Source organism: Zootoca vivipara, chromosome 7, assembly GCF_965207765.1.
Source record: "Zootoca vivipara chromosome 7, rZooViv2.hap1.1, whole genome shotgun sequence".
NCBI lineage: Eukaryota > Metazoa > Chordata > Lepidosauria > Squamata > Lacertidae > Zootoca > Zootoca vivipara.
Genome location: NC_142590.1, coordinates 94,486,783 through 94,552,969, shown reverse-complemented (window position 1 = coordinate 94,552,969; position 66,187 = coordinate 94,486,783). Strand labels below are relative to the sequence as shown.

The following is a 66,187-nucleotide window of genomic DNA, read 5'->3' as shown; positions in this document are numbered from 1 at the left end:
TCCAAGGGAAGGAAGGCCCCCCCCCCCGCCTGTGTGACAAATGTCCCATCTGAGCAATGTGTCCACTCCCTCCTCTCCGGAAGAGACCAGACAGGGGTGAAGCAACAGGGGTGAAGTAAGGCCCGTTTCTGGCACAGGCAGAGGCAGCTGCTTTGCTCAACCTCTGATGACACAGCTACTCCTGATGCAAGAGCCGCTTGCCCAGCCACATCCACAGAGCGCATGCCCACCCCCCCACCCCCCGCAGGCTCCTAGTAAGGAGGGCATGTTAGTGGGCAGGAGGAATGCCCACTCCCAAAGAAGCCTGGGCACCGGGCCAGGCAGAGGGGACCACAACCCCAGGCTCACTCTGCAGCCCTCTTGCAGGTGGAGAAAGGAGGGGAATCGTAGATTTATGGTCGGAAGGGGGGTTGGACTAGATGACCCTTGTGGTCCCTTCAAACTCCAAAATTCTGATTCTATGTAGTCCAACTCCCTGCAACCGGAATCACAGCTAAAGAAGCCCTGGCAGATGCCCACCCAACCACTGTCTAAAAGCCTCCCAACGAGGAGAGTCATGAAGAGGCCCATTCCATTGTCAAACAGCTCTTACCCTCAGGAAGTTCTCCCTGATTTTTAGTCCAAAACAAGCTTGCTCCATCTTCCATGAGTCAGTTCTCATATCTCCCCCATCTCCTCTTTTCCAAGCTAAACATACCCAGCTCCTTCAACCATTCCTCATCAGGCTTGGTTCCCAGACCCTGGATCATCTCGTTCGCCCTCCTCCTTGTCAACATCTAATCCCAGGTGGGGTCTGACAAAGGCAGAATAGAGCAGGACTTCCCTTGATCGGGACGCGATGCTTCTGTGGATGCAGCCTTTGAATAGCATTAGCTTTTGGGGGGCTGCTGCATCACAGTTGACTCATTCTAAGCTTTTGGTCCACCAATACCCCTAGATCCTTTTCACATGTACTGCTAGTAAGCCAGGTGTCCCCCATCCTATATTTGTGCATCTGGTTCTTCCTGCTGGAGTACAGAACCTTGCATTTGTCCCTATTGAAATTCATTTTGTTAGCTTGGGCCCAGTTCCCCAATCTGTTAAGGTCATTTTGAATTCTGATTCTATCAGCAAAAAGAGCCCTGCAAAGCAGTGGGCGGAGAAAGTCTATGTGTTACACACACACACACACACACACACACACACACAATCACAGCTCACCTGAAAATTTCAATCTGTGGGGCGGGCCTCACCGGTCACCCTTGTCTTCAAAAGGTGAAATCCTGTGAAAGGGATCTGACAGGAAGTGATCACCTCTCCAAAGACAAGGTTTGGATCCTTGAAGAAGAGGGTCAATGAAGGGCATATGAGGAACTCTGTAACATCACAGGGAGAGGGAATGAGATCTCAACAGTTTCTCAAAATGCAGAAACATCATCCACTTAAAAATCCTGGCAGCAGATTTAAAGGTAAATAAGGACATGTGGGGAACTTTTTAACGTTGCTGGGAGTGGAAAGGAAATAAGATGTGACAACAGTTTCTCAAGAACAGAAACATCGTTCACTGAGATTCCTGGAAACAAGATTTAAATAAAAAGGGAAGGTTTTTTCTGAACACCATAATTTATCCCAAGGAATTCAACCACAGTGGCCATTCTCACAAATGGCTTTGAAGATGTGGGGAAGGCATGGAGGATATTGGGGGGTGGGGTGGAGTTATCAGTAATCACTGGCTTTGAGTGAGAACAGTACTCTTGGTCTCTCTTCTTTGACAGTATAGATGTCACAGCACGACTGACCAACCCAAATATGCTGGGCATAAGCGTCAAATGCCCTTTTCCTGAACTTCTTCTTCTTCTTCTTCTTCTTCTTCTTCTTCTTCTTCTTCTTCTTCTTCTTCGGCGATCTCTTGTAGCCAAGTAAGATTGTCTTCCATAAACACGATTTTAACAATGGGTCCGTAAGTGACTGGGGAGGCCAATTCTGGATCCACACGTCCTTCCACAGTGGGGACATTGGTTTCCAGGCAGGAGTTGATCATGGTGTGGATTTGCCAAGCCGGCCTTCCTTTTAGCATGTTTCTCCCTTGCGTCCCGAGATCAAGTTTCTTCAAAGCCCGTGACACCTTTGGTAAAGGCTACTCTCCAACTGGAGCGCTCACAGGCCACTGTCTCACAGTTGTTGGTGTTTATACTACATTTTTAAAGATTTGCCTTGAGACAGTCTTTAAACCTCTTTTCTATTTCTATTTTCCGCTTTCTATTTTTAAGTTCAGAATAGAGTAGTTGCTTTGTAAGACGATCATCAGGCATCCACACAACATGACCAGTCCAACAAAGTTGATGTTGAAGAATCATTGCTTAAACATTGGTGATCTTTGCTTCTTCCAGTACACTGATATTAGTTTGCCTGTCTTCCCAAGTGATGTGTAAAAATTTTCGGAGACACCGTTGATGGAATCTTTCAAGGAGTTGGAGATGGCGTTTATAAGTGGTCAGTGTTTCACAACCATATAGTAAGGTTGGTAATACAATAGCTTTGTAAACAAGCACTTTGGTTTCCCTGCGAATGTCCCAGTCCTCAAACACTCTGCACTTCAATCGGGAGAAAGCCGCACTCGCAGAGCTCAGGTGATGCTGGATTTCGGCATCAATGTTGGTCCTTGTGGAAAGGTAACTGTCTAGGTAGGAGAAGTGATCAACTTCCTGAACCTATGAAGTATCTGGCTGACCCCTGCCTCTATCAGCTGTCCCCAGCCTGGTGCCCCCCCCCAAACCCTGGATTAGACAAATTCATGGAGGAGAGGACTATTGATGGCCCCTAGCCAGGATGGCTCTGCTCTGCCTTCACACTGGAGGCAGCAATGCCTCTGAATGCCAGTTGCTGGAAACCATAGGAGGGGAGAGTTGCTCTTGTGCTTGGATCCTGCTTGCTGGTTTCACTTTGGGGCATCTGGCTGGCCCCTGTGAGAACAAGAGGCTGGACTAGGTGGGCCTTTGGGTTGATGCAGCAGCCAGGCACTTCTTGTTCGTGTTATGTTCTTGAGCCAGGATTCCCGAGGGTGGGCCACCTCTGCCATCATATTATCATCATATCATTATTACCCAGACAGCGGGGAAAGTATTAGCTTCAATACCTAAGGTGTCGTTAGATTTAAAATTAAGACCGTACCCTAATGGTGGCCAAGAGATTTGATATTGAGGAATTGGAAAAATAAATCTATGATACCCTTCAATCAACAGACTGACGATATTACATCACTGGCAATTTATGAACGGACAGCTTACAGGCGGAGACTCTGTATGGATAAATACGGGAACATTTGGAATGAGTTTATACAAAACGTAGTAGGCTATCAGCATTTACATAAGCACTAGGACAATAATACTATACCAATTTATACAAGGATGCATAGGAATATTGTTTATTCTTCTCGTTTTGCATATTTTCACTTTTATATGTACAGTATCTTTGTTGTTGTTTTTCTCCATCTCTTTTCCTCCTTCTTTTTCTGTTTCACTTTATTTCTTTTAACTGAAATCGCCTTAATAAAACATTTTATTTTATTTTTTAAAAACCCCTTCCAGCATTTGATTTTGCCACCACACCAAGATGAGCTGTGCCACAAGTCCCAGAAGCCTCGGTGCTGCCTCCTGGTGGCCACCTCCTGCCTGATGACAACACACCTTCAGGGTGGCTGGGGAGCATGTAGGTCCGAGATCCTGGGCAACTTTCACCACTGCAGATGCCACAGCCTAGGGCTCAAGGAAGACAAAAACAAGCATTTCTTCACACAAAGGGACCCTTCGACCCCCATAAAAATTCTTATCTTTGGAAAATGAGCTTTCAAGTACTCCTGGGGAGCAGGAGCAAGTGATGCTTGCTTGTTTTAATATTGGATTCTTTAAGAACAGGACTTCTGTTATGCCTTGCATAGAACAAAAGGTCCATTTGGGAGAGAAGAGAGCAGATTCAGCTGCATGGGCTCAAGAGAGGATTATTAGACAAACTGATGGAGAGGACCGTTGATGGCTCCTACCCATCACAGCTATGCTCTGCCTTCCACAGTTGAAGGCAGGGGTGCTTCTGAATACCACTTGCTGGACTTTGGGGCATGACCCTTGCCCAACTGTTCAGCCACTGTGAAAACAGGATGCTGGACTAGATGGGCCACTGGCCTGGCCTGATCCAGCAGACTCTCCTTATCCTCTTCTGTTCATAGTGCTTGTCATGATGCAAAGCATTAAAGGTAAAGGGACCCCTGACCATTAGGTCCAGTCACGGACGACTCTGGGGTTGCGGTGCTCATCTCGCGTTATTGACCGAGGGAGCCGGCGTACAGCTTCCAGGTCATGTGGCCAGCATGACTAAGCCACTTCTGGCGAACCAGAGCAGCGCACGGAAACACCGTTTACCTTCCCGCTGTAGTGGTACCTATTTATCTACTTGCACTTCGACGTGATTTCGAACTGCTAGGTTGGCAGGAGCTGGGACCAAGCAACGGGAGCTCACCCCCGTCGCGGGGATTCGAACTGCCGACCTTCTGATCGGCAAGCCCTAGGCTCAGTGGTTTAACCCACAGCGCCACCTGCGTCCAGCAAAGCATTACTGGACAGCAATGAGGAAGGAAACTTCATGAACATCCAGAGAGGCTACATGAAGACCAGACCATTCTGGATCACAGCCACAAACTCCCACCTATGGGCTGAAATATTCTTCTTCTTTGGCAATCACTCGTAGCCGAGTATGATTGTCTTCCATAAACATGGTTTTAACAACAAGTCCGTAAGTGACTGTGGAGGCCAATTCTGGATCCACATGTCCTGCCACAGTGGGGACCTTGGTTCCCAGGCAGGAGTTGATCACGGTGTGGATTTGCCAAGTGTGCCTTCCTCTTAGCACGTTTCTCCCTTGTGTCCTGAGTTCGAGTGTCTTCAAAGCCCAGGACGCCTTTGGTAAAGGCTGTTCTCCAACTGGCAAACCCAGGCCTGCCGGATCTTTCTGCAATCCCAGCGGAACTGACCTTGGTCATTGGTTTCTTAATGCTATGAGCAAAAGGGTCTTTGAGAAAGTTTGGTCACTCCTGGCCCTCCTGGAAATCAGTGTAGATGTCTCCAGAGCTTATGAACATGAAATGCAGAATTGCGTCCTGAATATGCAAAGCCAACTTTTCATTTCCAAGGCATTATCGCATTAGGGGAGGCATTTTCCCTCCCCCGCCCCCCCTTTGAAAAAAAGGGGAAGAGGATTTAGGCAGATATTCAAACTTCAAATGGAGGATTAGGTAGCAGATGCAAATATCATCTTCCACTGTGAAACAGGTACCTGCAGGCACAAGATTAACAATATTAATAAAAGAGTAATGAAATGCCGTCAGTGGAACTGGGGCTTGACAGGAATAATAGACCGTTTCCTGCCCAGAGGAGCTTCAGTCCGAAATCCAACGCAGGAGAGGCAGGAAAGAGGGACGGCAGGAGATGCTTGCAGGTCACCTGCTGGTTCTGTAGGGGTTTGCGGATTATGGGGCTGTTCCAAAGGCACTTTGGGAACAGGGTGCTTCTGAGGCAAGACTGGAAGCAGCAGAACGGAGCGTAGGAGGAACTTCTTGCAGGGGTTGAGCAGGAACCACCCTCTCTTCCTTCAGATGTCATTTGAAAACTTCTTTGTTCACATAGGCCTTCACAACAGGACTTTTAACTAGCCAGCAAAATAAAAAAATTCCTTCAGTAGCACCTTAAAGACCAACTAAGTTTTTATTTTGGTATGAGCTTTCGTGTGCATGCACACTTCTTCTGATCTGAAGAAGTGTGCATGCACATGAAAGCTCATACCAAAATAAAAACTTAGTTGGTCTTTAAGGTGCTACTGAAGGAATTTTTTTATTTTACTTCGACCCAGACCAACACGGCTACCTACCTGTAACCAGAACTAGCCAGCAATTATTGATATTTTAAAATGTTTTTATGGATCTTTTGTTGATTTTGTAAGTTGTACTTCATGCCCTTTGCTGTTGTTTAGTCGTTTAGTTGTGTCCGACTCTTCGTGACCCCATGGACCAGAGCACGCCAGGCATTCCTGTCTTCCACTGCCTCCCGCAGTTTGGTCAAACTCATGTTCGTAGCTTCGAGAACACTGTCCAACCATCTTGTCCTCTGTCGTCCCCTTCTCCTTGTGCCCTCAATCTTTCCCAACATCAGGGTCTTTTCCAGGGAGTCTTCTCTTCTCATGAGGTGGCCAAAGTATTGGAGCCTCAGCTTCACGATCTGTCCTTCCAGGGAGCACTCAGGGCTGATTTCCTTCAGAATGGATAGGTTTGATCTTCTTGCAGTCCATGGGACTCTCAAGAGTCTCCTCCAGCACCATAATTCAAAAGCATCAATTCTTTGGCGATCAGCCTTCTTTATGGTCCAGCTCTCACTTCCATACATCACTACTGGGAAAACCATAGCTTTAACTATACGGACCTTTGTAGGCAAGGTGATGTCTCTGCTTTTTAAGATGCTGATCTTCTCCAATTTTAAAAGATGATGTTGTTAAGGTGCTACACCCAATATGCCAGCAAGTTTGGAAAACTCAGCAATGGCCAGAGGATTGGAGAAGATCAGTCTACATCCCAATCCCAACAACTAAACAACAACAAAAGGAGAGACTACAATGCACAGCGCAGAAATCAAAACTATGGAACTCAATCCCACAGGAGGAAGTAATGGCCACCAACTTAAATGGCTTTAAAAGTGGATTAGACAAATTCACGGAGGAAGAGAGGGTTATTGATGGCCACTGGCCAGGATGGCTCTGCTCTGCCTCCACAGCTGGAGGCAGCAAGGCTTCCGAACAACAGTTGCTAGAAACCACGGGCCTCCTCTGAGCAATAGCATTTGGTATAACTCTGAGTCCTAGCACTTTGGAGTTTTCAGAGCAAGACTTCAGCTGAACCCCAAAGGAACTAAATAAAAAAATTCATCCCAGTAGCACCTTAGAGACCAACTAAGTTTGTTATTGGTATGAGCTTTCATGTGCATGCACACTTCTTCAGATATCTAACTTAGTTGGTCTCTAAGGTGCTACTGGAATGATTTTTTTTATTTCGTTTTGACTACGGCAGACCAACAAGGCTACCTACCTGTACCCAAAGGAACTGTGCACAAATGTCAGCATTTTGAGACTGTTGGTTTTCATTCTCAGGTCACACAGTAGATAAACAGAATCCCCCTTCCCAAAATAATGTTATACCTCTGGCCATGCCAAGCCACCAAGAGCCTCTCCTGGATGTGGCTGCAATTGTTCCATCCACCTTTTTTGAGACACGGAACCTCTGTGCACTATGCAGAAGACTATAAGGTCCAAATATTGTGTCACTTTCTGACAGCATCTCTCCCATTTTATGGAAGCAAGTTAGTTATAAACACTCCAGCTCTTCTGCAGGCATTTTCTGGAGGGACCCTCTTCTCACTTCTCTGAGAAAGCACCCAAGGGGGTGTCATGCAATATCTCCCTGCCAGCCACCCAATCCTGAAGAAGTGCATTAAGTAACCCTTAGGTGACCAAACTACTCAAGACACACAACATTTCCAGCTCAACATGACAATCCTCTGGAGCACTCACAAGACAGGGAAGTGGTGGGTCTAAAACAGAGACCCTGGCAGAAATGGGGGGGGCGCGGCAGCAGAGACCCAAACTGAACACTCCAGACCTAACAGGTTTGGTGAGCTTCTGGCCTTTCTGCAGTTTCAAAAAAAAGGGTCCGCAGCACAGCCAGGAAGTCCTGCAAGGTGTCGCTGTTTTTGCTGCCTTTAATCCCAAATTACTGTACTTTTCCGTGTGCAAGACAAGGCATTTTTAATTAAGAAACTAGCTGTATCCAGCCACGCGTTGCTGTGGCTCAGTCTGTAAAATGGAAAAGAAAAGAGAAAGCGTAAGTTTCTAACATGTTTAATTTCACAATGCTTGTGGGTATACAATTATTTTTTTTTTGCTTGCCAGATATACCGCCGAATCAAAGCATTTCCTATCTAACATCAGGAAATACAACTAATGCTTCCAAATGACGTCATTCGGCGCAGAAATCGTAACAGCTCAATTCATGCCAACTTTCAAAGTGAAAGGACAAATTTATCATAAAGCCGGCTCCCTGCTTCTGTTCCCAGATGGCTCTGGTGGCTCTCCAAGTTGAGGCAGTTTAATTTTTCCAGCGGCGTAAAGCATTCCTTTCATTTCTTCATTCAATTTCAGACCCTTGCAATGAGTACACACTTCACCCATAGTGCTGATGAGAACATGCTGGCTTAAACTATAATCATCAGCTGGGTTGTACTGGAATACAAGGCAATTGTAATCCCGTGATTGGTGAGCACGGAGTCGTGTTTGACGCTGATCTGTTTCTCGTTGACGTCTTTCAGCCACTCTCAGTCTGTTGCGTTCATTCTGCTGATAACGAAGGCGATCTGAAGCTGCAGAACGCACTTGCCGTGCTCGCAACCGTGCATCCTCAAGTCTGGCTGCACGTCGCTCTGGTGTTTCCTCAGCACGTATTTGAGCCATTCTTTGTCTCTTTTGCTCGTTCACTGATGCCCGTTCTTCCTCAGTTCGATTTGCAATTACTCGTCGCGTTGCTTGCGCTTTGCGAGTACGGCGACCTAAGTTTGATCTTCTGCGAGACATTATTTTGATTAACTAAAGCAGATCGATTGCACTGAAAAAGAAGAAAGTAACTTATAACAAAAAACATATAAAATTGCAAAACATTAAAAAGGGGAAAAACATGAACTAAAAAACAAAGAAAAAAATACTAACAAAATATTTCAATTCAAATGCAGATCAATCGACAAAGCTCAATTTCACTGCCAATTGCACTGAAAAATAAGAAAAACAGTTTAAAAAAGAAATGAAAAACAATACAACAATAAAAAATAAACTATACAGTACTCACGAAATGAACAGCATGGTAAACGACACAGCTCAATTCCAACGCCATGCCACATGAAATAATTAAATCAAAATTAAAATAAATCAAAATCTATGAAAATTCAATTTAACAATGCAATCAGAAACATTGAAATGGAATCATAAAATTGGAAATTGTAAATGCATCGTAAATCAGAAACATTGAATAGGAATCCTTAAATATTTAGTATAGCGTGTGTTGCTTTTACAGTACATCCAACAGATGGTGCTGTTTTTCAAAAAAAGTACTGTATAAGAGTAGGTACAAAAACACGTGCGTATTCGAATGCAACGTTGTGTCAAAATTTCAAAGCAATTGGTGAAGAACTTTTTGGAGATTTAAAATTTTGAACAAATGAACAGTTACATTTTTATTTATATAGAGAAGATATAGATAGATTAGGTTAAAATTTGGGGGTCATCTTCTACATGGATAGTGCATGGGGTGGGGGGGGATGTGGGATTGGTTGGCGCTGTGAGTCAGAGATTGTCAGTGGCTATTGTGTGTGTTGCTGGTGGCTGCGGCAAGGGCTGGTGTTGATATGCTGTCGCTGCGGCAATCGGGTGGGTGATTGGTGGCGAGGGGAGACGATCTGTGGTTTATGCAACATGTACAGCGTAGGTCAGGCGGGTGCTCAATTTCTTGCAATCCCCCCTAAAAAAAAGCTCAACAACTCAGGGCAATCTTTTTTTCTTAATTTTGAGTCCCCCAAAACAGGGGGCGTGTTATACACTAAGGTGTATTATACACGGGAAAAGACTCTATGTCAGCAGTAGTGGAGATTTTTGAATCTAACGTAGAGAAATGCCGCTGCTTTGCAGGGCTTCTTCAGTCTGTTTTCTGGGAATCCTTACATACCGTACCTGAAGCTTTGGGGCGAGGGGGGTGACAGCGGTCTGGGTGCCTCAGAGGCAGAGCCAGCGAAGACCCTGCTGCTCCCCGTTGCCCCTTCCAAAGGGGGCCACGCGGAAAGACTTCCAGGCCCAACGCCTGAGGCGAGCCATGCTGCCCAAGACGGGGGCTCCGGCTCCCCCGAGAAGGCTCCCCTTGGCCTGGCGCGCCGAGAACAGTCACCAGGCAGCGCGGCTCTGAGGGAGCGGAGACTCTTCCGCCCCGGCACGTGACACCGAGCGATCATGTGACGCGCGCCGCACGCCCTTACTTTCACCTCGCGCACTTACGTAAATGACGCCCTCAAAGCCTTCCGCGGAGAAAAAGTAGTCCCCCACGGGCCGCGAGATTTCCCCGAGAAAACGGCCGGCTTTATGCTTCCCCTGACGAGTGAGCAACCAGGCCCCGGGGGGAAGAAGCGGGAGCAGCGCCGCCGCCCGCCCGGCGCCGCCGCGCGCTCGGAAGTAGTCCCGGCGTCGGCCGGGGTCCGGCGGAAGAATCCCTCCGCCGGGCGAGGGAAGCGGCGATGGCGACTTGGCGGGTGCCGGGCCGGAGGGAGCCGGCGGCTGAGGGGCCACGGGGGTGTCTTGGAGAGGCCCCCGGAGGTAAGGAGGCTGCGGCGGCGCGGAGGGTCCCAACAGCCCTTTGGTCCGTCTCCGGGCGTCGGGCGAGGGGAGGGGGCCTTGCGCAAGATGGCGGCGGGAGGGCCGAGGTGGAGACGGGGGCTCAGGCAGCGCCGAGGGCAGCCTGCCTCGGACAAGGCCCCGCGGGAGGGAAGGAAGAGCGGCGGCAGCCGGAGCCAGAGCGGCGCGCGCACACTCCTCACCCCCCCCACGCACATTACGCGAGGGCGCTGGGCCAATGGGGGCGGGGAGCGCGCGCCGGGAGCGCCAATAGGAGGAGGGGGGGCGCCCTGGCCTCTCCAGGTGCATCGTGGGAGAATCTCCCCTTCCCTCCGCGATGGGCGACCCTGGAGCGGGTCCCAAGCAGCGGCTGCCTCCTCGTGGAATCATAGTTGCAAGGGACCCCCGAGGTCATCTAGTCCAACCCGCTGCAAAGCAGGAATCGGCAACATTTGTCCCTCCCCCCCCCGCACAGCAGGGGGAATGATTGGCCTCCCAACTCCTGCTCAGGGCAAAAACCCTTCTCCGCCCTTGATCTGCTCCAGCCTCAAAGGCTGCCCTACACAACTTTGGTCTTTGCAACCAGCAATTCAGGGAGCCCAGCAAGGAGTGCTCTCGGATACCTGCTTGCCTGGCTTCCTCCCCCATGGGGTGAATTGTGGGTTGCAAACCCCGACACTGTGCAGGGCAGCCTCCCAGATCCTAGTCTGATACTCTAACCACTATGCCACCACACCAATATGAGCAACTTAGGCGCTCAGCCATAGGAGCACCACTTTTCTTTCTACTTAGATCAAGCTGGACTCTGGGATTTCTGGACAAGCAATATTCCTCTGGCAGCTTGTTCAGTTTTCCATTAAATTTTAGTGGTTAAACTGGGCGGATGCAGAGCTGGGTGTCGGGGGTGGGGGGCAATAAGCAAACCAAGGCACAGGGTCACCCGGACTCCAAACCTAGTGCCTAGCAAGCTAAAGTTTTCCTGCCCAAAGGGACATGTAGGGTGACAAGCAGACTCTGGAGGTGGCAAAGTAATGAGATTGTCATTCAAACATTAGTTACTTTCCTGCTGCCAATATATCACATTAGAGATTAGGGGATACACCAGTTGCTTGCTTCTTTCATCTTTGGTTCCCTGATGGAACAAAGAACCTGGAATTTGGAGCACATCTTGTGTCTTTGAAGACATCCAGGTCAGAGATAAGCCCGATTGTATGAAGCTGTGTTGTGGAACGCAGGGAGAGCCCTGCAGCTGGATCCATGTAGCCCAGCATTTTGCTTTTAAAAGTGGCAGCCAGGTGCCCCAATGAGAAATCCTTCAAGCACAATGCAAGCTCAGCAGTCTTCTCTTGCACCTCAGAATGTCAGAAGAGCCCATCTCGTCCAGCATCCTCTTTGTGGCCAGGTAGATGCCTCTTCTGGGAGGCCCCACAGGCAGGATCTCTCCCTGCCCTTTGGATTCCCAGCAGCTGGTATTTAGAGTCATACAACATCTGATCCCAGGTCCCTCTGATCCAGCCATCATGACTAGTAGCCCCTGGTAGCTTTATTTTCCGTAGGTTTCTTTAAGTCCTCTTATTAAAGCCTTAGGTTTACTGTCTCCCGTCTCCTCTCTCCTTGCCTAGTCTGAAATGCCCTCGGTGTTGGTCGCTTTCTGGCTTCACTCAAGCACAGTTAGAGGAATTGTATCTGGCTCTGGCTGTAGTTGGGATATCCCCATTCAGGTATGTGCCACAAATATGTACCATGCGGCAGACAGGCAAGATAGTTCCTTGGCTTATCATAAGGGGGGCAAGATGGCACACCAAGGAGTGTTGAACTGGCTTGGGTGCTAGGTTTGCAAGAGAGCTTCAGAAATATGACTTGGAAAGAGCTGGCATGGATTAGCATTGATTCCAGTGGGAGCCAGTGTGGTGTAGTGGTTAAGAGCGGTAGACTCCTAATCTGGGGAACCGGGTTCGTGTCTCCGCTCCTCCCCATGCAGCTGCTGGGTGACCTTGGGCTAGTCACACTTCTCCGAAGTCTCTCAGCCCCACCCACCTCACAGGGTGTCTGTTGTGGGGGAGGAGGGGAAAGGAGAATGTTAGCCGCTTTGAGACTCCTTTGCGTAGTGATAAAGCGGGATATCAAATCCAAACTCTTCTTCTTCTTCCATTCCTGATTTTTTTTTTGCCGGGGAGGTCCTGTTGCCCGGGCTCTTTTACAGAAGCTTCTGTTTCTGGTTCCACCTTTCACTGATGGGCAGTGTCAATTGCCACATCCCAGTAGGGGGCGGCTGAAGATTGGGGTTTCTTCCCACCATGACACACACCCTCTTCTTTCCAGACTTGGCCATGGAAGCGGAAAATGAAGTGGAGAGCAGCAGCGATGCTGCCCCTCGGCTGGGACAGCAGGAGGAACCCTCCGAGAGCGGCCTTGGCATGGAGCCTTCAGAGACCATGTCTGCAGACAGCAGCGATGCCGCCTCAGTGCCTGTCACCGTCTCGGAGGCAGATGAATCCGGGGTCGGCCAGAGCTCGGACAGTGGAGGGATCTCCTTGGTATGGACCAAGTCTCTCTTGCCTCTTTTGGGCCAGGTTTTTTGCCAGGGTGGGGGACGCAGCAGGCCAGGCCCATTCCACAAGAGCGGAAGATAGCAAGTCTGACCTGGTAGAAGTCTCCTCCTGCCTTTCCTCATAGAATGATAGATTTGCCTTTATTTATTTGTGTAGAGTTGGAAAGGGACCCTTAGGGTCATCTAGTCCAACCCCCTGCAATGTAGGAATTGCAACTCAAGAGTCTCTGACAGATGGCCACCTCAACTGTTCTTCAAATGCTCCTAGGAAGGAGTGCCCACCACGTTCCCCTCTCTGCCACCTCTGAGTCGAGTTCCAGGCTCTCTCTCTTCCCCCTCTCTGCCTCGCAGGCCGAAATACCGGAGAGCAGCTCCAGCACGGACGCCTTGCCCAGGGCCTACCTGCCGGACTCCTCCTCCATCGCGCCGTCCACCCTGGTCTCCAGCGTCTCCACTGTGAGCCAGTCCGCCCTGGTCTCCCAGTCTCCGCAGGGCCTCGTCCACTCCAGCATCCTCGCAGAAGGGGCTCCCATCGTCTCCAACTCCACGGCCTCCACCTCCTCGGATCTGAGTGCTGCCATTGACAAGATCATAGAGTCCACCATTGGGCCAGACATCATTCAGCGTGAGCAGGGAGAGGGCTGTGCGCAGGGAGTCCGTGATGGGAGGGTGCAGAGGGAGGCAGAGGGAGCAAATGGCAGTCACTTCTCACAGCCATTTTGAGGAGGTGCCTCCAAATATGCCGTTGGGCACAGGAGCTGATGCTGGTCCTATTTATTCCCTGGTCCAGGCTGCATTGCTGTGACAAGTGAGGAGGACGGTGGGGCCCAAACCACCCAGTACCTCATCCTGCAGGGGCCAGATGATGGTAAGGAAAGGGTCTTAGTCATCCATTTCTTTGCCTTTCTATCCCACCCTTTTCTCCAAGGATCTCCCTCTCCTCGTGTGATCCCCACAACAACCCTGTGAGGTTGGCCGAGGGGGGGATTCAAACCGTCTCCCAGGTCGTATCCTGACACTCTTAACCACTGCACCTCACTGGCTCCAGCTGGTTGTGGTCTACCTGCCTTGCTTCCTTCCTCTCTGGCCGGGAGCAGAATGCGGAGGCAGCCTCAGCCTCTGCCGCTCACAGACTGCCATGGCCTGAGGGCTCCCTCCTGGCCAGCCTAGAGAGGAGGGAAGGTGTTGGGAGGAGCTCTCCCTTGACCTGGCGCCTGCCCTCGCTCCCTCTGCCGCAGGGGCCCCTGTGATATCCCATATGGCCAGCTCCGCCCTGGCCCGCAGCTTGGCCGTCGAAGCCCTTGCGGACGGCCCCACCTCGACATGCGTGGAGCACCCCGGGCCTCTGGAGCCGCTGGACCAGTCGGAGGAGCCTGACCTGGAGAGCCTGGAGGAGCTGATGGAGGTGGTGGTGGTGCAGCAGTTCAAATGCAAGATGTGTCAGCACAAGAGCGCCTCCAAGAGGGTCCTCATCCAGCACATGAGGGAGCGCCACTTCCAGCCAGGTGAGTCGGGCTCGGCCAGGGCTCATCAAGCTCCAGGGGCGGAGTGGAGTTTTTGGAGCCGTTTGTAGAATCAGAGTTGGAAGGGACCCCCAAGGGCAATGCAGGATTGGTGCACGAGGGCATGACATCGGCTCTTGCGCAGGCTTGCCAAGAGAACTCTGGCTCTGCACCACGAATGTATCAGCTTCTCTAGTTCGTGTGCAATCCACTTTAGCCATGGGGGGGGGCTAGGGTTAGCAATAGGAGAGGGAGGGGAGGTTCTGTGGCACAAACAGAAGTCCTCGTGTGGCCAGGGCAGCATAAGAACAGAAGAAGAGTCTGTCCGGATCAGGCCAATGGCCCATCTAGTCCAGCATCCTATTTTCACAGTGGCCAAACAGATGCCTCTTTTGGAAACCCACAAGCAGGATTTGAGCACAAGAGCATAACTATCCCTGCTGTGGTTTCCAGCAACTGGCATTCAGAGCAGAGCCATCCTGGCTAGGAGCCCTCGATAGACCCCCCCCCCTCCTCCATGAGTTTGTCTAATCCTCTTTTAAAACCCTCCAAGGTGGTGGTCTTCACTGCCTCCTGTGGCAGGGAGTTCCATAGTTTAACTCTGCATGAGGAAAGACTTTATTTCATCCACCCAGAGTCTTCCAATGCTCGGTACTGTTGGGCATCCACAAGTTCTAGCGTCATGAGAGAGCGGGGGAAAGACCTTTCTCTCTCCAATTTCTCGAGACCGGGGAACCTTTTCTAAACTCTGCTGCTTGCAAGTCAAGCTGCTGTACGACGGGAGAGATGGGAGGAGCACAACATATGGACTGAATCGTGCTGTTTCCTCCCCTCTAGCGTCAGCCACCGGGGTGAAGAAAGGGCGCCCCCGGAAGGGGGCTCCTGTGCCCAAGGCCCCAGAAAAGAGGAAGGCAGAAGAAGCAGAGGAGGAGGAGGAAGACGACATTGTGGACGCAGGGGCTATCGATGACCCTGAAGGTATTTCTCACGCAAACCCTCCCCTGGCTCCGCTGCCCTCCCTTTCTCCCCCGCCCAGCTCACCTGGGCCTGCCTTTGCCACTCTTCCACAGGAGACAGCGATTACAACCCAGCGGAGGACGAGCCCCGAGGGCGCCTGCCCAAGATCGGCAGCCGCCCTGTGCCCACGTCCAGCGAGGAGCGGCTGCGCCGGCGACCAGGACGGCCCCGCAAGTTCCCCTGCCTGGAGGTGGTCCCTCAGCCAGAGGGTAAGCAATGGTGGCGGAGCAGAAATGCACACAGAGGTGCGCTCCGAGGCGCAAGGTCGGCCCCACCGGCACAGCATGGCAGATTCTCCATTTTCCAAGTCATCGCCAAATTTAGGGCCAAAGTGAACTTCCAGTTGCTGTCTGCATATCAGAAACGGAGCTTTTCAGATTCGCCGGGGGATGCTTTGGCGCCCCGTTGGAATTCGGTGGGGCTACTCGAAAGCAAATTTGCATTGTTGCAAATAAGTGTGATTCACAGTAGGGCCGTTTCTTCTACTCAGCTGCTGGTACGAGGTTGGCAGGGCTTGCTGCCTTTGAGGGAGCCTCGCTCAGATCCCCCTCTGCCCCCTGCGGGTCGAATCACGAGGGGAGCAAGGCAGTGGCACCAAGCAAAGACACGGAGAAGGTCCCCTGGAGCATCAGTTTGTTCCAGATCCCTGTCAGGTTGCATTTCCTGGTGCAGAAAGTATTGATCTGATGTGTAGAGAGATCTTTCCTATTCCAAGTAGTTCAGGAAGGTTCTGGAAGTTTCTCTGTGTGAAAGAAGCAAGCAGAAGGTTCCTGATGTTTGGATTATTCCTTCAGAGAAGCTGAGTACAGCTGGTGTAAACTAGTTCTGTTATGTCTTCTGTCAAGGTCAGGCTGACTATAATAATAAGGCCAGAAGGAGCCTGGGCTTCACTTTTTCTTTCTATCTCTTTTCCCTCTGGTGTGATGTTTTGTACAGTTGTTGTTGTTTAGTCGTTTAGTCGTGTCCGACTCTTCGTGACCCCATGGACCATAGCACGCCAGGCACTCCTGTCTTGCACTGCCTCCCGCAGTTTGGTCAAACTCATATTCGTAGCTTCGAGAACACTGTCCAACCATCTTGTCCTCTGTCGTCCCCTTCTCCTAGTGCCCTCAATCTTTCCCAACATCAGGGTCTTTTCCAAGGATTCTTCTCTTCTCATGAGGTGGCCAAAGTATTGGAGCCTCAGCTTCACGATCTGTCCTTCCAGTGAGCACTCAGGGCTGATTTCCTTCAGAATTGATAGGTTTGATCTTCTTGCAGTCCATGGGACTCTCAAGAGTCTCCTCCAGCACCATAATTCAAAAGCATCAATTCTTCGGCGATCAGCCTTCTTTATGGTCCAGCTCTCACTTCCATACATCACTACTGGGAAAACCATAGCTTTAACTATACAGACCTTTGTCAGCAAGGTGATGTCTCTGCTTTTTAAGATGTTGTCTAGGTTTGTCATTGCTTTCTCCCAAGAAGCAGGCGTCTTTTAATTTCGTGACTGCTGTCACCATCTGCAGTGATCAAGGAGCCCAAGAAAGTAAAATCTCTCACTGCCTCCATTTCTTCCCCTTCTATTTGCCAGGAGGTGATGGGACCAGTGGCCATGATCTTGGTTTTTTTGATGTTGAGCTATGTAGTGTTAAAGTTTAGACTTATTGTAAGTTATTGTAAGTTTAAGTTAACTCTGCTGCAACTGGATTTCTTATGGACAGGGCCAATCCTGAATGTATTGCAGGCTCCCTCAACCTCGGCCCTCCAGATGTTTTGAGACTACAGTTCCCATAATCCCTGCCCACTGGTCCTGCTAGCTAGGGATCATGGGAGTTGTAGGCCAAAAACATCTGGAGGGCCGAGGTTGAGGAAGCCTGATGTATTGGATTTCTAACCCTTATGCTCATTTGCCTTCAGTAGCAGTAAAGCTCTGCTGGATGAAATATTCATTGCCTCTGGTCTATTTTGGGGGGGAATCCTGCAGCTATACATTGGATTTCGGCTCTGGATCAATAGGAGCAGAATTCAATGACACTCCCATGGGATAGCCCTTAACACATTTGGAGATGACTCCTCTGTCACCTGTCAGTCGTCTCTTCTCCAGGCTAAATAGTTCTCATCCTGGTTTTTTTATGCTCTCTTTCCCTCCCCCTCCTCCAATTAACACAATGCTGTTCCTGGATTGGCTTTGCGCTTGCTGTGCCTTCAGGCCCCCTCCCCTTCCTTAGAATCATAGAGTTGGAAGAGACCACAAGGGCCATCCAGTCCAACCCCCTGCCAAGCAGGAAACACCATCAAAGCATTCTTGACATATGGCTGTCAAGCCTCTGCTTAAAGACCTCCAAAGGAGGAGACTCCACCACACTCCTTGGTAGCAAATTCCACTGCCGAACAGCTCTGACTGTCAGGAAGTTCTTCCTAATGTTTAGGTGGAATCTTCTTTCTTGTAGTTTGAATCCATTGCTCCGTGTCCGCTTCTCTGGAGCAGCAGAAAACAACCTTTCTCCCTCCTCTATATGAACTAAGCTGGCTGGCTGTTTCCCTTGGGCAGGTGGCGACGCAGAGCCCGTGGTCTCATCCCAGGGCCTCCCCCAGGGTGACCCCCAAGGCCCCGAGGCGGCCAGCTCCTCGGACCAAGTGCCTGTTGGGGGCGAAAGCCACGTGGAGCCGGCTGTGAGCCAGTCCGACTCTGAAAACAGGGACCCCTCCTCCTGCGAGAAGCTGGAAGCGCTCCCCCGCCGGCGTGGCCGTCCCTCCCACCGCTTCCTGGGCAAGAAATACCGCAAGTACATCGGGCGAAGGTGATTGGTGGGGACAGCAGGTGGGGCTGGTTCCGTGGGGCCCCTTGGGGCTCCCTGCAAGAGACCCTTGGGGCTGGGCTCTCTGCGCTGAGCGCCCCTGTGATTTCATGCCGCAGGTACTGCTACAAGTCGGCCAAGCCCTTGATGCGTCCCTACCTGTGCCGGATCTGCGGCTCCCGCTTCCTGACGCCTGAGGACCTGCGCTTCCATGTGAACTCGCACGAGGCCGGAGACCCCCAGCTCTTCCGCTGCCTGCAGTGCAGCTACCGCTCTCGGCGCTGGTCGTCCCTCAAGGTGAGCTGCTGGCCGCCTCCCTTCTCCCGAGCAGGTGGGAGGGAGACAAATAAATGGAGAGCAGGGGACATTTATGTCTTCATTTTCTCTTCCCCCACCTGCCTGTGTCTTCTGTCAAGCGACCGTTAAGTTGCAGGTCTGCTGCATAGAAAAGATCTATTAAAACATACGAACAATCAGTTTGTACAATCAGAGCGTCACAGCGCAAGGCCTTTCTTTAAAAGCAATCTGTTCCCCAAAGCCGGTTGGAACAAGAAAGCCTCTGTCTGCCGGTGGGAGGACAGCAAAGAGGGAGCCAGTATAACTCCTCTAGGCAGGCAGTTCCAAACATATATGAATATATATATTCATTTGAAGTAACAAAATATGATGCAGAACAAAAAATGAATTATAAAAACAGTTCTAACTTAAAAGATGAACTCCTTCGCATGAGGCAGCTCTGTGCTCGATATACCTTTATCTTTTTACCTATATAGAAGAAATGAAGTTATTTGCAGGGGCTACTTTAAAGTGCAATAAGAAATCACAAGTCAAAAGTGAAATATTTATTTCATAAAATCTGCTTTTAGTCTATTGCTGTTTTTAACTTCTCTAAAACTTTGGAGAATTATTGTTGTCAGTTTTTCTCGGTGATAAGTTTGTTAGCATACTGCCCTTCAGCTGAAAATCTCAGGGCTGTTCACGGCATCAAAATCCATTATGAGCACAATCAGGCGGGATATAAACTTTCTGAAATAAGCTAGATGGAAGTGCCTGGCGCTCTGCTCCTCCAGCCTCCTCCTTCCCCTTGCAGGAGCACATGTTCAACCACGTGGGGAGCAAGCCCTACAAGTGCGAGGAGTGCGACTACACCAGTGTCTACAGGAAGGACGTCATCCGCCACTCGGCCGTTCACAATCGCGACAAGTAGGTGCCGCATGGGGCCCCCGGCAGACTCAGGCGGGCACCAGAGGGGTGGCAGCGGCTCCTGCTGCAGCCCTCAGCGGGGCCTCCCCTCCCATGTCCGGGTCCCTGGGTGGCTGTCTGTCAGGGCGTCTTCTTCGGCTGAGATTCCTGCATTGCAGGGCATTGGGCTAGATGTCCCCTGAGGGTCCCTTCCTCCTCTACGATTCTGTGATTTCTCGGTGGCCTCACCTGCTGCTTCTTTCCTTCCTGCCTTTGTTTTTGTTTTTAGGAAGAAGCGAGCTGACCCGGTGAGTGTCCTCCTTCGCCTCCACCTGACTCCTGCATTCGAATCTTTCTTGGTTCCCAAAAGGGGCGTTCCTTGCTGTGTGTGCCCTCGTGAACAACCCTGCGAGGGAGGCTGCTTCTCTTTGGGAACCGAGAGGATGTGACTTGGGCAAAGCCACACACAGAGTCCAGAGCAGGACCAGGAGGGGAGCTTCAGCCCCAGAATCAAGGCCAGCTCTCTGCTTCTCATGGGGTGGGGTGGGGGGTCTCTCTCTCACCCGAGCCAGACTGTTCTGATCATACCTTAATCTCTCTCTGGGCAGCCCCCCAAGAGGAGTTCCTTCCCCTGCCCCGTCTGCAGCCGCGTCTACCCCATGCAGAAGAGGCTCACGCAGCACATGAAGACGCACAGCACTGAGAAGCCCCACATGTGTGACAAGGTGGGTGTCGAAGCGGGGGGGGGGCTCTTCGGCTGATGCATTGTGCCTGGACATGGGGGGGGCAGGGGGCGAGGCCACCCATAGGGGCGGGGCACATCGTGGGTCCTCTGAGGAGTCTGCCTGCCTCCTCCCACTCAGCCACCCTACAGCTGGGGGGGGGGAGGCAGTGGGCGGGCCATTTGGGCAGCACGGAGCCTGTGGGCGCCCAAGCCACTGCGTCACTCCCAGGACTGCCAGCCGGCATTTTGTTGGACCACCCCCCCCCGCCCACCCCCTTCCTCTGCCCCTGCCTTGCGTGTCTTGAGCCCTTCCTCTCTCCTGCAGTGCGGGAAATCCTTCAAGAAGCGCTACACCTTCAAAATGCACCTGCTGACCCACATCCAGCCAGTGGCCAACCGCCGGTGAGCACCCCCTTGCGGGGTGGGGGGAGGAATAACGGGGAGCGGCAGCTGTGCACATATTCCGCCACCCCACCCCCATAGGCCCACGGTGATGGCTGTCTCCCCCTCCTCCCGGGCAGGTTCAAGTGTGAGTTCTGTGACCACGTGTGCGAGGACAAGAAGCTGCTCCTCAAGCACCAGCTGCTGCACATCCACGACAAGCCCTACCGCTGCAGCCTCTGCCCTTACGCCACCGTCCGCGAGGACTTCCTCCTCTCCCACATGGCTGTCAAGCACACAGGTGAGCAGCGCTCTCTCGCGCCATTGATCCAACTCGGCAAAGGGTCTCGGGCTCGCAAGATAAAAGCGCAAGGAAATAGTTAAGCCAGAAGCAACAAAGCCATAACACAAAAGGTATTGAAAAGGCTATGGAATATGAATCGGCCCAAGGCCTGGCTGAGGAGGAACATTTTCACCTGGCGCCTGCAGGCATAGAATGAAGGCACCAGGCAAACCTCAGACGGGGAGCCACTGCAGAAAAGGCCGCCCCCTGGACTTCACTTGGAGGAGGCACACAGAGAAGGGCAGAGGCAGATTGGGGGCAGCAGGACCAGCCCCCCACCCCCCTTGGCTGGCAGACAGCAGAGAGGACATTGCAGGAAGAGGGCTGGTGCTCGCTCTCCCCTCTTCCGGGGAGGGTTCTAAGCAGAGGTTGGACGGCTGTCCTCCAGAGATTCTTCGGCTGAGGTGGGACCCGGTGGCCCTCCTGCAATTCTGTGTTTAGGGCTGTTCAATGGATGTGAACAGTCCCGCTGGGCTTTTTTGGAATCCTGCCTCCCACAAAAAGGAAAGGGGGGGGCCCAGACTCTCTCCCCTCCCCCGCTTTCCAAGCTGTCCCGCCCCCCCTGCAAGACGGGCTCTGTCCTCACCCCACTGCTGCTGTCTTCCCTGCAGGCGGGAAGCCCTTTGCCTGCGAGTTCTGCCACTTCACCACCAAGCACAAGAAGAACCTGCGCCTCCACATCCAGTGCCGCCACGCGGAGAACTTTGAGGAGTGGGTGCAGCGGCACCCCGAGGAGCCCCCTTGCCGCCGCCGCCCCTTCTTCACCCTCCAGCAGATCGAGGAGCTGAAGCAGCAGCACAGCCAGGGCCAGGCGGCCGCGGAGGCAGCGCCTGCCAGCTCCCCCGTGAGTGCCCGGGCATCGCGCCCCCCCCCCTCTAATTTCTGCTGCCCCTTCCTTCCCACCAGCTCTGAGCTGACCTCGCCGCTTTCTCCCCTCCAGCAGGTTCCCTACCAACCTGCCCCAACCCCGCCTGCTCCAGAGCCCCCCATCCTCACGCAGGAGCCGCTGGAGGCAGCCACCATCATCTACGAGCCAGGTAGGGGCGGGCCCATCGGGTCCAGCATCCTCTTCTCACAGCGGCCAGCCAGGTGCCCCACTGAGAAACCCACAAGCAGGATCCGAGCACAAGAGCAGCCCTCTCCCCTCCTGTGGTTTCCAGCAACTGGAATTCAGAAGCAGATCATTGCCATCGTGGCTAGTAGCCAACAGTGGCCCTCTCCTCCTCCTCCATGAATTTGCCCAGTTCTCTTCCAAAGCCATCTAAGTTGGTGGCCGTCACTGCCTCCTGTGGGAGGGAGTTCCACAGTTTAACGCTGCACTGCACGAAGAAGGACTTCCCTTACCCCCCCCCCACACACACACACACATTTGGCTTCACTGGATGTCCACAAGTTCCAGTGTCACAAGAGAGGGAGGACAACTTTCCTCTATCCACTCTTTCCAAGCCTTGCAATGTTGCCTCTTACTTGCCATTCCCCAAAGCTAAAAGGTCCCAAATGCTGCAACATTTCTTCATAGGGGAGTCAGATTTTATTAGTCAACCAAATACCGGTTATAGCCAAAAAGAAACCTACAAAAAACACACAGGTCTCAAAAACATACAGCACATAGGGTTCTCACTCCACCCCCTTGATAATGTGGGTGGCCATCTCTTCTGAAGGCGTGTCCTGGAGCAGCAGGAGGGGAGAGAGAGAGAGAGAGAGAGAGAGCAGAAGGAACACTGCGGAGCTTAGAGCAGGAGGTCTCACATCAGAGTGTCATCATTCTGCCAGTATCGGAGGACCCAGCACCAAAAGAGCTTTTAAGATCACTGCCTTGCTTGGATGGAACTTGCGGGGTTTTAGCCAGCCTGCCTGCAACCGCATACAGTGGTACCTCTGCTTAAGAACAGTCTGGTTTAAGAACGATTTGGTTGACAAACTCCGCAAAACTGGAAATAGTGTCCCGGTTTGCAAGCTTTACCTTGGTCCAAGAACGGAAGCCGAACGGTGGAAGGGCACCGGCGGCAGGAGGCCTCATTAGGGAAAGCGCACCTCAGTTTAAGAACGGTTTTTGTTTAAGAACAGACTTCCAGAATGGATTAAGTTCGTGGTGGTGAGGTACCACTGTATTGTTTAAATTGCACCCGTTGTACATTGTACTGTACTCAAGGAAGCAAACCCTCCCTCCCTCGTGGCTGGCTAAGGGCATAGAAATGTCCGGAGCCAGAGCCCAGCTGACCTCCCTCTTGCTTCCCCCGCAGACGTCGAAGGCTCTGCTGAGCTGGCCACCCAGACGGCGCTGGACCTCTTGCTGAACATGAGCAGCCAGCGGGACCTGCCTGCCAGCAGCACCCTGGAGGTGAGGCTGGGGACCCCTTCGCAAGCCCCAGCTCCCTGCTGGGCCCTTCCAGCTGTGACCCACGGCTGCTTTCTGCACCCCCTGCAGGTGGCCGTGGTGAAGGCCTCCGAGCCCCAGGCGCAGCCGGAGGAAGAGGAGGAGGAGGAAGAGGCCCAGACCAAGGTGCTGACGCTGCACGTCACAGAGGAAGCAGCCCTGGACGGCGCCGAGATCCAGCAAGTCACCATCCCCTTCAGCAGCACGGCGGAGTACAGCATCATTGCCCCAAGCGAGGAGGAGGCCACCAGCACACTCTACGGGTGAGAGCAGAGCAGAGAAGCCAGGCAGAAGGGAGCTGGCCACAGGGAGTCGATAGCGAGAGGCAGCGCGGTGCAGTGCTTAGAGCGCCAGGCTAGGACCTGGGAGACCAGGGTTGGAATCCCCCACTCACACGAAGCTCACACGCCACCTGGCAACTCAGCCAGATGGGCAGGGAATAAATATTTTGTTTCTTTATTTTCTTATTCTTTTGTTAATTACTTGGACCATTCGCAGCCTCTCAGCCTCACCTACCTCACAGGGTGGGTGTGGAGATTAAATGAGGGAGCTTTGAGCTTCTTGCAAGGAAGGTGAGAGATAGGAGGTGGGGCTTGTAGGGCCTTCTCAGACCAAGGCTCGCTCTGCCTTCCTGCTGCCCCCGTGGCTTCAGGGTTTTCTCTGGATCCGCGTGATTTGGAAAGGAAGAGATCTGGGGTAGCTGAAAGACCCCCCTCACCCCCCTGGGCTCGCTCTCCTGCCTCTCTAAGAGCCTGCAGGGTCAGGAAAGTGGCCCACCTGGGCCAGCATCCTGTTCTCGCAGAGGCCAACCAGATGCCCCCAGTGGGAAACCCACAAGCAGGATCCGAGCGCAAGAGCAGCCCTCTCCTCTCCTGGGGCCTCCAGCAACTGGCCTTCCGAAGCATCGCTGCCTCCGGCCGTGAAGACAGAGCCCGGCCCTCCTGGCTAGGTGCCGTCAATAGGCCTCTGCTCCTCCATGAGTTTCTCTGATGTCTCTTGGCAGGGAGGGGGAGAGTCCCAGCGAAGTCGTCCAGGCGGTGGTCAGGAGCTGCACCCTGAAGGATGCTACAACTCCCAGCAGCACTCCAGAGAGCCAGCAGCACACTGTGGAGGTGAGGAGGAGGAGGAGGAGGAGGAGGAGGAGGAGGAGGAGGAGGAGGAGGAGGGGGCCTGTCTGTCGCCCAGGGAGGAGGGAGGCAGGTCCAGGTCCAGGTCCAGGAAGTGCCGCTCTAACCAGCCTCCCTCCTGTCCCTGCAGATGAGTGGGGAGCGGCCAGAGGCCCAGTGCAGCGTCCCGTGGCCTCTGGTCCAGTGCCTGGCCTGGCCGGCCCACAAGGCCGTTTCTCTGGCCCCCGCAGATCAGGAACCGGCCCCCGGCAAGGGCAGGCCTCCCACCAGGCAGGGGGCACCTAAGCAGGCCTCTGGCAACGACACTTCCCCCAAGAAGCTGCCGGAAGCCGCGGCGGGCAAGGTTCCCTCGGCCAAGAAGTTCTCCTGCAAGATCTGCATGGCGACGTTTGCGGGCCGAGCGGAGATGGAGAGCCACAAGCGGGCCCATGTTGGACCCAGCGCCTTCAAGTGCCCCGACTGCCCCTTCACGGCAGCTCTGTGGCCCGACGTCCGGGTAGGTGGAAGGGGGTCCCTTGCAAATGGAGGTGGAGGGGGCAGAATGGCCAGGGGAGAGAGGCCTGGCACAACTGCCCCTCTCCCTGGGTGGCAAGGGGGAGACAGAAGGGGAGGCTGCAGTTGGAGAAGCCCCTGGGCTCCCAAGCTGAGAGGGTATGGGGTGTCACCCTCTGAGTCACCCTTCAACAAGGTCTGAGGGTCCCCACTCAGTGCCACTGGGAAGGAACTGTGCTCTGTGTGGGGTGTGGGGAGGGCTCTTTCCTGGGGGGGGAAGAGGCTGGGCATGTGACTCATCCAAATTGTGGGGGTTGATTTACGGAGCTGCCCCATGGGAGGGCGAGGAGGAGGGGCCCCCGTGCTTCTCTCTCGGCTCCCTTCCTCCTCTGACCCGGTTTCTCCCTTCTCCCCCCCCCTCCCCACCCCCAAACCAGAGCCACATGGAGCAGCACGCCAGCCTCCGGCCCCACAAGTGCCAACACTGCAGCTTTGCCTCTAAGAACAAGAAGGACCTCCGGCGCCACACCCTGACGCACACCAACGAGAAGCCTTTCGCGTGCCACGTCTGTGGGCAGAGGTGGGCAAGGGGCGCTGCTGCTGCTGCCGCCAGCATTGGAAGGGGGGCATTTCCTTTCACACAGCAGAGCCACCTCCCCATCTCTCTCTTCACTGCTCTCTTCTCCGCAGGTTCAACCGCAATGGGCACCTGAAGTTCCACATGCAGAGACTGCACAGCACAGAAGGCGGGAAGCAGGTGGCTGAGCTGGCCCCCAGCGCCTCCCAGACCATCATCCTGAACAGCGACGACGAGGCCCTAGCCACACTGCAGAGTGAGCAGAGCAGAGACTCGGGCTCCCTTCCTCTCCCCGCTGCCCATCGGCCACGGGGCGGGCAAAGGGCATCTCTCTGCTCCTCTCGAGAGCCCCAAACTGGGGGCGGGAGGGGGAGGCAGAAGTGCAAAATGGCTCTCTGCACAGTCGAGACCAATGGTTCCCCAAGTGGGGTTACGTAGAGGGGCGCTAAGAGGCAAGGGGCCAGGTGGGAAGGGGGGGCTAGAGCCTTGATTAAAACACCTTTCCTGCGTTGTATTTAAAGTTTTACTGCTCTTTTCACTTGCAAGTGCATTTCCTTTGGCCACAAATGCAGGGGTTTAAAGTTCTGAGTTGTTGCAAGGTGGCCCATAATTGGCAACAGCTCTTGGTTTTCTTATAAATTAGGTGCTGTACACCTGTGGTAGGTGAGAGATTGCACCTGTCGGGCAAGCAGTTGCGTATGCGTTTCCTTCACCCTTACTTTGCCGTTAGTCAGAATGCATACAAATATTTTCCATGCAAGATTTTGGGTTTTTTGTGTTGCTTTCCAGGGGGCACCGGGGTGGGGGTGAGTTTGTGGAATCAAGGGGACGGTGACCCCCAAAAGGTTTGGGGAACTTGCAGCCTCTTGCATGTTGGAGACATTTGTGCCCCTGGGAAGACGGCCGTGGTGTGCCTTCCAACTGCACTCACCGGAGCGCTCTCTCTCTCTCTCTCTCTCTCTCTCTCTCTCTCTCTCTCTCTCTCTCTCTCTCTCTCTTCCCCCCCCCCCCCCATGCCAACAGCGACCCTGCAGTCCGGCCAGGAGAGGCTCCAGCAGGCCCTGGGGCAGGAGCGCATCCTCATGACGCAGGAGCAGAGCGTCCCCGGCCAGGTGAGGGGGGGCAAGCGGGCCAGAGTCCCGGGTCCCCTCCCTCCAGGCTTCTCCATCCCATGTGAATCTGGGTGTGGGGCGGCAGTGGAGGGTCTTCAGGCTCAGAGCTGAACCGCCTTGTGTCTCTCTTCAGGAGGATGCTGCCTACATCCAGGAGATCGTGACGACGGCAGACGGGCAGATGGTGCAGCACCTGGTGACGGCAGAGAACCAGGTAGGGAAGTGGCGATGGGAGCTGGCAGGAACTCAGAATGCCTTCAGGGTCTTCTTCATGCAGTGCGCAGCTAAACTGTGGAACACTCCTGCCGGATGCAGTGACGGCCAACAGCCTTTGAAAGGCTTCCATGAAATTTAGGAAGAAGAGGGCCCTCGATGAAATTGCTCTGCCTCCACGGAGGAGAGAGGGCTCTTGGTGTCGCATCCTGCTTGCAGGTTTTCCTTTGGAGCCTCCTGTTGGCATTGGCTGTGAGGAGAGGGTGCTGGGTCAGGTGGGGGCCCCTTGGCCTGATCCAGCAGACTCTTCAGACTCCTCTTGCTGTGCCTTCCCTCCCAGGTCCAGTACATCATCACCCAGGATGGCGTTCAGCACCTCCTGCCCCAGGAGTACGTGGTGCTGCCCGGGACGCATCACATCCAGGTGAGACCCAGTTGCCTGCCTGCCTGCCTGCCTGCCTGCCTTCCTCTCCCTGCCCCCTGCTCACCAGGTGAATCCGCATCTTGCTTTTCCAGGTGCAGGACGGCCAGATCACCCACATCCAGTACGAGCAAAGCGGTCAGTTCATGCAGGAGCCCCAGGTAGGAGAGGTGGGGCGTTTGGCAGGCCCTCTTCCCACTCCCTGTGTTTTTAGCAGGAGGGTTTGGAAGCTGATGGGCTTGGGCCCAGGGAAGGGGGCTGGGGTGTCTTTTTGGGGAGGGGCGATGGCTCCCAGGGCTGCTGCCCCACCCTGCCCGCTTCTGCCTCCGCAGATCCAGTATGTCCCCGTGTCGCCAGGACAGCAGCTCCTCACGCAAGCTCAGCTGGAGGCAGCAGCCCATTCGGCAGTGACAGGTGGGTACCGGGAGAGGGGGAAGGGGGGGCTGCACGGCCTCCGCCTCCACCTGCCTCTCTCAAATGTGGGTCCCCTGCTGCTGCTGCTGCTGCTGTTAAACTACAACTCATCCCAATCTAGCAGGACCAGGGGGCAGGGATGAGGGGAGCAAGAATGCCAATGGAGCCTGCTTAGTTTGCACAAGTTGCAGAATTTGGGCTGGGAGGGGGCACATTCAGCCTCTTGCTCAGCTGCCCCCTTCTGCCCCTGGTTTAACTGACCCCCCCCCAACACAGCTTCTTCTTACCTGTTTCCCACCCATCTCTTTCTCTCTAGCGGTGGCTGATGCCGCCATGGCCCAAGCGCAGGGCCCATTCAGCACAGACTGCGCAGCGGACCAGATCCACGAGCTCCAGCCGGGGGTCCACTATGACATCATCACATTGGCAGAGTAGCAAGGGGGACCTCGCCCTTCCCCTACCACCACCACCCCCCAAGCATGGACCTCCGCTTCCCCTTGGCTCTGTGGGGGACGAGAGGGGGCCTGGCTGTATTGGTGAACAGGATCAGCACCCTGTCTGGATTGTGCCTTCGCGCCACGACCAGGAACGCCGCGGGGCCCTGCGCTGCCAGGCTCAGTGTGCACTTGCCTCTTGGAAGGAGCTGCTTCCTGGGGCCTGGCAGGCCCAGCAGCCCCCACCTGCCTGCCTGCCCCCCGGCTGCCAGTAACTGAACTTGAAGCTGTGGGTGCTTGAGCACCAACTGTGGGCCTGTGGGGTGGGGTGGGGGTGCCTTCCCCCATGGTGTGGGGTGTTGCTTTGCTGGCCTTGACGGCGCTTCCCAATAAAGGCACAGGACTGCCTGGAAGCGAGATCTGTGTTGGCGCGGCCTCCCTCCTTCCTTTGTCTTTGCCACCTGCTCAGGTGACCTTGACTCTGGCCAGCCACAGCCCCCCTCCCTCTTCCCCCCACCCCTGGAATTAACCAACTGGTGAACAGGCCAAATCCCGTGTAACTCTCCCTCCAGTACAACCAGTGTCTCCCTGAGCCCGTCGCTTGGCAGTTGTTTACATGGGATTATAACAGCTAATCTGGGGCTTTAAGGAGGGCCATTTTTCATTATACTGATTATCTTCCGGGGGGGGGGATGCAGGGTGGCGACCCACCCAACTTCTGCAAGCAGCTTCTCATTCTCTCTTGCAGGAGGGGTGAGCAGGCTGCCAGGCAGGGTAAGAGTCTGTGAGAAAGGTCCCCATCTTCCTGCAAGCCCACAGCCTGGCCTCTCCTCCCTGTGGACTGAAGGGGCAAAGGGGTTTCAGATCAGGGAACCAAGCGGGGCAGAGTATGGCCCATTTCCCCCAGGAAGCTGGACAAGGGGCTTCATGTTCTGCTTGAGCGCCACGGGGAGGGTGCTGGTGCCCCCCAGGATCCTGGAAATGTAGGGCACCCCAGCTGTGGTTTCTGCCCGGCCAGTCGGCTCCAGCTGTGCCCTGGCATTAAAGCAGGTGCTGGGGGCCGGCAGCATTAGGCCCAGCTCCAGCTGTGTTGGGAGAAGCGGAGCTTGCGCCTAGATTACAGACCATTATCTAATAAAGCCAGATTGGCAGACAGCATGTTCATGATCACGGTGGTGGCACTGAGTCCTCTGGGGACAAGGTCATGGCCACCAGATGTGGAGGGTGGCGCAGCAGCCGCAGCCTCCAGGCAAGGCGAGGGTCGGGAGCTGCCACAGCCCCTTCCCAGGCCCCCTCCGAGACGTTGCATCCAGGTAAGCAGAGGGCAGAAGGATGCCCTTTCTGTGCTCAGCGGCCCTTTCTTGTGCCCGGTACCCTGTGGGCACCTGTGCCGGGGTGCAGAGGAGTGCGTTGTAAGGAAACTTGGGTTGGCTTTTACAGGTCCCTGGAGGTCCACTGTTGGTTAGAGACATAAATGGAAGATGGCAAGGGAGGAAGGCAAGCTGCTGACCTCCCTTGGTCTGTTGCAACAGTCTCCCCCAGAGCCCAGAACAAAAGCAGGCTGCAACACCCTGACAAGTCTGTCAATCAAGATGCCTGACAATACCCAACAATGGCTCTTCCCGGCCTGTCATCCCTTTGAAACAGGGAAGACCTTGCCTAAGGAATCCATTGTCAAAGACCTGCTTCATTCATACATGGATATCTGCTCTTTTCACTGGTCACTTAGGCCATTCAACAGCTATTGTTCAAGCTGGTTCAGAGAGGGCGACCTATCAGGGATTTCCTGCTGCGCAACTTGAGGGGGTCGCTGAGGTTGGCTGGGGCTAAACACGGCTGCTGTGTTGCCCTCAGCACTATTTCAGACATGGCTGCTTTGAAATGATTCCTTATATTTTTATACTGCTTTTCTTTCACATTAATTGCAAAGTGGCTTACAAACAATAGTAACTGATAGAGCATCACAAATCCACTTTTGAGCATACATTTTATTTATGACACCTTATAATTCTTACAAGAAGTGCCTGCAACCTTGTGGCTATTTATGGCCTCTTGTGCCCCTGGAGAGCTTGTGTGGCTGCGTGCGCCTTGAGGACTAGAAACTTGGAGGTGATGCACATTTTCTCCCTGCTGCATGCTCCAGCTCAGAGATGTGGGTTGAGTCCCTGCTGCTGCCTGATCGAGGGAGAGTCAGTCCCATTCAGAAAGGTTGAAAAAGGAAGAGGGGTGGAGCAGCTATGTCTGTGGGTGTGCAGGAGTAGTGAATGGCTGCTGGGTGAAGAGGCTTCCACCAAATCTTTCTTTTTTTAATTTTAAAAAGTTCTTTATTTCAATTATTAAAACATTACATGCCATAACATAACACTCAAAAGAAATATAACATAAAATAGTCTGAAAATATAGAGAAAATATCACAAAAAACATAACTTGATCTAATAATACATTAACATAACACAACACAACTCACAATATAACTCGAATAACTCAACTAACAACCAAACGTAAAGGAAATTAGAAACTTAAATAGCAAGAAGAAAGAGGAAAAGGAAAAAAAGCAGAGAAGAAAGAGAAAAAGAAGAGAGAGAAAAGGGGGGAAGGAAAAAAGAAAATTTTAAAAATACAGTTAAAGTTAAAATACTTCCGATTGACGACTAACTGCTTACTCTCTTTACACATTTAACTTGCTTTCTTCTTCCATTAATTTTTAAACCACCTAACATAGGTGGACCTTCTTCATTTATCTAATGAAGTTCCCTCTTTATACATTCTTTAATTTAAGCAGATCACCAAATTCGCTCTTATCCCTTCTTTTTTAAAATAATCCTCTAATGATTTCCATTCATTTTGGGTTTTCTGTTTGGGACTGTTTCTTCTGCCGGGTGCTGGAGGAGTCTGAGGAAGCCAGCTTGGGCCAAGAGGAAGGGCCTTGGCGTAGCTCTTGCAAAAGGTGGTCAGCCTTGTACACAGGAGAAGGTCCCGGGTCCCATCCCTGGAAAAGGTTCCTCTCTCAACCCCAGAGAGCCACGGCTGTGAAGACGGGTAAGGAACCCCTGAGCACAAATACCCTAAGTAGAGATGGCTGAATCAGGCCAGTGGCTCATGTATAAGGGACGCGGGTGGCGCTGTGGTCTAAACCACTGAGCCTCTTGGATTTGCTGATCAGAAGGTTGGTGGTTTGAATCCCCGGGCCAGGATGAGCTCCCGTTGCTCTGTCCCAGCTCCTGCCAACCTAGCAGTTCGAAAGCACACCAGTGCAAGTAGATAAATAGGTACCACTGCGGTAGGAAGGTAAGCGGCATTTCCATGCACTCTGGTTTCCATCACGGTGTCTTGTTGCGCCAGAAGCAGTTTAGTGATGCTGGCCACATGACCCGGAAAGCTGTCTGTGGACAAACGCTGGTTCCCTTGGCCTGAAAGCGAGATGAGCGCTGCAACCCCACAGTTGCCTTTGACTGGACTTAAACTGCCCAGGGATCCTTTACCTTAAGTGGCTCATGTAGCCCAGCCTGCTGTTGACACAATGGCCAACCAGATGCAAGCAGGATCCGAGCAGAAGCCCCTCCCTTTGCGTGGTTTCCAGCAACTGGCATTCAGAAGAATGGCTGCCTGTGACTGGAGGCAGAGCAGAGCCATCTCGCTCTCATCTTCTTTTAAAGCACTCTGCCTCCTGCAGCAGGGAGTTCCTCAGTTTATGCACTGAAGGAAGGACTTCTTTTTATCCGCCCTGAATCTTCCACCTTTCAGCTTCACTGGACGCTCAGGAGTTCTAGTGTTAGGAGAGAGGCAAGAAAACTTGCCTTGCGTAATTTTACAAACTTCTGAGCCTGCAGATCTTGCTGGACTAGTTCCCACCATTCCTGGCTCATGCCCCCCCGCCTCCCCCCTAGACTAAACGAGACTTAATGGGCCAGCGCTCTGAACTAGGTGTCTGGGCAGTTTCCTTTTCTCTTTACTTCCCCCCCCGCGCGCGCGCGCGCCCGCCCAGTAATGCCCGCCCAGCCCTCCTCTGTGAACCCCAGGGCGTGTAGGACTCTGCTTTCATGTCCTCCACCCAAGGCGCATGCAACCGGGTAGTGGGGGGGGGGAGCTTTCCTTCCGGCTCAGGGTTCCCCCCCCCCCCTGCGTGCGCTTTAGAAGCCCTTCAGGCGCGTTGGCTCTCCTGCGCCGTCCTTCTACTGGGATCTCCTCGGGGCAGCGACACCGGCACTTTCGTAGCCGGACGGTGCCCGGGAATGCGCTGGGTTCAAGCGGACACTTTCTCCTCGTCCCGCCCTTCACGGGTGGGTTGTGCCGCCGGGGTGTCCCCTCCAGCCCCGTCCCAGCTTCTCCAGGCCGGGGAGCCTTTGCGCAGGCGGGCCGCGGCCAGGAAAGGAGACCGGGAATGGAAAAGCCTCGCGCGCGCTCTCGTCCCGCCGCCCCGCCCTGGAGGCCGTCGGGGGTGGATTCGGGATTTCGCAACCGGCGGCACCGGGAGGAGGAGGAGGAGGAGGCTCCCGGGAGTTTGGAAGCGCCGCCTGCTGGGTCCTGTGGCGGATGCACCGCTCCGGAGTGACGCTCCTCCGGGAAGCGCCCCGACGGGCGGGGAAAAGGGCCGGGAAGTCGCCGCCACCCCGCCATCCTCCTCGTGTCCCTCGACGGAGGGACCTTCCCGGGAGCCGCCTTAAGCGGGTGCGTTACTCTTCTTAATATCCGGAGAGAGAGGGCAAATTGATTCGGCAGGGAGCCAAGCGGCGCGCCCCAGGCTCGTCGGCGCCGCTGTGGACCCGCTCCTCCTCCCGCGGCGAACAGCTGCCTGCTGAGACTGCCCGACGGGAGAGCAGCGCGGGGAGGGGGGCTTGGCACGCGGGACCGAAAGGCAGCGGCGGAAGATGGACGGGGCGAGCGCCCTGCCTGCCTGCGTCTTGTGCGCTCCGGCGCTGCGCCTCTTGCTGCGCTCCGCCCCAGAGCGGCATTAGGGCATAGCTGCCAAGTTATCCCTTTTTTTAAGGGATTTTCCCTTATGCTGAATAGGCTTCCTCGCGAGAAAAGGGAAAACTTGGCAGCTATGCATTAGGGGCGGTGAACGGGGTTCGGAAGCTGCCGGCCTGGGCTGGAGACGTGGGGTGGGGAAGGGGCTCGCTCCTTCACCTTCCCCCCCCCCCCTCAGTGCAGGGAAAGGAAACTGACTGAGTGCCTGGTGCCAAGTCAGAGGGCAGACCCCCACCTCTCCGGAGGGGCCCCAGATTTTTCCGACAGGGCCTCTTCCCCAGCCCTGCCTGGAAATGATTGAACCTCCTGCGTGAAAAGCATTCGGTCTACCCCTGAACTATGACTCTTACCCCAAAAAGTAAGCAAAGATTCTCGTCCTCATTATTCTGAGTAAAGGGTTGAAGCAATGGGAACATAAAACGCTGCCTTGTAGCAAGTCAGTCCTTTGTCTAATGACTGGCAGTGGGGGGTGGCAGGCAGGGGTCTCCCCCCTGGCCCTCCCTGGAGATGCTGCCATTGGGGGTTTAGCCCCAGGCCTCCTGCAAGCAGAGAGAGAGATGCTCTGCAGCTGAACCGTGGTGGCCCCTGCCCTCTTCCTCCGCTGCTGACAAAAACAGGATGCTGCACTAAATGAGGCGACTTCCTTCTCCCCCCCCCCCCGCCTTCTGATTATCCCATCCATGGTGCTTCATCCATGGCTCCTGATTCACACATGCACTTGTGAACCCTCTCAGCCTTCTTTCTATATTTTATTTAGCTCGTAAAGTCTGTACAATGCTCAATTGTGAAAGAAAAGCTCAAAGCAGTTCACAAGAAAATGATAAAATGATCAATAAGGGGGAAACCCCCAAAAAACAATAATTTAAAACTTTTGGAAAGTTAAAGCAGCCATAGACTAAAAAACAGATGAACCCCCGCATCAGTGGTCTAAGCACCTTGAGTTCCCAGATGCCACATTCTGACACAATTTGTTTACTTGTTTGTTTGTTTTGTATGACACCCTGATTAGGTAGAAATACCCACAATCCACAAATGAAGTTTTGAAATAAATGATTGTCAATACAAGGAAGAGAGCCAGGGGTCTTAACTGCACAGCAAATTTGTGCCAGGGGTCTTGTTTTGTTTTGCAGGAGAAGAGTCCTACTGTGGAGACTGTTCCAAAGTGGGAGGGTGGCACAGAAGACCAGCCCCCAGTGGGACACCTGTCCAGCCGTCCAGTTGCTGTGAGACTCCTGAGAGTCTCCGTGCCAGTGAGACATGTCCGCCCCTCAGATCCTGGTCACTGTCTGCGATGATGGGGCACCGGTAGGTTTCCTGGGGCCTCTGGTGCTGCTAGTCCTCAGGAACTGAAAGCGGGTAACTGGGGAAGGAGTTGCGGTGGGCTTGCCTCATAACACTGGATGAGGAAGAGCCTGGAGAAGAGAAGGTTAAGATGATAGCCATGTTCAAATATATAAAAGGATGCCATATAGAGGAGGGAGAAAGGTTGTTTTCTGCTGCTCCAGAGAAGCGGACACGGAGCAACGGATTCAAGCTACTAGAAAGAGAATTCCACCTAAACATTAGGAAGAACTTCCTGACAGTAAGAGCTGTTCGGAAGTGGGATTTGTTCCCAAGGAGTGTGGTGGAGTCTCCTTCTTTGGAGGTCTTTAAGCAGAGGCTTGATAGGCATATGTCAAGAATGCTTTAATGGTGTTTCCTGCTTGGCAGGGGGTTGGACTGGGTGGCCCTTGTGGTCTCTTCCAACTCTATGACAGTAAGAGCTGTTCAGCCAGTGTGGCCGAACAGCCACACTGGAGAGCCAGTGTGGTGTAGTGGTTAAGAGTGGTAGACTCATAATCTGGGGAACCGGGTTCGTGTCTCCGCTCCTCCACATGCAGCTGCTGGGTGACCTTGGGCTAGTCACACTTCTCTGAAGTCTCTCAGCCCCACTCACCTCACAGAGTGTTTGTTGTGGGTGAGGAAGGGAAAGGAGAATGTTAGCCGCTTTGAGACTCCTTAGGGTAGTGATAAAGCGGGATATCAAATCCAAACTCCTCCTCCTCCTCCTCCTCCTCCTCCTCCTCCTCCTCCTCCTCCTCCTCCTCCTCCTCCTCCTCCTCCTCTTCCTCCTCCTCCTCTTCTTCTTCTTCTTCTTCTTCTTCTTCTTCTTCTTCTTCTTCTTCTTCTTCTTCTTCTTCTTCTTCTTCTTCTTCTTCTTCTTCTTCTTCTTCTTCTTCTGCAGTGGAATTTGCTGCCAAGGAGTGTGGTGGAGTCTCCTTCTTTGGAGGTATTTAAGCAGAGGCTTGACAGCCATATGTCAAGAATGCTTTAATGGTGTTTCCTGCTTGGCAGGGGGTTGGACTGGATGGCCCTTGTGGTCTCTTCCAACTCTATGATTCTATGAGAATGGCCGCTTGCTCTGCCAAGACACTCACTAACTCAGAGGTTGCATGTTGCCAAAGCCCCCAAACTATAGAATGAATGGTAGAGTTGGAAGGGACACCAAGGGTCCTCTAGCCCAACCCCCTGCAATGCAGGCTTCTCAACTAAAGCATCCATGTGAGATGGCCATCCACCTTCTGCTGAAAAACCTCCAAGGAAGGAGAGTCCACCACCTTCCAAAGAAGTCTGTTCCACTGTCAAACAGCTCTTAAAGGTAAAGGGACCCCTGACCATTAGGTCCAGTCGCAGACAACTCTGGGGTTGTGGCGCTCATCTCGCTTTACTGGCCGAGGGAGCCAGCGTACAGCTTCCGGGTCCTGTGGCCAGCATGACTAAGCCGCTTCTGGTGAACCAGAGCAGCACACGGAAATGCCGTTTACCTTCCCGCCGGAGCGGTACCTATTTATCTACTTGTACTTTGAGGTGCTTTTGAACTGCTAGGTTGGCAGGAGCAGGGACCGAGCAACGGGAGCTCACTCCGTCGTGGGGATTCGAACCGCCGACCTTCTGATCGGCAAGCCCTGGGCTCTGTTGTTTAGACCACAGCACCACCTGCGTCCCACAGCTCTTACCATCTTCCTAATGTTTAGCCTGAATCTCCTTTCATGCAATTTGAATTGCTTGGTTCAAGTCCTGCCCTCCAGAGCAGGAGAAAGCAAGCCAGCTCCATCTCCCATGTGACAAATTCTGATGGAAACTCCAGGAGGAGAGAAGGCTGCTCTTGTGCTCAAGACCTGCTTGCAGGTGACCCTTTGGGTTGGCCACTGTATGAGAACGGAAGGGCCAAGGCCCTGCTCAGCGGGTGCTGGATTGGCCCCCTGCCCAGGGTCCCAGCCTGGAGAGAGGGAAAGCACCTGGCAGGCAGGCAGGAGGGTGCTCAGGACCAGGACTGAGCACCCCCTGGCCTTCAGCCCGCCTCTTTCCAGCTCAGCCCCTCTCATAAGCTCCTTAGCCGCTGGCGGCAATCACTTTCTCGTGTTAATAGGATCATGGCGGATCAGGGAGTCTGCCTCCACGCAGGGAGCAGGCGCAGGGCACCCACATCTGGGGCAGCACCTCTGGGCAGGGGAACTCTGTTTGGGGTGGTGGGGTGGATAGGTGGCAACTCAGCATCTGTGCCCCATTCCCTTGTCTCTTTCCCCCTTGCAGCCCGAGTTGGACCAAGATGCCACAGACGATGGAGGTGGCAGTGGCCCGAGGGTTTCCAGCCCAGAGGTGGTGAGTGATGGGGGCTGGTAACAGATGGGGCCAGAAAGGGTTCAGGTGCTGGGCGCAGTGTGGGGCTTCTGGGGAGAAGGCAGGGGACTCTGCGTGGGGCTGGTGGAGATCCTGCAAGGGGGGGGGACTATTGGATTAAGACAATGGCTTATGACCCAAATCCATAAAGGCAACACAGTCAAAACATACAGAAAACTTAAGAAATGAAGACTGAGAGAGGGTCTTTCTCCTTCCAGCTGGAGCCCCTGGAGAAGGAGTGGCTGCAGGCGGCAGCCGGGGGCCACGTGGCCACCCTCAGCCACCTGCTCCAGCAGGATCCCACCCTCGCCTCCAAGAAGGTAAGATTGCCCGGCGGCTGGACCCCTCAGATTCAATGCCCGACTTTGCCAGCCCAGGCTGGTTCCAAGGGAGGGAGAGCCGAGTGAGAGAGCAAGACTTGTGGCCGGCTGGCTCTCCCTGGCTGGACGTCCGGCTTCAGAGAGTCCAAAGGCCTGCAAGGAAGGGGCAGGTCTGCCCCGGGCATCCAGCGTCCCCTCCCTCTGCCAAGGAGGGCCTGCTGCTAGATTGGGGGGAGGATGAGGGTGCCAGATGCGGATTTAGGGCAGAGCGATCGGTGCGCTGGGTGCTGATCCCGGGGGGCACTGCAGGGCGTTGCAACTCTGCCGTAATGAACTGAGCAGAAGGGGAGATGCAGGGGTCAGGGGTCACTGAGTTTTGGCCTTGCACAGGGCACCCCAGTCCGCCTCTAGCATCGCCCTACATCTGAAGGGGCTCCCTAGTGCTTGCCACCCTCCCCATGCTGACTTGAGCCCCTCTTTTCTCTCCCTCCCGTGACCCTCCCGCTGCTTCCAGGATTTCACCTCGGTGAGTGTGACTGCTGCCCTTGATCTTGTACTCTGGGGCTCAGACCTAGCTTGAGGATTTTCCCACAACGGGCGTCTGGCTGGCTGTCCTGCCAAATGCAAGGTGGTGCTTTTAAAATGAGATTCAGACAAACACAAGCGAGTGAGGAGATGAAAGGTTTTGTTCTAAACAGCAAGCACCATATACATTACCAAGCAAGCACTTCGATCTGCCCCTGGGGAGCCCTCAGGAAGTGGCAAAGCGGCTCCCCCAGGTAGCCTTAGTTTGCACGGCCCTGCGATCGAATCAGTCCGGGCACGAGCTTCTAAGAACTATACCCAAACCATCCATTTTATAGATAGCTAACCTGTTCCTGCCAACCTAGCAGTTCGAAAGCACGTCAAAATGCAAGTAGATAAATAGGAACCGCTACAGCGGGAAGGTAAACGGTGTTTCCGTGTGCTGCTCTGGTTTGCCAGAAGCAGCTTTGTCATGCTGGCCACATGACCTGGAAGCTATACGCCGGCTCCCTCGGCCAATAATGCGAGATGAGCGCGCAACCCCAGAGTCGGTCACGACTGGACCTAATGGTCAGGGGTCCCTTTACCTTTACCTACCCTGTTAGCCTGCATGGCTTGCCTGACTGCCTACGACTAGGTGCTACTAGCTATGTACAGATTGTTTATTAGCCACCTCTCTCAATACCTTCCTTTCTTCAAACAATGTGTAACATCAAAAGAAGGTACCCAGCAATATCACTTCCTTCCCTTCTAACAGATTAGGGCACTAAAAGGCTGTTCTTCAGCCATCAAAGAGCTGAACAAGAGATAGAGGGGGAAGCAAACAGAGGCAGGATTGGAACCATGTTAGAGCGCTATCTCCTCGAAATACAATTATCTTCTGGATAGATTGCCCGTACACTGGCCCCTGTGAGAACAGGATGCTGGACCAGGTGGGCCACTGGCCCGATCCTGCAGCCTCTTCTCGTGTTCTTCTTTGGGAGCCCAAGACTTCGGGGGGGGGGCTGAGGCCACGCAAACAAAGCTTCAGAGAGAAGCAGCCGGGTCCTGGATCGGCCAGCCAGCCCTCCCTCACCTGGAGAGTACAGAATCAGGTCAGTTGCCCCCCAGCCATGTCTCGCCTGGTCAGGAAGGGGGCTGAGGCTGCGAGCCTTCTGCTCTGCAATGGGTTCAGCACCGGATGGGCTGCTAGAAATTCCCCTGGGGGGGTGAGCCTGGCAGACGGGGCCCCATTCAAGCAGGTGCTCCCACCTGGAATGGGGTCTCCATTGCAGACTGGAGGGTGGGGGGGGCCCTTTGTGCTTTAATTCTAAGCCATGTGGCTCTCGGCAGGGTCATGTTGGGGCAGAGTTCCTCCCCGGGCCTCCACATCTTCCTCCTCTCGGGGTCCTTTGTGGGAGGGGGGACCCAAGTCACCTTGCAATGTTTCTGCCCCCCACCCTCCTGGTGCCACCTCGCAGCCATCCCGGGGGGGATCCCTACTGCAGCCCCGGGTGCGTGAGTGCCGGCTGCGGGTGTGACACTCTGCACATGTTCAGAGGGCTTCCGGGTGCATCGTGTGGCTCTAACACTCCCTTCTCTCTGTTTCCCTCCCCCATTGCCAAATCTGCCGCCTTCTCCTCCCACTCTGCTCAGGGGGTAAGTCTAGACCCAAGTGGGCCAGATCGCCTTGGCGTAGGTCTGGGGGGTCCCTTCTGCCTCAGGCTGTCTGTCCTCCTGATGGGCACCGTCTCTGAGACTCAGAGCCAATGCCACCCGCCTGCCTGGCACACTGCCCCTCTTTCTCTTTGGGGTGCTCTCTGCTTGTGACCCCCCACCCCACAGCCTCCCACCGTCGGGGGTGGGGGGGAGGTTCTCCCTGGGAACTGGAGTCTCTCCTGGGTGGGGATTTTAATGACTCTGCTTCTCTCCCACGGTTGCTGCTGCTGCTGCTGCCTGACCCGACACAGTTTGTAAGTATTTGGTCTCAATTACTACGGTAATTTCCTCCCCTAACCCCTAAATGCCCCCTTCTCTTCCTTTTCTTCCCCAGAATCCTTCATCTCACATTGCAGATTTAAGCTATGGAACTCCCTCCCACTGGATTAAGTGTAGGCCACCTACCGACATGACACAAAGTGATAGGCATGCATAAATTTATTTGCATGCCATTTTCCATAGTTAGAAGTGTGCTCAAGGCGGCTTACAGGGGGCGGGGCGGAAATACAAAAAGGGAAGAAGTAGTCATGAACAATAAATAAAAATATCAAAAAGTGCACAACCAAGTTAAACAATCTTCACATAAATCATAATAAGAACTAAAATAAAGATACAAAACAGCAACAACTGCCCCCCAGCAGAAAACCCCCAAGCCCAGCCCAAGGGTCTGCTTTTGCAGCTGGAGTCAGTCCAGGCCCCTGAAAAGGCCTGCAAGGCAGGGAGCTGCTCTTCCAGGTCTCCCAGCCAAAATTCATGGAGGAGGACCAGAAGGCTTTCAATGGCTCCTAGTGACAGTGGCTCTACAGGGGAGGGCCCTGCTTGTGGGATTCCCCTGACGGGCCCCTGGTTGGCTCCTGTGAGAAGAAGGTCCTGGGCCCTGATCCGGAGGCTCTTCTGATGCTGCCCGTTGCGACTGGGAGTGTGAAGCAAGCCTCCATCTTTCCTGCCCCTGGGAGGTTCAATGGGTGGGCGGAAGAAGGGCTCCCTTGCTCTTGCTTGGTGGGGGGAGGAAGGGAGGAAGGCTCCCCCCGGGTGACCCCACTGCACTCTCCCCCCCCCCCCCAGACAGCCCTCCACTGGGCAGCAAAGCACGGCCAGGCGGAGCTGGTGACCCTCCTCCTGGGGGCCGGGGCGGACGTCAACATGCGAGCGGTGAGTCCCTTGCAGGGCTGGGAGAAGGGGGCTGCACTGCAAGGGGGGCTTGCCCCACAAATCCTGGGGAGAGAGGAGGCGTTGGGGGTGCCCGTAAATGGCCCCCTTTTTTCTCCTTCCATGCTGACCCCTCTGCATGAAGCATGTGAGTAGACCCTGTGAGCAGACGAGGGCACCGCCACAGGTGGTTTTTTTTGGGGGGGGGTCCTGCACCACCCAGGGCAGGAATTGCAGCTTCAGCGTGGAGCTGCTTCCCTTAACATGGGGGCTCAAGTGGGAGCAGGGTGGGGGGCACGACAGTTGCACAAAACCAGCCAGATGGGCGGGGTATAAATATTATTATTTTTATTATTGTATTTGTCTTTCTTTCTTTCTTTCTTTCTTTCTTTCTTTCTTTCTTTCTTTCTTTCTTTCTTTCTTTCTTTCTTTCTTTCTTTCTTTCTTTCCATCCTTCCTTCTCCTCCACCCCCAATTCCCCCCTTTCCTGCCCCTTTTCTCCTTGAACACACCCAGCGGGTGAGTATTCAGATGTGCTGGCCCTGTGGGTGCATCGCTTTGTGGGTGGGCAAGGCCCCCCCCTCAAGTCGAGAGCAGAGCCTGCTGGGGGGTTTCCGGGGACCCCAGGGTGGGAGGGTTTGGGTGGCGGGTGGGCCACCACCACCCCACCCCCCATAAAGTAGCAGGTCTCCATGCTGGCGAGGGGGCACAGGGCAAAGCGCATTTGGGGGGTTTGGGGGGGTCTGGTAGTTTCAGAGTCAGATGCCTCAGGGCCTGTTCTTCCTCCTTCTGCCCCCCAACCAGGGCTACACCCCACTGCACATTGCAGCTCTACATGGCCACCGACGGCTGATGGAGTTGCTTATCTGGACCCACGGTGAGGAAGGCATGTTCCCCCCCCCACATCATCTACGCCCCTCCCTCCCTCGCTGGGGCTGCTCCTGAGCCAAAGGAGCCAACCAGGGCCGGCCCTAAGGCAAGGCTGGGTGGCGCAATGTGCCGGGGCGCCAGGGGGGGGCGCCGGGCTGTTGCGCCTGTGGCTGCCGTGCTGCGCGCTGTGCCTGCCCGCCCGCCGGCCGCGCTGAGAAACGGGGCGGGGAGGCGCCGGAGGGATCGTCGCGCCAGGGCGCCAGATATGCTTAAGACGGCCCTGGGGCCAGCCTTCCTCCCCGATGGCAGCTCAGCTCCCTGTTGCCCAGCAGGTGCCAACCAGGACATCCGGGATTACAGCGGTCGCCTGGCCAAGCACTACCTCTGTGTGGAGACCCCGGAGGGAGCCCCCACCCCACGCCGTAAGAACAGCGCACCCCCTTCTTGCCTTTACATGCACCTCCACAGGGAGGGCGGCCTGGGGGGGGCAGGTTCAGGACAGGCCAAAGGACGTGCCTGGTTAGACTGTGGAACTCCCTGCCACAGGAAGCAGGGATGGCCACCGACCTGGATGGCTTTGAAAGGGGATGGGACAAATTCACAGAGGAGGAGGCGGCAGTGATGGTCCTGCTTCCCAGTTGCCAGAAACTACAGCGGGGAGAGTGTGGCTCTTGTGCTCGGATCCTGCTTGTTGCCTTCCCATTTGGAGCGTCTGGCAGACAGGCTCTGCGGATGTTCTTAAGTGGGGAGGGGTCCCTTTCTGCTCCCTGTTTGCATGTGGGAAAGGGGAGAGGGGAGGGGACCACAAAAGGGGCACAAAAAGGGAGCCAGAGCCGGCTTGCAGCCCCCCCACTCCATGCGGCAGCAAGAATCTGCCCTTCCCAGAGCTTCTAGGTTGTCTGGCGGAAGGGCCTATGGGGAGAGGGGAGTGACTGGGGTTGGACTAGTTGACCCTTGGCTGTCCCTTCCAACTCTGCCGCCTGTGTGAGTGTGGCCCCCGGGGGTCTGCTGGTGTCTCTCCAGAGCTGAGCCCGATGCGGGGGGAGCGGAACAGGAACCGGAAGCTGGCCTGCCTCCTCCTGCCCAGAAGCAGCCACCTAGCCCAGCGGAGATGGGGCTCGGCCAACGACTTGGCGGAAGAGGAGGAAGAGGAGCCCCAGGAGACCCCCCAACGCCTGGCACCCCCAGGCAGCTACCGGGCCGTGCGCAAGTTCTCTCGCTAGACAGACAGACAGATAGAGGCCCCTGGACTCGACCAACCTCTCTCTGAGGGAGAGGCAGTGGTGGTGCAGTGGTTAGAGCATTGGACCAGGACCTGGGAGAGACCAGAGTTTGGGTCATTCCACTTGGCCATGAAGCTCCCGGAGTGACATTGGGGGCCAGTCACTGCCTCTCAGCCTAGCCTACCTCACAGGGAGAATGAGGCCAGGCACCTTGAGCTCTGTGCAGAAAATGTTGGGCTATAAATGGAGCAAATGTTTTGAATAACGTTTTATATACATTACAGCTGACAGGTGAAGAATCAGAAGCACTCATTTCCTTTCTCTCTCTTTTCTTCTTCCTTTGTATTTGTTTTTATTTAATCAGTTTTTTACCTTTTGCATTCTAAAAAGATATTTTATTGTTGGTATTAATCTTTGTATAGCTCCTTTCAAGCTTTAATAAAATATATTGGGGGAAGAGAAAAGGGTGGGGTATGAATGCAACAGATAAATAAATGAAACCAGCCCCCAGCCCCTTCCTGAGCTGAGAAAAGCCTTAGACTTTGCCCCCCTGCCCCCTCCCTTCCTGGCAGCTAGGTGAGGGGGGTGGAAGAAAGGCCCACCTCTTATTCCTGGAGGGTCCCATCCCTTAGTTGCGGCTCCTGCAACCTGGCTCATTCTTTTGGGATGCGGATGAGGACACCTAAGTGGCCAGCCAAGGACACTGTCTTACCAAAATAAAATTGTCTGACTAGTTTAATGATAGAATCCCCCATTCGATTCTAACCCTCACTGCGTCCAGGACCCCAAGGACTGGAAGGAACTCAGCGCATCATGCAGGCGGACCTGCCCAAACCTCCTTCGAAACCAGAAGCGACACAGTTGGGGCCCCAATGCAGCTGTTCCACCAATGAGGGAGTAGCACTCTGTGCATGCTCTTTAGCCAAGACTTCGAAGGGGAACCGTAGTCCAAGCGAGGTTCTCTGCCCACCTCTCCAGGCCTGGAGCACCCAGAGGTTTCCTAGCGCTTGGTTGTGGGGAAGGAGAGCAGCCCCCCACCCCAGTCCTGCTCTGGCTGTCACCAGGCATGAGCTCAGGCATGAGGGGGCTGCGACGGGGGTCCCCAAACCCCTCCAGGATGTGTGCCAAAGGCAGCCGCTCTGGCGAGTGAGAATCCGGCTTCTGGCACAAGGCTGGGCTCCTCCAACGGCAGCGTCCTGGCGCTGCCCCTTTAAAGTAAGCTGTGCCCGTTGTCTGCTAATGCCCCTAATCAGCTGCCCTTCACCCCTCTGTCCCTATAAATCCCCCAAGCGCAGCATCTCCCGCCCCAGAGCCCCTCTGCCACAGCATGGCCTCGGCACCTTCCCAAGAGACGCCTGCGGGCAGCGGGAATACGGAGGGCTTTTGGTGCCCCTTAGGGGCCCCCCCTGCCCCACTGCACCCCGTGCTGCCCCACCTGCCCTGCGCCTACCCTGCTCTCCCTTGCTACAGCCTGATGCAGCCACCGCCCCTTGGGCTCTTCACCCAGCCGGTAAGTGACTCCAGGGCGGGGGGGGGGTCGGGGAGGGCAGCACTAGGAGTGGCGTGGGGGGGGGGTTCCTGTGTTGCATTGAGGTGAGCAAGGGGCTCGGCCCAGGTGAGCCCCTGGGGGCTTGAAAGATGGGTGGGACTGGCTGGGCCAAGCACCTTCTCCAGGCGAGACTCAACTCTCCCTCTCCCTCTCTTAGTCGCATGGGAGAAGGTGGAACTTTTGGCGCTGAAAAGCTTCCAGGACCACTCCGATCCGGTGTGCTTTGCAGCCCTCAGGCTAGTGACACGCTTGCTTGAATCATAAAAGAATTCACTTGCCTTCCTCATCCTTATTTAACAGCGCCAGCAATCATCACACCCAAAGGCAGGGAGTCCCGCAGATTAACTGCCCACCAGACTTCTTTGGTTCTTTCAGGCAGCCACTGACACCAGATCCCGGGGGGGGGGGTTGGGGGCAAGGGTGAGGTCAGACGACCTCACGAGTTCCGTTCATAGAATCATAGAACGGTACAGTTGGAAGGGACCCCGAGGGGCATCTAATTCCAACCCCCTGAAATGCAGGAATCACAACTAAAGCATCCATGATGGGTGGCCGTCCAACCTCTGCTTAGAAACCTCCAAAGATAGACTCTACCACATGGGTAGGCAAACTAAGGCCCGGGGACTGGATCTGACCCAACCGCCTTCTAAATCCGGCCCACAGACGGTCCAGGAATCAGCATGTTTTTACATGAGTAGAAGGTCTCCTGTATTTAAAATGCATCTCTGGGTTATTTGTGGGGCATAGGAATTTGTTCATTTCCCCCCCAAAAAAATATAGTCCAGCCCCTCACAAGGTCTGAGGGACAGTGGGCCAGCCCTCTGCTGCAAAAGTTTGCCTACCACCATCCAAGGGAGACCGCTCCTCTGTCAAATGGCTCTTTCATGTCATTTGAATCTGTTGTTCCTGGTCCTCCTTTTGTCAGCAGAAAAAAATCAAGCTTTCTCTGTCTTGCATGGAACAGCACTTCAGATATTTGGAGATGTCTCTGTGTCTCCAGCTTCCAGCCGGGCGAGGGGGTGGAGGAACGGCCCAGTGGCCATTTGCCCGATGGCCCAGAGCAGCTTCTTTGCTTATACTAATTGCAATGCTTAACTGGTCCACTACCCAGGCAAAGGCAAGCTTGCTCTCATACCCTTTACCACACACACACACACACACACACACACACACACACACACACACACAGGGTCCAGAGAGAGTATGGGCACCATCCAGACTGACCCAAATTTGTAACACCGCCCCCTCCCAAACCTCCCCATCCTGGCCTCCTCCAGAGATCTTCTTCATGAGTTCTTAGGGATGGGGAGGGAGACCTTCTGCATGCAGCACAGGTGTCCCGTTCCTGAGTCGTGCCTCTGTCTGGGATCCATGTTCTCTGTCCTAATTCTCTTTGTGCCAAGTTCCCCCCATTTGAGGGGCTATAGGAGGAGGCAAGCGTTCACAGCCTGGCGCAATGGGCAGGCTGGCATCAATGCAGCTCAAAGCTGCCCCTTCCAGCCCTGGGCTGCATGACAGGCACTCCTCTCTCCAGCCTGGAGATGTTTAAAAATATCTGCAGAGCGGGAGTCTCTGTGGTGACTTCTCAACCAGACACGGAAGGGGCCTTCTCTGGGAGGCAGGAGGAACGTTGGGATGGAACTAAAAATAGCAGCAGAAAACAAGAGGAGGCAGCCGAGCTGAAGAAGCAAAGCCCCAGGGGGACACGGTGCCCTCCTCTCGACCTCAGCTAAGGGGGCAGCACCATCCACAAAGCTCTGCCCGCCCCACTCAAGCAGGAGGTGGCCAGAGTGTGAATAACCAGAACTAACTCTGTCCCGGTAGAGTCAGGGTTGGTCCAGTGGTCAAAGCTGATGAAAGGACCCTGAGGTCACCTGCAGCCCCTGTGACAAGGCTGGACCCAAGAGCACCCCAAATTCTTTAGGGGGAGCGGGATGCCCTCCAGGAGAGGCGGACCACCACTCAGGTGGGCAGAGAGAGCTTCCATTAATTTCCGTCATGCCTCCTCTTCTTCGCCTTTTCTCTAAAATGTCCCAAACGCCACAACCTTTCTCTGCCTGCCTCTGCTTTCAGGGTGGACTACCCTGTTTCCATTGCATGGGCCACATTTAAAGCACACTTCAATTTAGGCTCTCTTTCTCCCGTGCAGGCTTCTGGCTGACGCTTCTGTCGTTGCCTCAGCCTGGGTCCAGGCCTGCGTCTTTCCTCCAGCAGGGACAAGTGTCCCATTTTAAGCGGGGCATCCCGGATCACAGAAGCCAGCCCTGGTTTCGGCTTGGATCCCGGAATGTCCTGTTTAAGACCAGCACCCTGGCATGAGTCAAGAGCGTTGTGCTGATGAGCGCCAGAGTGAAGGGGGCAGGCAGGCAAGGGAGGGGCTGGGTGGGCAGTGGTCTTGGGCATGAGCAGGCGAGTGACAGGGGTGGCAGGATGGTGCGGGTGTCCCCCAAGTTGACCTCCCGAAATGTGGGGGAGTATGCAGGGAGCCGGAGCAGACCAGAGGCGCCAACATTTCCCAGAGTCGTTTGGGGGCTCTGCTGCTCACAGCCGCTCTTGCCTTTGTGTGCTCCAGGTCTCTGCCCCCTGCGAGATGCCTGGCGGACCCCCCCTGCTGTGGCCGGCGCCCTTGCTCTACTCGCCCCTCCTGCGGCCAGGCACCCCCGAGGACCCGTCGCGGGGCAAGGCGGCCGCTTCCCGGGAGAGCACGGCGGCCCTCAAGGCCTGGCTGGGCCAGCACCCCAAGAACCCCTACCCCAGCAAGGGCGAGAAGGTGCTGCTGGCCATCGTCAGCAGAATGAGCCTGACGCAGGTCTCCACCTGGTTTGCCAACGCCCGCCGGCGGCTCAAGAAGGAGAACCGGGCTTGCTGGGCTCCCCGGGCTCCGAAGGCCGAGGGAGAGGCTGAGGAGGAAGAGGAGGACAGTGAGGGAGAGGCCGGCGCGGAAAGAGCAGCACCCAGCACCCCTCCGCCCAGGACAAAGCTCCCCCAGAGTGGATCTCCTTGGCTGAAGGCCGGGCAGTGGCAAGGCTTGCCTCCGTCTCCTCCGCCTGCCACCGCCAAGCCCAAGATCTGGTGTGTGGCTGAACTGGCCACCAGCACCCAGCCAGGCAGGGGGGCTCTTTGAGGAGCAGCAGGGCATCAAAATGGGGCGAGAGGAACACCCCTTTGTCCAGCTAGGGAAGGAGGAGCCCTGGAAAGGCTTGTCTGGCTGGTGGGGAAGCAGAAGATAAGAGCCGCTATTCTCAGTTGTTGTTCTTCACCTGTCCTTCAGCCTAAGGTCCCAGAGGGGCTTGCAAGAATTAAAACATCGTCTTAATACAGTTGGAAGTAGCTTGGATAGTTGACTCTCCTTTGTTTTTTAAGCAGAGTTTGGGTGGCCACCTGCCAGGCATTTTTTAGCTGTGAGTCCTGCATGGCAGGAGGTTGCAATGGATAAACCCCTGGGATTCCTTGCAACTCTACAATCCTAGAATTATAGAAATAGAGGGGGTGCCAAGAGTCAACTAGTCCAACTCCTGCAATGCAGGAATCCTTGAGAGATGACTGACCAAACTCTACTTCTAAACCTGCAACGAAGGAGAATCCACCACCTTCCAAGAGAGCCCATTCCACTGCTGAACAACTTGTACCGTCAGAAAGTTTTTCCTCAGTTGGAATCTCTTTTGTTGCAATTTGGATTCCATCTTCCATGAGTCAGCCCTTGAAATATTTGAAGGTGGCTCTCATATCTCCTCTGTCTCCTCTTCTGCAGGCTAAACATGCCTAGCTCCTTTAACTGTTCCTCATCAGGCTCGGTTTCTGGCCGGGGGTGGTGAGGGGGGTGGGGTTAGATTCTGGAAAAGGTGCAAATTTAGAGGACCGAGTGGCACACTTTTTTGTCCTGAGGTGTGATGATGGAGGGGATCTGTTTTGACATTTTGCATCAGTGCTAAAAAAGTGCCCTGCACAGAGCAACTTGTGGGGTTAAACCAAAAGGGAGGGAGGGAAAATTTGCAGACATCCCTTGAGCAAAAGAAAGCCAGCTCTGCATGGCCTCTACTGGATGAAAGGGTCATGGCAGTTCCAGGTTCCTCTAAGCCATAAATCACCCTCCATTGTCCTGGCAATCCCCATTTAACTCTGGGAAGAAGCACTTCCTTTTTTGTTTATGTCCCAAAACTTTTCTGCATCCGCTTTCCCCACGCAACACAAGGCATCACTCGCCTTTTAAAACCCCAAACGCTGTCCCTCATAGGGGAGTCTCTCCGCCCCCTTGATAATTTTGGCGGCCTTTTCCTGAACCTTTCCCAGCCCTTTTGAGGTGAGAGTGAACGGAACTGCACACTTTTTACTCCTAATGCAGTTTGCAGAATGGCATTACAATACTGGCGAGTGTCATTTCATTTCATTTATTTCTGAACCAATGGATGACACAGACAACAGGAGTTGCTGTTTTGCCAGTTTTTACCAAGCACCAGGACTTGCAAACCAAAATAAGCAGCTTTTCCTTTAACCCTTTGGTGAGTGTAACGAAACGAGTAGACCAGGACTTGGCACTGAGCACTCAGGGGGAGGAGGAGGTGATGAAGGCATGGGGTCTGACTCCCCTACCGGTAGGTGGGCTACCCTTCCCCCCTTCAGGCTTGCCCCTTGAGCCCGCAGGTTGCTAAGCATGCTCTGCAGAACTTGCGGGGAGTGTCTCTGGCTTTTGAAATGACCTCCTCCCCTGTTTGTAAGAGGTCACCAGCCTCCCTGGACCCACTGGGTGTGGGGTGCTCCCCCCTCTGGGAAAATTGTCCATGTGCAGGGGGTTGGACTAGTGGACCTTTTAGATGCCTTCCAACCATACAAGTCTAGGATTCTACGTCAAGGGGCTGGCAGGTTGCCACAGTAGGACATGCGTGGTGCAGTGGTTCGAGTGCTAGACTAGAATCCGGTAGAGACCAGGGTTCAAATCCTCACTTCGGCCATGAAGCTCCCAGGGTGACCTTGGGGGTCAGTCACACTTCCTCTCAGCCTGACCTGCCTCACAGGGTGGTTGTGGGGATCAAGTGACAATGCGAGGTGGGAACCATATATGCCCCCTTGATCCCCTGGGAGGAAAAATGTGGCCCCTAATTGCAAGAAATAAAATAAAATAAATATATGAGATGCAGTAGCCAACAGAAGACTGTTGGCTGTTCCCACATCACCCCCAGGCCCAGTTGCTCAGTGGTGTGAGGCCACACCCTGTCCCCCTGACAATCCCAGTTCCACTAGAGACACGTGGCAGAGGGCCCCCCCCATGGTCCCCGCCAACAAGGCAGCTGCTCAACGGGGCAGAATCTGTTTCCCAAAAGAGCGGAGGAGCCCTGCGGCCAGATCACAGAAAGGCGCCCCCTCCAGCTCAGCATCCTCAAAGCGTGCTCAGGAAGCTGAAAGGGCAACGCAGGGAGGAAATGGGCTTCTTCTGCCCGGACAGGAACACTGCCCTGGCACATGGAGGTTCTACTTAGCCATGTGGCCAACAGCGACTGAAAGTCCCCTCCCTCCTCTTCCTCCTCCATGGAACTGTCTGCTCCTTGCTGAAGGGGGCCGATGAACAAGAAATTTGAACAACCTGCCAGCTATAAATCATCCGGCTGCCTCAATGTGGTTGTACTTGAGAACTCCTAATTTTGTCAGAATTAATCAGATTTGAAGATCTTATGATTTGTGGACCGAGACCTCCGACAAACAAACATCTCCACAAGCATCTATGTTTGAAATTACGGCATTCTTGCCTTTGCAAGGAAATATATCTTTGGAGACAAATAAATTTCTCGAACACCCAGGTTGCTAGTTCTCGTGAAAGCTTGGCCAATCCTTCGCCATCCTAAGAGTCCATCGTTCATGTATGAAGAAGCACACCATCACCTTTCCAGCTCTGAAACACGGGAGGGCTCTCTTCCGAGGCTGGCACTGCCCTTGGTTCGGTTGGCGACTGGACCGCAACCAGGCCGTTGCAGGGAGAGGAGGGCGATGCTGCTGAAATCTGCTTCCAGGAAGGTTGGTTGGAATGGCACGAGACTCGGGGAGGGCAGGGAGGGTGAGTTGTCTCTTGGGTGCTGGCAGGAGGCTCCGGGGTGGCTGGCATTGGCCCCTGCCCTCTGGATCTCCCCCTCTCCCCCACGGCCCGACTCAAGAAGGCAAGTCGAAGATCTCGTGGCAGAAGCACTGGCAGAGGCTGTAGAAGACGCAGAGGATGAGGGTGGAGGGCACGAGGCTCACAAGGACGATGCCCAGGTTGAGACGCTCCACCAGCAGGAGGTAGATGCCAAAGGGCAGAGAGCTGAAGTAGACCAGGCAGAGGACACCCACCAGGAAGCGGGGGAAGGCCCTCCACGTGGCGCAGAGCTGGCACTTGCCCAGGGGGCCGTAGCAGGGCAGCGAGGCCAGGCTGGGCGGGCGGTAGAGGCGCATGACGTCCAGGACCCCCACCCCCTCGGGGGCCGCCATGTCCTCGGGCACCTCCAGGAGGGTGATGACCAGGCAGTCCGAGGAGGAGCTGTGCCCGCCCTCCGCAAAGGGCTCCAGGACGCTGGGGCACAGCAGCACCTCCGGGGAAGGGGCCGCCCCCCCGCCCCTGGCGCCCCCTCCTTGCTTCCGGGCCCTCTCGCGGCAGCTGAGCAAAGCCAGGACCTGCCCGTCGTCCTGCAGGCGCCCCACGTCCCTGTCCGGCGGCAGGGGCATCTCCTGGCGGCAGAAGGGGCAGCTGAGGGTCCCGGGCGGCTCGCCCACCTCCACCATCTTGCGCAGGCAGCGGGTGCAGACGCGGTGGCGGCAGCTCAGCAGTTTGGGGCGGCGGCTGCGGCCGTCAAATCGCTCGTAGCAGATCTTGCACTCCATCTCGTGGGCGGCGAAGACCAGCGGCTGGGGGGCCCCCGCTTTGGCCTTGCCGGGGGACATGGCGGCCTTGGAGGAGGGGAGCCTGGCTGGGTTGGGGGAGCAGAGAGAGCACAACACAAGAAGATTAGGAGAGCCCCGGTGGGTCAGGCCAATGCCCTGCCTCGTCCCTAAGAATCTAGATGCTATTCCCTGCCTTTTCCCCTGGTGAGACTCAGGTAGACTGTGTCTGGGCTTGGAGGTTCCACAAAAGCACAAGACGAACCTGCTGCTTGCTGTGTACGCAGAAGAGCAACGGCTCAGCCCCTGGTGGTCCTGGCATCTCCAGGCAGGCATGGGGATGCCCTCTGCCTGAAACGCCGGAACGCTGCTGCCAGCCTGTGTCTGCAATACTACACTAGACTGCACAGTATAAAGCAGCAGCTGCCTGCATCCCTGAAAGACTTGGCAGGTCTCAGATTGTTGCCATTAACCCTTAGGTCTAGGAATTTTGCAGCATTATTATAGCAAAACATTACTTTTTTTTAAATGGAGGAAATGGCAGCATAAGATATTCTTTAAAAAAACCACAAAACCCCTGCCCTGTGCCAGGGTGGCATAATAGTTACAGTGTCAGAGTAAGATCAGGGTTCAAATCTCCCATTCGGAAATGAAGCTCACTGGGTGACCTTGGGGGCCAGTCGCTGCCTCAGCCTAACCTACCCCAGAGGGTTGTCGTGGGGATTAAACTAGGAGGCGGGAGGGGGGGCTGTGCGTCACCTTGACCTCCTTGGAGTAAAAGCTGGGCTGCCAATACACTACAATAAATAAATAAGAAGGGAAATGTCCTTTTTCTCCCCTTGAAGAAACTCTGGGAAGGTACACAAGTGGAAATATATTCTTTATTTCCCCCCGTTTTGTCTCTACTCCTGGGCCTTCCCATCGCTAGTTTGGCTGGGTCACATCCAGGCTCCTGCCTGGGCACCAGACAGAGCGCTGTCTCAGGGGGCCGTAAGAAGAGCCTGCAGGATCAGGCCCCAGCAGGGGTCCATCTAGTCCCCAATCCTCTTCTCACTGGGCCCGGGGCCAACTAGATGGATTCCAATGCAAGCAGGATCCGAGCCCAAGAGCCGACGTTCTCCCCTCCTGTGGCTTCTTCCAGCAACTGGTATTCCGGCCTCCACTGTGGAGGCAGGCAGGGCAGAGCCATCCTGGCGAGGCGCCACCGAGAGCCCTCTCCTCCTCCTCCCTGAATCCGCCTAACCCCCTTGGAAAGGGTGCTGAGCACCATGGCCTCCTCCGGCTGGGCGTCCAGCAATGGCAGGAATCCCCCCCCCCGTCTTGGCTGGGCTGCTAAGCGGAACGCAGCTGGCCTCTGGGCACGCGCGCGCAATTGCGCCCAGGCTGGCTGAGAAGCAGAGCGCCTCACCTGCTGGGGGGGGGGAGCGCACCTGTGGCCCTCCAGACGGCCTGGGCTCCAGCTCCCATCTCCTGCCCCAGCCAGCGCGCTCAGGAAGGGCCGAGCGCTGTTCAGAACAGAGCCCCCCCCCCAAAAAAAAACCCACCATCCATGCAGCCCTGTGAGAAGCTTGCGGCCCTTCCTCCCAGGGTTGGGGGGGGGGGGTTCTCTCCTGCTTTGCCCCAGGCAGCCCGGGGTGGAGTCCTTCCTCGCCCCTCTCCTCCCGCAGAGTTCAAGGTAACTCATCCTCCCTCTCCCTACCTGGTGCGCGGAAGGGCGGGCGGGGGTCGTCCCGCCGGCCTCCCGGAGAGGCGCTGCCGGCTCCGGCTCCTGCTGCAGCCCCGGGGAGACGCTCGCGCCGGCCGCCGGCAGCCACCGCCTGGCCGTTGCCATGGCAACAGAGCCGGGATGCAGGAGGAGGAGGAGGAGATGGAGAGGATGTTGATGGCTGGTCAGGCTCAGGCGCCCTCCCCGTCTCCCCCACCCCGGATGTACGGCCTGATTCCACCCCCAGCTCCGCGGAGATGCGGGGATCAAGGCATCCCCCCCACTCAGCAGCACAGCTGGGGTCCCGCCGACCTACCGCACCCCATCCTTTCCCCCAGAGGCCCCCGTTGCTTGGGGAGGGGAGAGGCGACGCAGAAGATGCGGTCGCGGACTTGGATGTCCCGCTTCGCCGTCGTGAGAATGATCAGGGCGCCATGGTGGCGATGCCCGCCGTTGCGCTCCTTCGGGCGTGGAGCGCCTGGGGGCCCTCGGGCCACTCTCTGCTTGCCCTACCTTTGGGTTGGTGCAGGAAATATTGCAGGTCGGGGGAGCGAGCCACGGGCACCCTCCTGATTCTGAGCGCCTCAGAGGAAAGGTAGGAGACCCTCTGAAAGGGGTTGGGTGGTAAGAGAGGATGCTTGAAGACGCCAGAGAAAATACTCCCCCCCCCAAAAAAAACACCCCAGCACCTTCTCTCATTATTATCCAAGATAGCACCCCCCCTCTAATCTCTTGCCAATTATAGGGAGCACCTAAAGTTGCAAGCCTCGTGCTACTTACCTGGGATTGGGCCCCATTGAAGTCAACAGGACTTGCTTCCTATCAGACCTCTTTCAGATTGCACCATCAACCCACTGAAGCAAATAGTCATGGCAACTTACATCCACTGGTTTCTAGGTACAATAGGTACGGTACAATATATTTGTCTGTACCTACATACGCACACACACACAGAGAAAATCAAAATAGAGATATGTGGGTGATTTGATCTTGAGAGTCAGTGGGAAGTCGTGGCCAGGATGTTGGGTCAGGAAGACCAGAGTTGAAGTCCTCACTTGCGTCCTGAAGCTTCCTGGGTGACCTTGGCTGTTTCCCCCCCCCAGCCCCCCCAGTCTCACAGCAGAGCCGGCCCACTTATTAGGCAGGGTGAAGCACCAGTCTCAGGCGGCAGAAGGGCATGAGGCGGCACCCCAGCTCTTGCCAAATGCAGGGGGGGGGCATTCCACCAGTGGCAGAAGGGGGTTCATGGGGCAACACATTTGTTTCAACTCAGGTAGCCAACAGGACAGGCCACCCCTGCTCACAGGGTTGTTGTGAGGAAAGGAAACTGGAGTGAGGATGCATGCAAGGAACCTTGGGTTCCTTGGAAGGGAATCAGAATGTAAATGGAGGAGAATAAAAGAACCAAACCAACAAACCAGGATCTTCTTGTGGGAGCCAATCTGTCAAGAAGTGCCCAAGAGAGATATAAAATTAAGGAAGGGTTCAGGGAGTTTTACTCAAAATGAAATTGAGAAGATGCCAGACTCAGGCTAGACAAGAGGGAGTCCTTCACATACTCAAGGAATTCACCACAGAGACGTAGCAAAGATGACTAGCTGCTTCTGGGCCTCCAAAGAAGGATTGCACAACTATCAGTCAACAACCATTAGCTTTCAGTGAAAATGGGGGAGAGGCAGGTCGTAGCTGACAAGGGAGCAAGGGAACAACAACCCTGCGAAGGTGGACAATGGCTCCCTCTCCATCCCCCATGTGCAAACCCATTGATGCGAGGACCCTTTGCAAAACAAAATCATTCTGCGCTTGCATCATTTCCCACTTGCGTCATTTCTTATTTTCCTAATTTATTCCAGTTTCTGGCATTTGGTATCCTTTGGTTAGTCATGGAGGAAGGATGCTCATTCCACCCCCCCCCCCCAGTATTATTCAGGAACTTCTCTGGCTCCTGAAGCTCCTGCAGGTTTTACCACCCATCTGACAGGTTTCTGCAGGCATACTAAGGGCTAGTAACTTGCTTTATAAATAAAATGGAAGCAGAGGTGCACATGAACTTGCATTTCTGCAGCCTATGGAATTAGGCCACACATATGCCCAGTCATCGTTGCATTCGGTTTACACCGTAGATAAAATGATTTCTGAAATATAGGTGATATAAGAACACAAAATTCTTATTTCCTATGTGGCCTGCAACCTCCACACCAAACAAAACTGGATGGTCCTTGGCTATTTATTTACCCAATTTATACTGCATTACACTTCGGGCACACTCTGTGCTCCTCCCCATTGTGGAACTGACTCCCTCAGAATCCGGTGGATTCTCCTCCCTTGGAGGTTTTTCAGCAGAGGCTGGGGCCACTTGGTGGCGAATTCTTCAGCTGTGATGCCTGCATTGCAAGGGGTTGCGCTAGATGACCCTTGGGTGGCCTCAATCAATCCTAGGGGGAGGGGCAAGGGTGGCACAGGGAATGCGGAAGCTGGGCTCAGGCTCATCAGACACAGCCTTTGGCCATTCTCTCCCCCTCCAGGTTCTCATGAAGTCAGAATAAGCCCAGACCATCGCGATGTCTTTGGAGAAAGGATGCGATAAGCAATTCACACGAAGGCACAGCTGGGCAGACCAAGGTTGCGCTGGAAGTGCAGCAACCGTGGTCTGGACTGCTCTGTTCAAAATCATACCAGCGCAAGTAGATAAATAGGTATCGCTGTGGCGGGAAGCTAAACGGCATTTCCCTGTGCTCTGGTTTCCATCATGGTGTCCCGCTGTGCCAGAAGAGGTTTAGTTCTGCTGACCACGTAACCCGGAAAGCTGTCTGTGGACAAACACCAGCTCCCTCGGCCTGAAAGTGAGATGAGCACGGCAACCCTGTAGTCGCCTTTGACTGGACTTAACCATTCTGCCTTGGTCAGGCCCCCGTCCTGAGAGTTTTGTGCCCACTTAGGATCATAGAATGGTAAGAGTTGGAAGGGACCCACTTCAGGGCACCACAATTTAACAAGTATATTGACAAGCTGGAATGTGTGCAGAGGAGGGCAACCAAAATGGTAAAGGGGTCTGGAAAGCATGCTCGATAAGGAACAGTCGAGGGAGGTGGGCATGTTGAGCCTGGAAGACACTGAGACATGACGTTCACCTTCAAGTATCTTCAGGGCTGCCACACAGAGGAAGCACCACCGCCATAAACTCAACAGGAAATTACTTCCCACATATTCAGAAGACCTCATGGCTCCTTTCCACAACATCCCCACTTCCCACATGTGGAGCAAGCTTCCTCTCTTCTGCTCTGGAGGGGAGGACTCCAACCAATGTCTTCAAGTTACAAGAAAGGAGATTCCGCCTAACAACAGGAAGAACTTTCCGACAGTAAGAGCTGCTGGACAGCGGAATGGACTCCCTCGGAAGGTGGTTGACTCTCCTTCCTTGGAGGTTTCAAAGCTGAAGTTGGGTGGCATGCGTATTTGTGGTATGACAAAGGGGAAGTACTGGTACATGAAGGATTTTATAACCATTTAATTAGGAGATCACTTTTAAAAGTTTGGGAAAGATATAAAGATCTATTGGAACAGAAGACCCCGCGGTGGCTGTCACCAATGGAAGCAACATCAATAAGAAAAGTAAACAAGAAATACTTTGGCCACCTCATGAGAAGAGAAGACTCCCTGGAAAAGACCCTGATGTTGGGAAAGATTGAGGGCACTAGGAGAAGGGGACGACAGAGGACAAGATGGTTGGACAGTGTTCTCGAAGCTACGAACATGAGTTTGACCAAACTGTGGGAGGCAGTGGAAGACAGGAGTGCCTGGCGTGCTATGGTCCATGGGGTCACGAAGAGTCGGACATGACTAAACAACAACAACAACAAACAAGAAAGAAAAATGGCCTACATATAAAAGGTAAAGGGACCCCTGACCATTCGGTCCAGTCGTGACAGACTCTGGGGTTGCGGTGCTCATCTCGCTTTACTGGCCGAGGGAGCCGGCGTACAGCTTCCAAGTCATGTGGCCAGCATGACAAAGCCATTTCTGGCGAACCAGAGCAGCGCACGGAAATGCCGTTTACCTTCCCGCTGTAGCGGTACCTATTTATCTACTTGCACTTTGACGTGCTTTCAAATTGCTAGGTTGGCAGGAGCTGGGACCGAGCAACGGAAGCTCACCCCGTCACGGGGATTCAAACTGCCAACCTTATGATCGGCAAGCCCTAGGCTCAGTGGTTTAACCCACAGCGCCACCTGCATCCCAGCCTGCATATAGAGATCTTTTAATAGAAAACAGAAGGGAAATTAAAATTGAAAGAGCTTGAGGATATTCGAGAATATGTAAATGATTGTCTGCAGTGTTATCAATTAAATGAGATATTTAAAGAAGATAGTAAGAAAGGGTTTAGCTATACTTGATCCAGATTTCAAAGAGAAATTATTGATGATAACACAAAAACACTGAAGAAGATGTATAGTCTACTGTTAAGAGTGGGAAACCAGACAGAGAGGTTAAATGTGTAATGATTAAATGGGCTCAAGATTTAGGACATAACATACAAATGGAAGATTGGGAAAAGCAATGGAAAGTGAAGTTAAAATTCACTGATTGTATAGCTCTTAAAGAGAATTACATGAAAATGATGTATAGATGGTATATTATTCCTGTAAAAATGGCAAAAATGTATAGAATAAGCTCCAATAAGTGTTGGAAGTGTAAAGAGAAGGAAGGCATGTTTTATCACGTAGTGGACTTGTAAAGTACAGTAATCAAAAGCTATTGGGAAAAGATTTACAATGAAATGAAAAAATGTTTAAGATAACTTTTGTTAAAAGACCAGATTTCTTGCTAGGCATTACAGGCCAAGACTTGCCAAAAGAGTGGAAGAAACCATTCATGTACACTACAACAGCGGCTAGGATATTACTACTCCCAAAATAGAAAGACAACAACACTTCCAGTTTCGCTCGTCGGGAGTATGGCTGACCTTTACCATCTCTCCGACCCCCATGGGGGAATCTGGCGGCTGCTAGGGGAGTAAAGCAGCCTCCCCACCCACCCGGGATGACGGAAGGGGCCGCTGGCCCGCAGATGCCCCTTAACCCACCCCGATCTTTCAAGGGGTGGGGGCCTGGGCCGAGCAAACCACGGGGGCTGGAACTCCCGGAGGCCACCCTGTTCGAGCGCGATCTCCATAATTTAAGAGGAATAATTGGATTTAAATTTATGGACATGCTTCAAAAGACGGGGGAGAAGATACTGCCAGGAATTCCAGAAACACTGTAAAGAAGTAGACTCACTAGTAGGGTTTGACTAAAACTAAACACTTAAAATTGAGAAAATAAGCAAAAGGTTAAGAGGCAATAATTGGGAAAATAATATAGCATAAGATGTAATTTGGGGGAAATGATGTGAATGCAATAATATTTAGCTAAAAGATTACAAATTAAGGGAGAATAAAATAAGCAGAAGAAACGAATATTTAAATAACCAGAAGAGGAAGTTGAGGGAAATCAGGGGTGGGGGTGGGGGAGACTGGGATTTGCATATGGTTTTTTGTGATCATGATTATTTGTGTTGAATATAAAAATGTAAAACTTCATAAAAAATAAAGCAGAAGTTGGATGGCCACCTGTCTTGATGCTTTAGTTGAGATTCCCGCATTGCAGGGGGTTGGACTAAATGACCCTCAGAGGCGCTTCCAACTCTACGATTCTATGATACTATGACTACACCAAAGTGAAAGAGGTGGGATGGGAGGCTATAACCCCCCCTGCCCTGAAGCACCTCTGGTGCAGCCAGGATTCTATTTCCAGCATTTGGGGGGGGGGGGCAAGGGTTCTTTCGTATCCGGGGAGCAGCTGGCTGAAAAGAAAAATTTGCCGCCTTGCAAAAACATGCCAAAAGTCAGGGCATGCCTTCAGAGGGAAGCACCCGACTGCTCTAGACTGTCACAAAGCCCAGAGCTTGACATTTGCTTTCAAATTATTTTTGCAGGCAACAAGTCTTCCGTCTAGCAATCTCCAAGCAGGGCTTGAGTGGCTGCCCACTAACAGGTTCCAATGGTTCAAGCAAAGAGCAAAACAAAACCTTCCCAAACTTATTGCTGCTGGATGCAGCTGCTGGAGAAGAAGCTGAGCAGAGGAGGAGACATTAGCAACCTTTGCATGTGAAAGAGACTGAAAGAGATCTTGTGTATTGAGCCACTTAGTTTGTTAGTGTCAGTTACACCAACATCCACACTCTTGTCTTTTCTACAAAATCAGCTGAGCAGGAGGAGCAGGAAGAAGATACGGCTTGCCCTCTCACCCAGTAGGCACAAGACACACCTTTTCCAAGCTTCCTGTGGTTTCAACTCTACAGGATCAGCACCTTGTGAGCTAACTTTCTCCAACTCAACCTAACATAGGAAAAGCAGCCAAGGCCTTGGGAGGGGGGGGGGAGGGCACCGTAATGCTGGTTTTAATGTTCCTAAGAACTGGGAAACAAAATCAAAAATAGACTTTTCCTTTGCTCTTTTGATAAAAGTAATAAAATGGTTAGCACTGTTAAATTAAAATCCTTTAAAAAACACAAAACCCCTCTGCTGGTCTCCAAGAAAGCCCGGAGCCTCGGATAAAAACTGCGACGACTACAAAAATGGCAGCCAGGACCTCTGTACACACACAAAGGGGGGCGGGCCTCGCCCCACAGGTTACAGTAAACAGCTTCGGTGAAAACACGCAACTGGTACAGCTGGGGGAAAAGAGAGGGGAGGTGGCAGCATGGCCTTTTGGCGCACGGAGCCGCCACACGGACATGTATTTACAGTATAGACACACGGCTGGAGCAGTGCAAAGAACACCGCAGGGCATGGCGCCGCCAGCTTCCCTCCGTTCGTGCTCCTTTCCCCTCGCAAAGGCTGTCCACGTCCAGCTGCAGCACTGGGCCACCCCTTGGCCTCCAACATGGCAGGCCAGGCAGCCAGGCCCTCACCCCGCAGTCCGTCCCACCTGCTCCGGCTCCAGTGGGATCCGTGGGGGAGCTACAACATGGGCGGCAGGCACCTCCTCGCCCAGCGCACCTCAAGGTGGCCAGGAGCCGGTCCTGCTGCTGGGTGGAGCATACAGGGGCAGAGGAACGCCCCCCCCCCAGGGAGGGAGGAGGAAGGGCCTGCAGGGCTGGAGAGGAAGGCAGAAGTTGTGGAGGAGCTGATCCCCCGCCTCCAGCAGTGTGGGGCCAGCCCCCTCCCCCTCCCTTGGGAGCACAGTCCTCTCCCACCACCGCTGCCCGACAGCCCAGCCATGAGTGCACTAGTTCGGGGTTGTCTCCCGGCTGGTGCTCTGGTCCTGAACTGTCTCTCTTTCCTTCTCTGAAGCTGAAGAGGAGGACGAGGAGGAGGAGGAGGCAGACGAAGTCAGGGTCCGCCCCGAGTGCTTATAGGCCGTGACGAGCTCCTGCAGTCGCTCTGCGCTGGGCTCCCACTTGGAGAAGCCAGAGTTGTTTTGCAGGAAGAGGACAGCAGTGTTGTGCACAGCTTTGTAGTACATCTCCTCCCTGGAACAGAAGACAGGCAGTAGTCAAAGGAGACTAGGGCCCACCCCAGGTCATAACGCAGCAAGGGAACAGGCAAACAGAGTTGGACTCCAGCTCCCATCAGCCCCGGCCAACAGAATCACAGATTCACTACTCTCCATTTTGCATGGAGAACATCCAGTTCAGTCCCTGAAACCTGCTGTGAAAGGGATCTCAGGTGACAAGGCTGGAGGAGAGAAGGTCAGACTTGGCAGGGGGCTCCTCCTTCTGTCGGTGGCCAACTGGCAGCAGCAGCCACCGCCTTCACCTCAGGGAAGAGAAGAGGTGCTGGGTGAAGCACCCCTGAAAAGAGCCCACATTTGCTATAACAGCCTGCAGCTTGGAAAGATGCTCAAAATCCCCTGCTCTCTGCTTTCTGTGGGTTAACCAGTTTCTGATCCACAAGCTGACTTTGCCTGGTATTCTATGACTTCTAAGCCCTGTTTAGGGAACTTTTTTAATGCATGATGTTTTATTGTGCTTTTAATTCTGTTGGGAGCCACCCAGAGTGGCTGGGGAATAAGTAAAATAATAATAATAATAATAATAATAATAATAATAATAATAATAATAATAACAACAACAACAACAACAACTATTAGCAAAGAGGCACTTGGTCAAGTTTCCTCAAAGTGCAAGTACACTATGCCAACTGGATCGCCTCTATTTACAGGCCTGTTGACAGTTTTGAACGATTCCAATAGCTTAGTGAGAGAAGACTTGCCCTTGGAGAAGTCATGCTCATTCTTCTTCAGCAAGGCTTGTTCTTCTGTATGCTTGGCAATTCTACCTTTAACGCTTTCCACCAGAACAGATGTAAAGCTAACTAGCCCCTAATTTACCAGATTGCCCCTTTGCAACCCCTTAAAAAAAGGTGTGTCACTGGTAACTCATTTGTCCTCAGGGGACAAGCTTCACAGTTGTTAGAAGAGCAGTGATTTCACACTTGAGTTAAGAACTCTCTGCCACCATCCAGATCTTGCCTCCAAACCCCCCTCCTGTGAAGGTTAGGTTCAGGCCCAGGAGTCTGGCCTGCAGATTCAGCAGAGAAGACGGGTGCAAAGAATGCTTCTCTGCGACCTACTTCTACCCCCTTCAATGGCCTTTCTTCCGAAGGTCTGAACTGCCTCCCTGACGAGCCTCTTGCTACTAATGTATGTAAAGATTTTTCTTGTTGTTGGTCTTCTATGTTTTTAGCAATGTGCTTCTAGAATTCTTTTCAGATCCTCTACTTCCTGCTTGCGTTTCTTCTGCTAAAGAGATTGCATTCCTTTTTGTTCTCTGATCACTCACCCCATTTTGGTGACGGGGCAGGGGAGGGAAAAAAGGGGCAGGTTTGGGATTCTCAGCTTACTTTTTGCAGACGTGCTGGGAGCCGCTGCGATACTCGTGGTCGAAGGCGGGCAGGATGAGCTGGTGGCGCTTGAAGCGGCTCTGCTCCATGCGCGTGAGGGCCGGGGTCGGAGGGTCCCGCCACTCTGGGATGAAGACGATGAAGGACAGGGGCTCATTGGAGGCCTCCAGCAGCTTCTAAGGCAGCGGAGAAGAACAAGCACCCTCAGCCTCGTGGGCAAGGGGCACTCTAGAAGGGGGAGGGAGAAAGGAAGACCCCTCCCAACAGTGAAGCCAGAAGGACAGACCAGGGAGGCAAAGGAACATTCCCAAGTGGGGAGGGGGGAGCGTACCTCAAAGTGGGACACCATGGCATCCATCAGCTCCTCACAGAATGGAGGGTTTGCCTCAAACGAGCCACTGATGGGGAAGAAATCCAGGCAGGGACTAAAGAAAAAAGATGCAGCAGGGCCAGTGAGGGAAGGGGAGGCAGAAAGAACTTAGGGGAAGGGATATCCTACCCCCCCCAACCCACGCCCAAAGCCACGGGCCACCTCAGTCTAACACAGCAGGCAGGGGCCCCTGTTTGTCCTTCTTCTTCCTCCTCCTCCTCCTCTCCCCCTAGGGCACCCCGAGCCTCTTTGGGCTCCTGCCAGCCCCCTCCTGGCACTCACCCCCTTGAGCCGAAGTAGCCGTCCGTGTCCAGAAAGGCCGAGCAATACTGCTTGAAGTAGCAGTTCAAGGGGGAGGCAAAGCACTCAAAGCTCACCCCAAAGAGCTTGTGCAGGGCTTCGAAGACGTGCACCGGGAGCGCCCCCTGCAGGCCGGTCCCCTCATAGAGCCCGGTGCCAAACATCATCTGGGGGGAGAACAAAGGAACATAGGAGAGGGTTAATTTCTGAATTGCCCTCTGTTGACTGATGCATATGAGCCCCACAAGATCACAGGGCCCGGTGGTCTTGCCAGGCTCAGAAGCATCTGCCCAAGGAAGCTCCTCAGCTGACGGCTCAGCCCAAGCTCAGCAGGGCAGGGCATACCTGGTATCTGCGGAGGAGGCACCACACTCTCGGCAGAAAGCGCTCCAAGGCTGAGTCGTCGATGCAGCTGTAGCGATAAAGCAGCCACTGAGGAAGAGCAGAGGGGGAGAAGGTGATGCCAGGATGCGAGAGGGTGGCCTGACCCTGGTCCTGCCCCCCCCCCAGTCTCTCTCTCCTCTCCCTGCTGCCACCTACCAGCTTGCTGAAGTAGCTGCGGCTGACTTTCACCATCTCTCCCTTGTAGCGGACGCACACCACGTTGTTCTCCACGTGGAAATCCACGTTCGGCAGCGGGGGGGAAGGGGCGGCCAGCCTCACCGGGTAGCAGTAGACGAGCCGCTCTTGCACCTCTGGAGTCTCTGCCTCCGCTGCCGGTTGAGAGGAGGAGTTAGTGCCACCCAGGCGACGCCCACGGGATGAGGGGCAGCTCCCACCCAGTCCAAGTGCCCCTGACCCAGTTCCCCCCAACACAACAAGCGGCCAGGAGTCTGCAGCCTCAGTCAGGGCAAGCGGCTGACTGATTGATGACGGATTTGCTGTTATAGTTTATCCCACCAAGGAGTGCAAGGGGGCACACATGGCTCTCCCTCTCGTTACTTAACCCTCACAATAGCAACAGCCCTGCAAGGGAGGTCAGGCCAAGGGATTGCGACTGGCCCAAGGTGACCCAGTGAGCTTCAGGGCCAAGTACGGGATTTGAATCCAGCGCTCTTGACGACACCACCTGGGCTCACATTTCCTCTTGCTTGCGCCTACCAGAGATGTTGTGCTCCTTGAGGATGGCCAGGTGCTTCTCACGAATGCGCTTGACGTACTCCAGAGAGATGTGGTAGATCTTGCTGCAAATGCCCTCCACCGAGTCCTTGGCTGCCGCCGACACGTGGGGCCCACACTGCTTGCGCAGGTGCTCCAGGCGGTCCTGTGGGGGTGGGGGGGGCTGTTACACACGCTGGAGTGCCCCCAGGCGCAGACAGGGGGAGGGGGACACATATACACAGAGGGGGCTCTGCCCCTGCAAAAGGCAACAGACCATGTAGTCTTCCTTTGAGGCGGAGTGGTCCCGTCGCAGCCAGCTGAAGGTGTCCTCCACGTTCCACTTCACCACCTTCCTGCTGTCTGGGGAGGCACTCCTGCAGCACACAGGGGGCAACATGGCTGAACCCCATGGCCAATAGAGCACCTGACCCTTCTCCCCGCCTTTAAAACTGAACAAGGACTCAGCAACAGCTCTCGGTGCTCCGCCTTTTGGCTACCACACAGTTTCTAATTTCTAGCGAGAGGCCTGACTCTCCTTCCTTTAATCATGCTGCTTGCTTTCCTTAACCTGTGTGTGGCTGGACACACACACACACAAAGCCTCGCCCATTTAGCACTGCCCCCACCCCCTCTTGCCCTCTTCAGCTTCATACTCCCCTAACGACAACAAGGACAGAAATGCCAACGCTCCCACCTGGACTCAATGAGCCTCTTTGCAGCCTCAGCGTATTTGAAGAGCAGCCGCTTGGCTTCCTCCCGGAACTTGATGCGGGACAATCTGCAGGACATGGAAGAAGGTGGAATCACAGAATTGTAGAGTTGGAAGAAACCCCGAGGTCATCTAGCCCAACCCCCTGCAATGCAGGAACAACAGCTTGTGCTGGTTTTCTAGGGCTTCTGCCTCTTGGATTTGGGTGACTGTCCAGGCTTGTGTGTGTGTTTGTTTCTGGCTGGTGACCTTGCAGTGACCTTCTGGTGAGTCAGGGGAGTCAGGTGATTAGCTGTGGGCGGAGCTAGTCAGTGCTTGGAGTGCAGCGACTGAGTTTGACCCATCTTTTAGATTTAGGGCAGCGAGTCTCACACATTTATTAGGGGGAGAGCCTAGGCTTCTTCTTCTCTCCCCCCCCCCCCGACTTCAAGCTTTTCAAGATGGAGGGGGAGGGAACAACTGTAGTCACTTGCAATTCCTGCGCAATGTTTGTTTTCTTGCCAAAGGATGTAGGCAGCTACACCTGCAGCAATTGCAAGTTGGTTGCCCTACTGGAAGGCAAGGTCCAGCAACTTCAGGCCCGTGTTTCTACACTCCAGAGAATCAAAGAGCTGGAGATTTTCTTGGATGCAGCAGAGCACACTGTCTGCACCAAGGAAGAGGAGACAGGGGACATCCCTGAGGAGGAGGTCAGTTCCCCAAGACAGCAGCCAGATGTATGGAGGAACGTGACTCATAGAAATAGAAGGCCCAGCGATCGCTCTGAGTGTTTAGAACTACACAATCGATTTGAAGTGCTTTCCCTTAACATGGAAGACGAGGAACAGACTCCATTTGAAGATCTCTCCCTTATCACAGTTGATCAGGAATATGAAGATGAGCAGCAAAGTCAGTCCTCCGGGAATATGCAGGTTACCTTGGAAGAGACAGCACATGGAAGAATCCCAACCAAGCCTATGAAGAGGCGTGTAGTGGTGATAGGGGATTCCCTACTGAGGGGTACAGAAGCAGTGATCTGTGGGCCTGACAAGATGTCTCGAGAGGTGTGCTGTCTCCCCGGGGCCAAGATCAAATGTAACAGATGTAACAGAACGGCTGCAAGGAATCATAAAACCCACTGACAAATACCCCTTCCTCTTGGTCCACGTGGGAACCAATGACACTGCAAGCCATAACCTCCAGAAGATCAAAAGTGATTATGAGGCTCTGGGCAGGAAGTTGAAGCAATTAAATGCACAAATTGTCATCTCATCTGTCCTCCCAGTTGAACGACATGGCACAGGGAAAGAGGGGAAAATAGGGGAAGTGAACAACTGGCTTTGCAAATGGTGGAAACAGGAATGGTTTGGATTCTTAGATCACGGTCTGCAGTTTCTTGAAGACGGACTTCTGGCAAGTGATGGGCTGCACCTCACAAGGGTTGGGAGGAATGTTTTTGCCATGAAACTCAAAAACCTCATCAGGAGGGCTTTAAACTGACTTTATGTGGGGGAGGGAGACAGTGGTCCTGAAGGTAGGAGTCTATCAAATGCTGAAGATGAACATCCAAATGTCAAGGACCAAATGGAGGAAACAGCACACAGACCTAGTGGCGGGAGGAAAATATCCTTAAATAAGAGACATGGGGGAATGATCAATGGTCTTCAATGTCTGTATACTAATGCACAGAGCATGGGAAATAAAAAAGATGAACTTGAGCTCTTGGTACAGCAAACTAAATACGGCATAATAGGCATCACTGAAACCTGGTGGGATGAGTCTCATGATTGGAATGTAGTAATAAGAGGGATACAATCTATTTCAGAGAAATAGACCAAACAGGAAAGGAGGAAGAGTAGCGTTATATGTCAAGGATGTGTATACCTGTGAAGAGATCCAGGATTTAAAACTTCAAAGCCAAGTTGAGTGTATCTGGGTATAATTAAGGGAGAGAAAAATAACAGTGATCTCATTGTGGGAGTTTACTATAGATCCCCAAGCCAAACTGAGGACACAGATGATGCCTTCCTGGAACTGATGGCCAAGCATTCAAAAGGAAGTGAGATAGTAGTAATGGAGGATTTCAACTATCCTGATATTTGTTGGATGTCAAACTCAGCCAAGAGCATAAGGTCGAACAGATTCCTCACTGGCCTTGCAGACAACTTCATTGTTCAGAAAGTGGGAGAAGCAACAAGAGGATCAGCCATTTTAGATCTGGTCCTAACCAATAGTGATGACCTGATTAGT

At 53.9% G+C, this 66,187-nt stretch overlaps 6 protein-coding genes and 2 long non-coding RNA genes across 15 annotated transcripts in view; 4 read left to right on the top strand and 4 right to left on the bottom strand.

Moving 5' to 3' along the window:
- Nucleotides 1-7,895: 7,895 nt before the first annotated feature.
- LOC118089519 (uncharacterized) lies at nucleotides 7,896-10,006 on the bottom strand. The gene is made up of 2 exons (XR_004693121.3): nucleotides 9,787-10,006; nucleotides 7,896-8,671 (listed from the first exon to the last, which is right to left on the bottom strand). It is a non-coding gene; the product is annotated as an uncharacterized LOC118089519 (long non-coding RNA).
- A 282-nt stretch (nucleotides 10,007-10,288) lies between these two features.
- Nucleotides 10,289-28,501, top strand: ZNF335 (zinc finger protein 335). 2 transcript variants are annotated; one of them, XM_035123861.3, is made up of 29 exons: nucleotides 10,289-10,419; nucleotides 12,060-12,158; nucleotides 12,760-12,974; nucleotides 13,340-13,613; nucleotides 13,779-13,856; nucleotides 14,227-14,493; nucleotides 15,328-15,468; nucleotides 15,561-15,716; nucleotides 18,041-18,290; nucleotides 18,407-18,584; nucleotides 19,378-19,490; nucleotides 19,759-19,777; nucleotides 20,078-20,194; nucleotides 20,519-20,595; nucleotides 20,715-20,875; nucleotides 21,529-21,761; nucleotides 21,861-21,954; nucleotides 23,161-23,258; nucleotides 23,346-23,557; nucleotides 24,298-24,406; nucleotides 24,552-24,917; nucleotides 25,351-25,493; nucleotides 25,604-25,746; nucleotides 26,514-26,602; nucleotides 26,736-26,816; nucleotides 27,156-27,239; nucleotides 27,332-27,397; nucleotides 27,569-27,650; nucleotides 27,967-28,501. In XM_035123861.3, exons 3-29 carry the CDS (start codon nucleotides 12,768-12,770, stop codon nucleotides 28,083-28,085), a joined length of 3,957 nt encoding a protein of 1,318 aa, XP_034979752.3. In that variant the 5' UTR covers nucleotides 10,289-10,419; nucleotides 12,060-12,158; nucleotides 12,760-12,767; the 3' UTR covers nucleotides 28,086-28,501. The 2 variants fall into 2 exon arrangements, with proteins under 2 accessions (XP_034979752.3, XP_060133418.2); XM_060277435.2 differs by having other exon boundaries at nucleotides 21,858-21,954.
- A 1,900-nt stretch (nucleotides 28,502-30,401) lies between these two features.
- On the bottom strand, nucleotides 30,402-33,600 carry LOC148685210 (uncharacterized). The gene is made up of 2 exons (XR_015950901.1): nucleotides 33,403-33,600; nucleotides 30,402-31,850 (listed from the first exon to the last, which is right to left on the bottom strand). It is a non-coding gene; the product is annotated as an uncharacterized LOC148685210 (long non-coding RNA).
- Nucleotides 32,430-39,488, top strand: LOC118089458 (uncharacterized). Of its 3 annotated transcripts, none has more exons than XM_088673549.1 (6): nucleotides 32,430-32,752; nucleotides 34,183-34,357; nucleotides 36,626-36,694; nucleotides 36,931-37,032; nucleotides 37,547-37,558; nucleotides 39,193-39,488. In XM_088673549.1, the coding sequence occupies exons 2-6, from the start codon at nucleotides 34,310-34,312 to the stop codon at nucleotides 39,364-39,366; spliced, it is 405 nt and encodes a 134-aa protein (XP_088529675.1). In that variant the 5' UTR covers nucleotides 32,430-32,752; nucleotides 34,183-34,309; the 3' UTR covers nucleotides 39,367-39,488. The 3 variants fall into 3 exon arrangements, with proteins under 3 accessions (XP_088529675.1, XP_088529676.1, XP_088529677.1); XM_088673550.1 differs by lacking the exon at nucleotides 32,430-32,752 and adding an exon at nucleotides 33,231-33,410; XM_088673551.1 differs by lacking the exons at nucleotides 32,430-32,752; nucleotides 39,193-39,488 and adding an exon at nucleotides 33,253-33,410 and having other exon boundaries at nucleotides 37,547-37,697.
- A 520-nt stretch (nucleotides 39,489-40,008) lies between these two features.
- On the top strand, nucleotides 40,009-42,961 carry LOC148685209 (uncharacterized). 2 transcript variants are annotated; one of them, XM_088673547.1, is made up of 4 exons: nucleotides 40,009-40,407; nucleotides 41,209-41,281; nucleotides 41,607-41,696; nucleotides 42,298-42,961. In XM_088673547.1, the coding sequence occupies exons 1-4, from the start codon at nucleotides 40,153-40,155 to the stop codon at nucleotides 42,495-42,497; spliced, it is 618 nt and encodes a 205-aa protein (XP_088529673.1). In that variant the 5' UTR covers nucleotides 40,009-40,152; the 3' UTR covers nucleotides 42,498-42,961. The 2 variants fall into 2 exon arrangements, with proteins under 2 accessions (XP_088529673.1, XP_088529672.1); XM_088673546.1 differs by having other exon boundaries at nucleotides 41,209-41,290.
- A 1,780-nt stretch (nucleotides 42,962-44,741) lies between these two features.
- On the top strand, nucleotides 44,742-47,366 carry LOC118088390 (uncharacterized). The gene has a single exon (XM_035122007.3). The coding sequence runs from the start codon at nucleotides 46,511-46,513 to the stop codon at nucleotides 47,168-47,170; it is 660 nt and encodes a 219-aa protein (XP_034977898.2). The 5' UTR covers nucleotides 44,742-46,510; the 3' UTR covers nucleotides 47,171-47,366.
- A 1,052-nt stretch (nucleotides 47,367-48,418) lies between these two features.
- LOC118089525 (E3 ubiquitin-protein ligase RNF182-like) lies at nucleotides 48,419-51,400 on the bottom strand. Its single transcript, XM_060277433.2, has one exon. It carries the CDS (start codon nucleotides 51,223-51,225, stop codon nucleotides 50,185-50,187), a length of 1,041 nt encoding a protein of 346 aa, XP_060133416.2. The 5' UTR covers nucleotides 51,226-51,400; the 3' UTR covers nucleotides 48,419-50,184.
- Nucleotides 51,401-58,740: 7,340 nt separating this feature from the next.
- The window catches only part of PCIF1 (phosphorylated CTD interacting factor 1), an 18,290-nt gene continuing 10,843 nt past the window's right edge, over nucleotides 58,741-66,187 (bottom strand). For all 4 annotated transcript variants that reach the window (XM_060277431.2, XM_088673545.1, XM_060277432.2 and 1 more), the window contains 9 exons: nucleotides 63,944-64,027; nucleotides 63,524-63,623; nucleotides 63,250-63,412; nucleotides 62,689-62,861; nucleotides 62,494-62,580; nucleotides 62,131-62,315; nucleotides 61,810-61,903; nucleotides 61,479-61,654; nucleotides 58,741-60,106 (listed from right to left, as the gene is read on the bottom strand). In XM_060277431.2, the coding sequence (XP_060133414.2) occupies nucleotides 59,863-60,106; nucleotides 61,479-61,654; nucleotides 61,810-61,903; nucleotides 62,131-62,315; nucleotides 62,494-62,580; nucleotides 62,689-62,861; nucleotides 63,250-63,412; nucleotides 63,524-63,623; nucleotides 63,944-64,027 (1,306 nt within the window). In that variant the 3' untranslated portion in view covers nucleotides 58,741-59,862. The remainder of the gene's footprint in view (nucleotides 60,107-61,478; nucleotides 61,655-61,809; nucleotides 61,904-62,130; nucleotides 62,316-62,493; nucleotides 62,581-62,688; nucleotides 62,862-63,249; nucleotides 63,413-63,523; nucleotides 63,624-63,943; nucleotides 64,028-66,187) is intronic.

Coding starts and splice junctions, on each gene's coding strand:
- LOC118089525 (XM_060277433.2), bottom strand. CDS start 51,225: ATGCCTGCCTGGAGATGCCAGGACCACCAGGGGCTGAGCCGTTGCTCT.
- LOC118089458 (XM_088673549.1), top strand. CDS start 34,310: ATGTCCGCCCCTCAGATCCTGGTCACTGTCTGCGATGATGGGGCACCG. Junction 34,358..36,625: donor TCTGCGATGATGGGGCACCG/GTAGGTTTCCTG, acceptor TCCCCCTTGCAG/CCCGAGTTGGACCAAGATGC. Junction 36,695..36,930: donor GGGTTTCCAGCCCAGAGGTG/GTGAGTGATGGG, acceptor TTCTCCTTCCAG/CTGGAGCCCCTGGAGAAGGA.
- LOC148685209 (XM_088673546.1), top strand. CDS start 40,153: ATGCTGCCCGTTGCGACTGGGAGTGTGAAGCAAGCCTCCATCTTTCCT. Junction 40,408..41,208: donor CGGACGTCAACATGCGAGCG/GTGAGTCCCTTG, acceptor CCCCCCAACCAG/GGCTACACCCCACTGCACAT. Junction 41,291..41,606: donor CTGGACCCACGGTGAGGAAG/GCATGTTCCCCC, acceptor GTTGCCCAGCAG/GTGCCAACCAGGACATCCGG.
- LOC118088390 (XM_035122007.3), top strand. CDS start 46,511: ATGTGGGGGAGTATGCAGGGAGCCGGAGCAGACCAGAGGCGCCAACAT.
- ZNF335 (XM_060277435.2), top strand. CDS start 12,768: ATGGAAGCGGAAAATGAAGTGGAGAGCAGCAGCGATGCTGCCCCTCGG. Junction 13,614..13,778: donor TGGGCCAGACATCATTCAGC/GTGAGCAGGGAG, acceptor TCCCTGGTCCAG/GCTGCATTGCTGTGACAAGT. Junction 25,494..25,603: donor TGCCACGTCTGTGGGCAGAG/GTGGGCAAGGGG, acceptor TCTTCTCCGCAG/GTTCAACCGCAATGGGCACC.